Source organism: Oryx dammah, unplaced genomic scaffold (assembly GCF_014754425.2).
Source record: "Oryx dammah isolate SB20612 unplaced genomic scaffold, SCBI_Odam_1.1 HiC_scaffold_25, whole genome shotgun sequence".
NCBI classification, from domain to species: domain Eukaryota; kingdom Metazoa; phylum Chordata; class Mammalia; order Artiodactyla; family Bovidae; genus Oryx; species Oryx dammah.
This window is the reverse complement of record NW_024070209.1, coordinates 26,962,634-27,034,722: the sequence shown is the minus strand read 5'-3', so window position 1 is coordinate 27,034,722 and position 72,089 is coordinate 26,962,634.

Sequence of the window (72,089 nt, the reverse complement as noted above, 5' to 3'; positions counted from 1 at the left end):
TCCACAAGCCCCGCCAGGCCACAGTGACCTGTCCCTGCTTACACAACAGTTAGATTGAGTACAGCATGATCCAGGATTTGGCTACATGATCTTATTGCTTAGCTGTGAGCCTACTTTCCTTAAGAGGATGGAAAGCGTGATGAAGGCAAAGTCTATGTTTTCTCAGCAGTGGGCTGAGTAGAAAGTGTAGGTGAATGAAATATAATTGTCTCAATTCAAAGATGGCTCAGTCAAGGCCTTTCCTGACTGCCAAGCTATTATAAGTAAGATGGAAACTTAAATAGCAGAATTCTTCCAGAGAAAGTGTGAAGGCAAGCAGCACATACTTTGATCTGTCTCATGGAAAGAAGGAAAGTTGCGGCTGGAGGAGACACTTCAAGGCATTCAATAGATTCAACTTTTTTTCCTCCAAGAGATTTATAAGTTTGAACCAGACTCAGGCGGCTTGGAAAGACCAGAAGGGAGGCTGGGTTATCTCTCCCCAGTCACCAGAGAAAACTAGCATGGCCTCTAAATACATGTGTCCAAATGTGTTTGAAGGTCGCCATCCTATGAGCCTGCCCTGGCACTCACACCACGTCATCTTGTCTGGTGGCTGTAATACAAACATAGTATAGTCTTAATCCATCTTTTTAAAATGAGTGAATGCACAAGATGAATTGAAATGAACTAACTGAGGCTTTCCTCCCAGGAAGAAAATGATCTTGTTGAATTCTCTCTTCCCTGAAGGGAAGCAAGAAGATATTTCTGGTTGTTTGTGTTCTCTATTCTTGATCATCTTGATGGTCCATGGACAGTATGAGTATCACTTGGAAGCTTGTTAGGAATGCAGAATCTTGGGCCCTACCCCAGACCTACTAGATTAGGGTCTGAACTTTAAAGAGATTTATATGTGCTGTTCTATAGAACACAGAGGAAATAATCTAATGGCCCAAGCCTGGAGTTTGGAACTACAAATAAATCCCTAATGTGAATAATGGTATCTAAAAACCATCTCTTGAGCAATATCTTTATTGAAACCTAGGTTTCCCAAGTGGCGCCAGTGGTAAAGAAACTGCCTGCCAATGCAGGAGACATAAGAAACATGGGTTCGATCCCTGGATAGGGAAGTTCCCCTGGAGAGGGAAATGGCAATCCACTCCAGTATTCTTGCCTGAAAAATCCCGTGGACAGAGGAGCCTGGTGGGCTACAGTCCATAGGATCATAAAGAGTCAGACACAACTGCCTGACTGAGTGCACACACATACCCATATGCCTCGTCCCGAGTTAGGCACTGCAGGAAAGAAAGAGGTAGGGCAGGTCCAGTGAGTGAGGGCCCACACTGGGATTTCAGCCCCAAGCTCTCCCACCCCTCCCTGTAGAAGCCCTGACTGAGGGGCGGGCTCTTGCCAAATAGAATTCTCTGCAGCACAGCCTGTAGGGTGACACCAGTCACATGGATGGCCCTTGTCCTTTAAGCAATGACAAGTCATTAAGATTAAGCTACCAAATCTTCAGGGAGAACAGCCTGGCCCTAACCTCCATCATAACATTTTTTCTTTCGCAATGAAGCATTACCAGGTTTGCTGAAAGCTCATTTAATGTTAAAGCTCAAGCGCTCAGGCCTCCCCAGGTTCAGGGTGGAGACTGGGCAGCTGGGGGTGCAGTCCTGGCCGATTAGCCAGAGGTTCAGCTGTGCTATTAAAGTCCATGCTCCCTGTGTTATATCTTGTGAACAGAGAGATTCAGAATGCTACATGCCAAAATGTAGATTCTGGAATCAGACTACCCTGAGTTCATTTCCAGGCTCTGCCATTTGCTAGCTTTTTGACCTGGTGCAAGTCTCAATTTTCCAGCTATTAATAAAGTGATACTTTATTTCTTGCTTAATTTGGATGAAGTCTAATTTCTCTTTTTCTGTGATTTTTTTTGATGTTGTATCTAATAAATCTTTCCCAAGGTCATAAAAATGGTCTTCTGTTTCCTTCTAGATGTTGTAGAATCTAAGGTTTTATATTTAGATCATTTATCCATTTTTAGTTCTGAATACTCTACAAGGTATGGAGAGTATAGAAAGTTTCTTTCTTCTTTCACCTTTCTTTTTCTTTATGACATATGGATATGCAGTTGTTCCAGTATCAAAAGGATCATCTTTCTCCTTTGAATTGCCTTTGCACATTTGTGAAAAATCAGACAATATATTTCTGAGTCTATTTTTGAACTCTCTGTTCTGTTCTATTGATCTCTATGTCTGTCCTTTAGCCAATACCACACTGTCTTGATTTCAGTAACTTTATGGCAAGCCTTGAAACCAGGTAGTAGACTAAAGACTTTGTTATTCTTTATGAAAATATCTTGGCAATTCTAGGTCAGTTCTAGTTCCACATAAAATTTTATAATTGGCTTACTAATTGCTACAAAAAGGGATGCTGGAATCTTGCATTGACTCCATAGAACATTTGGAAAGAACTGACTTTTTAAAAATTAATTAATTTTTAATTAATTTTTAAAATTGAAGGATAATTGCTTTATAGAATTTTGTTGTTTTCTGTCAAACTCAACATGAATCAGCCATAGGTATGCATATATTCCCTCCCTTTTGAGCCTCCCTCCCTTCTGTCTCCCCATCCCAACCCTCTAGGTTGATACAGAGGCCCTGTCTGAGCTTCCTGAACCATACAGCACACTCCCTTTGGCTATCTATTTTACATACGGTAATGTAAGTTTCCATGTTACTCTTTCCATACATCTCACCCTCTCCTCCCCTCTCCCCATGTCCTAAGTCTATTCTCTATGTCTGTTTCTCCATTGCTGCCCTATAAGTAAATTCTTCAGTACCATTTTCTAGATTTTGTATCTATGCATTAGAATGTGATATTTATCTTTCCTCTTTCTGACTCACTTCACTCTGTATAATAAGCTCTAGGTTCACCCACCTCATCAGAACTGACTCAAAGGTGTTCCCTTTTATGGCTGAGTAATATTCCATTGCATATATGTACCACAACTCTTTTATCCATTCATCTGTTGATGGGCATCTTGGTGGCTTCCATGTTCTAGCTATTGTAAATAGTGCTTCAGTGAACAATGGGATGCATGTGTCTCTTCCAATTTTGGTTTCCTCAGGGTATATGCCTAGGAGTGGGATTGCTGGGTCATATGGTGGTTTTATTCCTAGTTTTTTAAGGAATCTCCATACCGTCTTCCACAGTGGCTGTATCAATTTACATTCCCACCAACTGTGCAAGAGCATTCCCTTTTCTCCACATCCTCTCCAGTATTTATTGTTTGTAGACTTTTTGATGATGGCCATTCTGACCGGTGTGAGGTGATATCTATTGTCGTTTTGATTTGCATTTCTGTAATAATGAGCGATGTTGAGCATCTTTTTATGTGTTTGTTAGTCAGCTGTATGTCTTCTTTGGAGAAACATCTCTTCCAGTCTTTTTCCCACTTTTTGATTGGGTTGTTTGTTTTCCTGGTATTGAGTTGTATGAGCTGCTTGTATATTTTGGAAATTAATCCTTTGTCAGTTGTTTCATTTGCTATTATATTCTCCCATTCCAAGGGTTTTCTTTTCACCTTGCTTATACTTTCCTTTGCTGTGCAAAAGCTTTTAAGTTTAATCAGGTCCCACTTGTTTACTTTTGTTTTTATTTCCGTTACTCTAGGAGGTGGGTCATAGAGGATCTTGCTTTGATTTATGTCATCTAGTGTTTTGCCTATGTTTTCCTCTAAGAGATTTATAGTTTCTGGTCTTACATCTAGGTCTTTAATCCATTTTGAGTTTATCTTTGTGTATAGTGCTAGGAAGTGTTCTAATTTCATTATTTTACATGTAATAAAATTCTTTTACATTTTATTCTTTTACATCTAGTCTTCCCAGCACCATTTATTGAAGAGGCTGTCTTTGCCCTATTGTATATTCTTGCTTCCTTTGCCAAAAATAAGGTATCCACAGGTGCATGGGTTTATTTCTGGGCTTTCTATCTTGTTCCCGGTGAAGGCAATGGCAACCCACTCCAGTGCTCTTGCCTGGGAAATCCCATGGACAGAGGAGCCTGGTAGGCTACAGTCCATGGGGTCATGAAGAGTCAGACATGACTGAGCGACTTCATTTTTACTTTTCACTTTCATGCACTGGCAACCCACTCCAGTATTCTTGCCCGGAGAATCCCAGGGATGGGAGCCTGGTGGGCTGCCATTTATGGGGTCACAGAGAGTCAGACATGACTGACGTGACTTAGCAGCAGCAGCAGTATCTTGTTCCATTGGTCTATATTTCTGTTTTTTGTGCCAGTCCCATACTGTCTTGATGACTATAGCTTTGTAGTATAATCTGAAGTCAGGAAGATTGATTCCTCCAGCTCCATTCTTCTTTCTCAAGACTACTTTGGATATTCAGGGTCTTTTGTGTTTCCATACAAATTGTGAAATTTTTTGTTCTAGTTCTGTGAAAAAAATGTCATTGGTAATTTGATAGGGATAGAATTGAATCTTTAGATTGTGTTTGGTAGTATAGTCATTTTCACAATATTGATTCTCCCTACCCAGAAACATGGACTATCTCTCCATCTGTTTATGTCATCTTTGATTTCTTTCATTAGTGTCTTATAATTTTCTGTGTATAGTTCTTTTGTCTCCTTAGGTAAGTTTATTCCTAGATATTTAAGTCTTTTTGTTGCAATGTGTTGAATGGAATTGATTCCTCGCAATGATGAATGGGATTGATTACTTAATTTCTTGTTCTGATTTTTCACTGTTAGTATATAAAAACATAAATGATTTCTGTGTATTGATGTTATATCCTACAACTTTGCTAAATTCACTGATTAGCTCTAGTAATTTTCTGATACTATCTTTAGGGTTTTCTATGTACAGTATCATGTCATCTGCAAACAGTAAGAGCTTTACTTCTTTTCTGATCTGGATTCCTTTTATTTCTTTTTCTTTTCTGATTGCTGTAGCAAGGACTTCCAGAACTATGTTAAATAATAGTGGGGAAAGTAGACACCCTTGTCTTGTTCCTGATCTTAGGGTGAATGCTTTCAGTTTCTCACCATTGAGAATAATGTTTTCTGTAGGCTTATCATATATGGCCTTTACTATGCCCATTTTTTGAAGAGTTTTATTCATAAATGGGTGCTGAATTTTGTCAAAGGTTTTTTTGCATCTATTGAGATTATCATATGGTTTTTATCTTTCAATTGTTAATATGGTGTATCACATTGATTGATTTGTGTATACTGAAGAATCCTTGCATCCCTGGATTAATCCCAACTTGATCGTGGTGTATAACTTTTTGATGTGTTACTGAATTCTGTTTGCTAAAATTTTCTTGAGGATTTTTGCATCTATGTTCATCAGTGATATTGGCCTGTAGTTTTCTTTTTTGTGTTGTCTTTGTCTGGTTTTGGTATCAGGGTGATGGTGGCCTCATAGAATGAGATTGGAAGTGTTCCTTCCCCTGCAATTTTTTAAAAGAGTTTTAGAAGGATAGACATTAGCTCTTCTCTAAATGTTTGATAAAATTCTCCTGTGAAGCCATCTGGTCCTGGGCTTTTGTTTTTTGGGAGATTTTTGATCACAGCTTCAATTTCAGTGCTTGTAATTGAGTTGTTCATAATTTCTATTTCTTCCAGGTTCAGTCTTGGAAGATTGAATAAGAATTGGTCCATTTCTTCCAGGTTATCCATTTTATTGTCATATAGTTGTTCATAATAGTCTCTTATTAGCCTTTGTATTTCTGCATTGTCTGTTGTAACCTCTCCTTTTTGATTTCTATTTTTGTTGTTTTGATTCTTTGTTTTTTTCTTGATGAATCTGGTTAATGGTTTGTCAATTTTGTTTATCTTCTTAAAGAACCAGCTTTTAGTTTTATTAATCTTTACTATTATTTCTTTCATTTCTTTTTCATTTATTTCTGCTCGGATCTTTATGATTTCTTTCCTTCTACTAATTTTGGGGGATTTTTTGTTCTTTTTCCAGTTGTTTTAGGTGTAAAGTTAGGTTGTCTATTTGATGTTTTTCTTGTTTCTTGAGGTAGGATTGTATCGCTATAAACGTCCCTCTTAGAACTGCTTTCGCTGCGTCCCATAGGTTTTGAGTTGTCATGTTTTCACTGTCATTTGTTTCTAGAAATTTTTTTATTTCCTTTTTGATTTCTTCAGTAACCTGTTGGTTATTTAGAAAAGAATTGTTTAATCTCCATGTATTTGTGTTTCTTACATTCTTTTTCCTTGTAATTGACATCTAGTCTTATAGTGTTGTGGTCAGAGAAGATGCTTGATACGATTTCTTAAATTTTCTTAAATTTACTGAGGTTTGATTTGTGACCCAAGATGTGGTCTATCCTGGAGAATGTTCCATCTGCACTTGAGAAGAAGGTGTATTCTTCTGCATTTGGATGGAATGCCCTGAAGATATCAATGAGATCCATCTCATCTAATGTATCATTTAAGACTTGTTTCCTTATTAATTTTCTGTTTTGATGATCTGTCCATTGGTGTGAATGGGGTGTTAAAGTCTCCTACTATTATTGTGCTACTGTCAATTTCTCCTTTTATGTCTGTCAGTGTTTGTCTTATGTATTGAGGTGCATAGATACTTACAATTGCTATGTCTTCCTCTTGGATTCATCCCTTGATCATTATGTAGTATCCTTCCTTCTCTCTTGTAATCTTTATTTTAAGATCTATTTTGTCTGATATGAGGATTGCTACTCCAGCTTTCTTTTGCTTCCCATTTGCATGGAATATATTTTTCCATCCTCTCACTTTCAGTCTATATGTATCTTTAGGTCTGAAGTGGGTTTCTTGTAGACAGCATATATATGGGTCTTGCTTTTGTATCCATTCAGCCAGTCTGTGTCTTTTGGTTGGGGCATTTAATCCATTTACATTTAAAATAATTATCAGTATATATGTTCCTATTTCCATTTTCTTAATTGTTTGGGGTTGATTTTGTACATCTTTTTTTCTTCTCTTGTATTACTTGACTATGTAAGTCCCTTTAACATTTATTGTAAAGCTGATTTGGTGGTACTGAACTCCCTTAACTTTTGCTTATCTGAAAAGCTTTTTATTTCTCCATCAATTTTGAATGAGATCCTTGCCAGGTACAGTAGTCTTGGTTGTAGATTTTTCCCTTTCAGTACTTTAAAAATATCCTGCCATTCCCTCTGGCCTGCAGAGTTTCTGCTGAAAGATCAGCTAAGAGTATGGGGTTTCTCTTGTATGTTACTTGTTGCTTTTCCCTTGCTGCTTTTAATATTCTTTCTTTGTGTTTAGTCTTTGTTAGTTTTATTGATATGTGTCTTGGCATGTTTCTTCTTGGGTATATCCTGTATGGGACTCTTTGCACTTCTTGGACTTTATTGACCTTTTCATTTTTCATGTTGGGGAAATTTTCAACTATAATGTCTTCAAAAACTTTCTCATACCCTTTCTTTTTCTCTTCTTCTTCTGGGACCCCTATAATTTGAATGTTAGTGCATTTGATATTGTCCCAGAGGTCTCTGAGACTATCCTCAGTTCTTTCCCTTCTTTTCACTTTATTCTGCTCTTTAGAAGTTATTTCCATCATTTTATCTTCCAGCTCACTGATTCGTTCTTCTCCTTCAGATATTCTGCTATTGATTCCTTCCAGAGTATTTTTAATTTCCATAATTGTGTTGTTTGTCTCTGTATCTTTATTCTTTAATTCTTCTAGGTCTTTGTTAATTGATTCTTGCATTTTCTCCATTTTGTTTTCAAGGTTTTTGATCATCTTTACTATCATTATTCTGAATTCTTTTTCAGGTAGTTTGCCTATTTTCTCTTCATTTATTTGGACTTCTGTGTTTCTAATTTGTTCCTTCATTTCTGTAGTATTTCTCTGCCTTTTCATTATTTTTTTTAACTTACTGTGTTTGAGGTCTCCTTTTCCCAGGCTTCAAGGTTGAATTATTTCTTCCTTTTGGTTTCTGTCCTCCTAAGGTTGGTCCAGTGATTTGTGTAAGCTTTGTATAGGGTAAGATTTGTGCTGAGTTTTTTGTTTGTTTTCCCTCTGATGGGCAAGGCTGAGTGAGGTGGTAGTCCTGTCTGGTGATGACCGGGTTTGTATTTTTATTTTCCTTATTGTTTAGATGAGGTGTCCTGCACAGGGTGCTACTGGTGGTTGGGTGATGCCAGGTCTTGTATTCAGGTGGTTTCCTTTGTGTGAGTTCTCACTATTTGATACTCCCTAGGGTTAGTTCTCTGGTAGTCTAGGGTCTTGGAGTCAGTGTTCCCACTCCAAAGGCTCAGGGCTTGACCTCTCCCTAGGATGCTCTCCACACTGTGCTGATCTCTGGACCTGTCATGGGTCCTACTAATCTGGTCCTACTCCTGTGTGCTCTTGCCTCTAATGTCCACAGCTATCAGAACTAGTGGTTTTCTCTTGTGGGAGCTCCCAATGTCCTTTTATATATTCCATAGACACAGAGTCTGCCTGGATTTAATCTGCAGCTTGTACAGCTGGTGGGAAGGTTTTGGGTCTTCTTCCTAAGCCACACTGCCCCTGGGTTTCAATTGTGGTTTTATCTCCACCTCTGCATGTGGCTCATCCACTGAGATTGCTCCTGAGTCTGCCCTGGACGACTTGGGTTTGCCCCTGTGAGGGCCAGGTGTGGAGGTGGTGCAGCTGCTTGGGTCACAGGGGTTCTGGCAGCACCAGGTACTCAGGGGAATTGGTGGCTAGGGCAGCAGGAAATATAGTACTCTAGAAAGGTATGGCAACCAGTAATGGCCAATATGCTCCAGTATTCTTGCCTAGAGAACCCCCCTGACAGAGAAGCCTGGCAGGTCACCATCTACAGGGTCACAAAGAGTCAGACATGACCAAAGTGACCCTGTGCACATAGATGCAAGACTTGTTTTTGCCTGTGGCAGCTCTGTCCCAGTGAGAGTTGAGCATGAAGGTAGTGCAGCTGCTTGGCTTTCAGGGACCCTGGTGGTGCCAAATGTGCAGAGACATGGACTGCCTCCACCATAGGAGTTATGGCTCTATCAGAGGTTTTTTTCAGCCTCTTATAGCTGGTGATCAGAAGGCGTCTTTGGCCATAGCTCTACCCGTTCAGGCATTTAGAGGGTTCCCTTGTCTGGGGTCCTTCTCTGTTGTTTGGCATATTGGGCACATAGAGGGCCGCCCCCCCTACTCTGTAGATCTGTGCATCAGGCACTTAAAGGGGCACCCTGGGTGGAGTCCCATTCTATTGTTCAGTGGCAGGCATTTGATGGCCAGCCTCTCTGTTGTTCAGCTGCTGATGATGGCATGTTGGGTGTGAGAGGCTATGGTGATGGCTCCACCCCCCACACGTGACTCAGCAGTATCGCCTTGCTTCCATGGCTGCCCAGCTTTTCTCCACAGGCGTTTTCCACCACAGTCCCCTCCCTCACATCCTCTCCATCTGACTCTCCTCAATCAATAGCAGCCCTCATTCTGGGATTGCTCCACAATTCCTAAACTCCAGCTCCCAGAAACTGTGCCTTCCAGGAAACCTGCATCCCTATCTGGTGTATGTATGCCTGTGGCAAGGACTATCTGATTCTCATTCCATTTAGGCTGCCACAGATCAGCTGTTTCACTCTCAGCCTTAAATGTTTCTCCTCTGACTCAGACAATTGCCCTGATGTGGGGATCAGTCCCCTGTTTCAGTTACCCTACCCACCGAGGAAAGGTCCAGGCCTACAAACACTCCTGTTTTGCCCCCTAGTTCCTTCATCCTACCAAGTCTTGCGTGGTTCTATATATTCTTTTCCACTAGTCAGGTACTACTGTCCTCTCTCAGCTGGTGTTCTGCATGTACTTCTGTGTTTGAAGGTGTATTCCTGATGTATTCGTGGAGAGAGATGTACTCCACATCCACCTACTCCTCCGTCATCTTGTTCCAGAACTGACTTTTTTATAACAAGGAATGGGTTCCTCTAATTCATGAACAAAATATATTTCTCCATATATTTATGTTTTCATTTTCTCAGAAATATTCTATAGTTTTCAGTGTATAGGCCTTGCATATCTTTTGTTAAATTTATTTCTAAGCATTTTGGTCACTCTTGTAAATTAATTTTTTTCTATTTCATTTTCTAATTGTTTGCTGCAAGTATATAAAAATAATTTTTTCATATTAACTTTATAACATGCAACATTGTTAAATTCATTTATAGTTCTAGTAATAGTTTTGTAGATTATAACTTCCTACCTAAGAAATCACATCATCTACAAATAGAAACAGCTTTTTCTTGCTTTCTGATCTTTAAACCTTTTACTTCTTTTTCTTGGCTTCTTGCAGTAGCTAACACCACCAGTATGATGTTGAACAGAAGTCATGAAAGTAGACATCCTGGCCTTGTTCTCAGACTTACTGGGAAAGTGTTCAGTATTTCATCTTTATACCCTTGATCATACTGAAGAACTTCCTTTCTTCTAGATTGCTGAAAATTTTTATAATAAATGCATGCTAAATTTTGTCAACTGCTTTCTGTGCATGTATCAAAGATGTCATATGATTTTTCTCATCTGTTAATATGGTAAATTATACTGATTAATTTTTGAATATTAAAATCAACTTTGCCTTCATGGGATAAACCCTCATGAAAGTGAAAGTCGTTCAGTCATGTCCAACTCTTTGCAACCCCCTGGACCATACAGCCCATGGAATTCTCAAACCAAAATACTAGAGTGGGTAGCCTTTCCCTTCTCCAGAGGATCTTCCCAACCCAGGGATTGAAGCCAGGTCTCCCACATTGCAGGCAGATTCTTTACCAGCTGAGCCACAAGGGAAACCCAAGAATATTGGAGTGGATAGCCTATCCCTTCTCCAGTGGATCTTTCCAATCCAGGAATCACTGTCTCCTGCATTGCAGGCAGATTCTTTACCAACTGAGCTATCAGGAAAGCCCCAAACCCTCATGGTCCTATATTATTCTTTTTTAGGTGTTGTTGGGTTTAATCTGCTAAGATTTCATTAAGAATTTTACATCTAGCCCATAAGTGATATTAGCCCCTTTATATATGTATTTGATGGGTTTTAGTATTAAAATTTTGCAAGCATCATGAAAAAAGTTGAGAAGTGTACCCCATTCTTCTCTATTTTCTGAAAGAGTTTGTGTAAGTTTGATGTTTTTTCTTCTTTGAATGTTTGATAGAAATTACCAGTGAAATCACCTGTGCCTAGAATTTAGATTTTCTGTTTCATGTAGTGTAAATGTTAGAGATTTATAGTTTTAAAGAATTTTTCTATTTCATCTATTTTGTATAAATTATTGATATAAAGTCCTTTATAACAAACATTCCCATATTCTCTTTTGGGCTTCCCTTGTGGCTCAGATGGTAAAGAATCCACCTTCAATGTGGGAGACCTGGGCAAGAGTCAGACACAACTGAGTGACTTTCACTTATATTCTCTTTTTATTATTTTCATGTCAGTAAGATCTGTCTTGATAATCCCTTTTCATTTCTGATATTGATAATTTGTGCTCTCTTTTTCTTGAGCAGTCTAATAAAATACCAATTTTTTTGTTCTTTAGAAAGAAACAAATCTGGGGTTATTAATTATTTGTATTGTGTGTCTGATTCTCACCACGTTCATTTCTGCTCTCACCTTCATTGTTTGTTCTACAGTCCTCCCTTGGTATCCACAGGGTATCAATTGCAGGACCCCCTCAGTTACCAACATTCATGGATGCTCAAGTCCCTTATAGTAAAAGGGCCTAGTATATTTGGCTCACCATATCCTTGGGTTCCATATCCATGGATTTGGACTTTGGTTTACTTTGGGTTTGACTGGAATCTTAAGTCACTGATTTTAGATCATTTTTCTTTTCTAATATAAGCATTTAAAGCCATAAAATTCCCTCTAAGCACTCTTTTAGCTACATCTCACAAATTTTGTTGTACTGTTGCTATCACTTCATTGCTGATATTTTCTTGTTTCTCTGATTTCTTCTCTCACCCATGGGTTGTTGAGAAGTGTGTATTTAATTTCCCAATATTTGGATTTTTTTCTAGGCATCTTATTTTTTTTGATACCTAATTTAATTACATTGTGATTAGAGGATACACAGTACTATTATTTCAATCTTTTATTTTATTAGAACTTGCTTTTTAGCCCAGGATATGGCCTCTCTTGGTAAGCTTGTACAGCTGAAAATAATGTCCTTCACTTCTTGGGTGTGGTGTTATATAAATATCAATAAGTTGTTCTGAATCTTATATCTTTACTGAACTTTTTGTCTGGTGGTTCTATCAGAAAGAGGTGTTAGACTATCCTACTATAACTGTAAATTTTAAAATTTTTTCTTCTGCCATATATATAATAATATAATGGTATATATTTTATTGATATAATGTGTAATAATTATATTATATTAATATATTATGTATTATAATATAATAAACATTCTGTTATATAATATACTATTATATACAATAGTTTATAATATATATTACATAAATAATGTGTACTTAGTCACTCAGTCATGTCTGACTCTTTTTGACCCCATGGACTGTAACCTGCCAGGCTCCTCTGTCCTTGGGATTTTCCTAACAGGAGTGGGTTGCCATTTTCTCCTCCAGGGGATCTTCCTGACCCAGGGATTGAACATGCATCTCTTGTGTCTCTTGCATATATATATATATATATATAAAATAATCTCTCTATATATAGACTGATTATCAAGATCAAGACAATTAACATACATATCATCTCACATAGTTAACCTGAGTTTTTTGTGGTAAGAATGCTTAAGACCTATTCTAAGAAACTTTCAAGTACTTAATACCATATTATTAACTATAGTCACCATGCTGTAAATCAGCTCCTCAGAATTTATTCTTCTTATAGCTGAAAATCTGTACCCTTTGACTTACATTATCCCATTTATCCCTTCTCCCCCAGATCCTAGAAATCAGGATTCTGTTCTCTGTTTCTATGAAATCAGCTTTTCTTTTTTGTAAGATTCCACATATAAGTGATACTATACAGTATTTGTCTTTGTCTGGCTTATTTCACTTAGCATAAACCCTCCAGACTCATCCATGTGTAGCAAATGGCAGAATGCCCTTCCTTTTTATGACTGAATAATATTCCATTGTGTATGTGTGTGTACATGTATATACATATGTGTATATGTATATTTTCTTTATCCATTCACACTGTTCAGAAGGCTACTGTGGAGACAAGCTCATTTAACTTTCCCTAATTCTTGCTTCTAAGCTACAGGATGGTTTTGAAGAAATTGTTTGCTCCATCTGCTTTGCCAAGTCAACACCTAGGAGAGGAAACCTCTTCTGTTTCCTAGGAATTTACTTCTTACTCCCAAAGACAACAAGAATAAAAGAAATCATTCTTGAGTAATCCACTGAGTTGCTCTCATTTTTAAAACCATCGCTGTTTCTAAAGCTAGGATACAGTTTTGGAACTCTCCTGCCTGCAGCCCAGGCCAGGAAACATCACTTAATTAGAAACTGCACCTTTAACAAGAGCTGAAAGCCAGCTGAAACACCTCCATCCATCCCAAGCACCAAAGAGGGAGAGACATAAGCAGAAGAATGTGGTGTTGGCATGAACTTTTACTGAGTGAAATGGAATGTTCATAAAGTCTATAGCACGTATTCCTAATGGCAGGTCTTTCAGTAACAGTGTCTTAGCCAATCAGCTCTCTCTTCCCATCATCTCCCTTTTCCTCCTGTTCTTTCTTACATGCAGTCATGGAATACCGTCGTCTGCTTGGCTGGGTCAGAATGGGCCATCACTTTCTTGACCCCACCAGTGAATGTTTGTAGTGTTTTGCTATTTTCTCTGCTGGGTGCACATGTGATAACAGGATGGAGGTCCACTCTATTATGGGGCTTCCTTGATTTACAGGCCTCAAGTTAGATTCCAGTTCTCTTAGAATAGTAAATTAGGACACAAACACCTGCCCCTCCCAACTTCCTTATCCTGTATTCTTCTGCCCTTTTTCCTCCCTCCCAAACAAGTGATTATCTAAATCTATTGGTAAAAGTGGTGAGTTTCTCTATTTCTGAATGTTTTTCTTGCCTCAGGCTCCCTGGGTCTTTGGCATGGAGAGCGCATGTCAGGAGCAGAGCAGACCATCTAGGTCTCAGCCTGAGACCCAGATATTGCCCATCGAGCCAATTTCCAAGACGCCAGGACAGTGTAGCTGCTCAGGTTTTGCTCCTGGCAGGTTTCAGCACAGTTTGGACAATCACAGCCCATTCCCCCACCCTCCACCCCCGCTCAGAGTGTCACAGCGGTTGTGCAAGAGACAAAGGCGGCGTGGAGGCCCTTCTGAAAAGGGCCAGGATGTCCTCCTTAGGTCTCACCCTGAAAAACAATGACACATGAAAACTCATTGCTATCTCAGTGTCACAGGTCCGCTACTGTGGGTAAGTTTGTTTCCAAGAGCTCAAACTGAAATTTCAGTCTCAGAGCCCCCTCTGTGGGACCTACATCCTGCTTCCCACTTCCTGCCAGACAAATGATGCCTCCCTGAAATTTTAGATTTACATTCTCACTAGAGAAAGTAAAAAAAAAAAGCAAAAAACCTTTGCGTTCCAGATTCCTCCTTTGAGTGGACTGCAGGAGATGTCTGTAAGAAATTGTGGGTAGATATCTCAGACAGGGGAAGGAAAAAAAGCACTTTAAATTGACAAATCAGTCCAAACCGCTAAGGTTATAACTCGTTTTTCCCCTTTCCAGCAGAATAGTAAAACAGACGCGTTATTGGCAGCTCATTAGTGCTAAGAGAAGCCGTCTCCAGCATGACATCAGCCTACGGCTTGACCCAAATCTATTATTTCACCAGAGGGCCTTACGCTGCCGGCTTTCCAACCGCCCAGAAGACGCACATGGGGGAGAGGGGAAGAAGACATAAATAAGATACAGATTGGAGACTTTTTGATGTGTTTAGCACATTTTTGTGACTTCCTTTAATACCACAGACCGCGCGTTCTTCCACCATTAACAGAACAAAAGACAAGCCTGAGATGGGCGGGGGGGGGGAGAGGGAAGGAGGGAGACCCCATTCAATAAAAAGTCTTGTTCGCCTAATTAACATTTTTAATTCAAACGCCCGAAAGGGGAGGCAAAAAATGGGAAGAGAAGAATGCATACCACAGCTGAGTAACTTCAGATATAAAAAGTCCCTTCATTAAATCAGTTGTTTTTTAATTCATAATTGAACTTAAATAAAGAGCGACCTATAGGCAGCTGTTTCTAATATCGAGTCCCCACCGCACATGAAAGACGCATTTATTCCTGCAGCAGCCTCCCTACCCTTGGGTGTTATCAGCTGAACATGTTTTGAACCTACCTAATGCATTTGAGGTAGCTTGGGTTTATTTTTCTTTCAATAAAATAAATGGTTTTGTAATTAAATTTCTGCACTGCCTGTGCTTAATGGTTACATTGACAAGTGCTAATGTATGGCAAGAGAATGAGTTTGAAATGAAACATGCTGTTTTCAAATCTGCAAGCAATTTTGCAGTGGGGCAATCAAACCCCTCGTGCCAGCGAAACATTTTCATTAATCGGCTCCCGCGCCCCTGCCCACTCGGCCGGCCGCGGGAGGACACTTTTTCGCTCCTTCTCTGCCCACCCCTGCTCCCACCTTCGCCTTTTTCTCAAACACATGCGCACTCACATACACACGCACACACACACACAAATATCATGAAGCGAGCCGTTGTTTGAAACCATTTTGCGGTCTCTGGCAGGCAGGCCGGTGGAAATTCGCTGACTTTACACCGTGAAATGTTACAGCTGTCTCCTCCGAAGGGACTGGCTGCCTCAACGTTTCAATCCCTGGCAGCCGGTCAACAAGAAAATCTGTCCCTCTGTTTTCCTTTTTTTTTTTTAAAAAAAAAAAAAAACAAAAACTTTTTCCCCTTAGCTAAATTTATTTTTGAATAAATCTTCTCATAGAAAATAGAGAACGGTTATTACATCTCTGGACTCGGTCGGTGCAAACCACTTCAAGCCACGGCAAGGGAGGCGGCCTTCCAACCTTGGCTCTTGCAGGGGCCCGGGCGGCAGTGGTGGCCTTGGCTGGCTCCATTTCCACCCGCTGCATGGGGACAGAAGGCTTCAGCACAGTCAGTTCCGGGCAGGGACCGGCGTGGACTCAGGACATGAGTGAGGCGCTGTCTCGTCCCTGGACGGCCTGGGTCTCTTCTGACCACTAGAGGGATGGCTTCCCAGGGCAGTGGCTGCTCTGGAGCCTCCCAGGCCCCTTCATCCAATGCCAGCAAGGATGCATGAAGCCCGCCGCCATGTGGAGCATGCGCAGATGCGGGGGTGGGGGTCGGGGAGGCAGTGTCTTTGGCTCAGCGGCTGCCCACAAGGTGTGCAGTTCGGCATCTTCCCTCCAGACTGGGCGAGAGGAGCCAGGGTCTGCCTGTAGGGAGGCTGACTCACCTTTGGGGCTGGCCAGAATTACAAGCTGTCCTACCCCAGCCTGGCTTCCTCTGGCCACGTGCTAGGACATCTGTGTTCAGGACATCTGTGTGGTCCCTGCCTCCCTGAGTTTACCGAGGTGGGAAATAGAGGAGATGGCTGCTTAAAGATTTCAGGAGCAGGAGGATGGATCTCAGCGTCTCAGAACTCCCCTGCCCTTTTCCAAATATGCCAATTCACACCTTTAAAAGGGGGTGAACCTTTCACAGAAGAGGCTTGACTATACAGGTTTTGGAGGGAGGGAAACAGGAACTCAGATCTCCACTACAATGTCAGTGATGGGCAAGGCAAAGCCAATCCTGCGAGGGTGAAAGAAAAAGCACCCAAGTTTACCAGAATCTGAATAGCAGGACGGGAACTCTTGGAAGTAGTGAGGGCAAAGAAATGGGGTGACTGTTCTCGTAGCCAGAAGACACCTTCATGTTGACCCTGTGAAGAAGTAAACAGTCCCTTGATTAAACGACTGCTAGCGGAGAAGGCAATGGCAACCCACTCCAGTACTCTTGCCTGGAAAATCCCATGGACAGAGGAGCCTGGTAGGCTGCAGTCCATGGGGTTGCTAAGAGTCGGGCACGACTGAGCTGGCCTGCACTTGGCCAGCTTTTCACTTTCACTTTTCACTTTCATGCATTGGAGAAGGAAATGGCAACCCACTCCAGTATTCTTGCCTGGAGAATCCCAGGGACAGAGGAGCCTGGTGGGCTGCCATCTATGGGGTTGCACAGAGTTGGACACGACTGAAGCGACTTAGCAGCAGCAGCAGCAGCAGACTTAAGAAGGTTGAGTGCCGAAGAATTGATGCTTTCAAACTGTGGTGCTGGAGAAGACTCTTGAGAGTCCCTTGGACAGCAAGGAGATCAAACCAGTCAATCCTAAAGGAAATCAACCCTGAATATTCTTTGGAAGGACTGATGCTGAAGCTGAATCTCTAATACTTTGGCCACATGATGCAAAGAATCGACTCACTGGAAAAGACCCTGATGCTGGGAAAGATTGAGGGCAAGAGGAGAAGGCAGCAACAGAGGATGGCACCAGACTCAATGGACATGAGTTTGAGCAAACTCAGGGAGATGGTGAAGGACAGGGAAGCCTGGCATGCTGCAGTTCATGGATCACAAAGAGTCGGATATGACGTAGTGACTAAAGAGATTTAAGGTAACCCAGGGTAAAGGGGCAGAGGAGCGGCCCATGCCCCAGATGGAAGAATGGAGACACAGTAAGGAAATGAAGCTGGAGGGCTGCTCTCTTGGGCCTTGACTGAGTCTGAACTGAGATTCTGGTGAACCCAAGGTATAAATACTGTGAGAGCGCTGTCATCTATCACTCAAGTGATTATACTTGTTTCCCCGCACAACAGTGGGACACTTGACTCATGCCTTCACTTGTTCATTCAGCAAAGATTAAGTTCTCACTATGTCTTTGCTATGTTGCTAGGCCTGCCAAGTGCGGTAATGGAAATACAAAACAAAATGCTACATGACTTCAGGGGAGGAAGCAGTGAGCTATGCCAAGAGGAAGAAGAGAAAGCCTCATGGAGGTGACTAGGCTGAAAAGGTGGGTAGGACTTCAAAAGGAGAGAATGATATTCCAGGGCAAGGAACCAGCATAAGTATGAAAGATTAAATGCATAACATGGAGGTATGAAAGTAAAAGTTGTATCTAGAGAATGACAAGTGGTCTCAAATGGAAGGAAAATAAGGTAAGTATCTATGGGATGTGTGGAGGGTAGTGTTGGTGGTGTGGGAAGAGTGGTGGGAAATGGAATTGAAGTTGAGCTGGGGCCATGGCCATATTGAGAGCCCTGATCAGCAGGCTACAGAAGCCATGCCTTATTTTGCAAACCACAGGCACTCTTAAATATGTTGGAGCCTTGCAGGGGTGAGTGGGTGAGGCAGTGGTGATGTGGCCCCACTATGTGTTCATTATAGACCTTGTGAGCCCTAAAAGAGAGCAGGCTGAGCAGGGAAGACAGTGGAGGCAAGGGGACCAGAAAGTGAAAGTGAAGTCATTCAGTTGTGTCCAACTCTTTGGGCCCCATGGACTGTAGCCTACCAGGCTCCTCTGTCCATGGGATTTTCCAGGCAAGAATACTGTAGTGGGTTGCCATTTCCTTCTCCAGGGGATCTTCCAGACCCAGGGATTGAATCCGGTCTCCCAAATTGTAGGCAATTGCTTCACCGTCTGAGCCACCAGAGAAATCCAAATGAAGATGTGTCAGAAGTGGGACCAGAGGCTATTTCAATAGCCCAGGTCAGAGAGGAGGAGGGCTGCAAGGCACTAGGAATGTTCCTGGAGAGAGGAATGGGTGCTGGGGACCGGGCAGAGGTCAACCAATGAGACATGGTGGAAACAGGGGAGGCACCAGCAAGTAGTTTGCTGTTTTCAGGGTGCCTGGAAAGATGTTCATGGCCATGACAGAGACAGGGAACTCTGAGAGAAGTGATTTGGGGCGGGGGGAAGAGGGAGAGAAAAAAAAAAGCATATGTTCCAACTGGAAATGCGGAGTTGGAATTCTTGGCAGTGTCTTTCATGAGACAATATCCAAGGGACAGCAGAGGGAGAGATGGACCTAAATAGGAGAGGAACTTCCACACTGAGAGGAGCCAATGCAACAGACCAGAGGGGACAGCAGGGGGAGTAGGAGTTGAGCCAAGAGGAAAAGGGAGGAGAGTTTTCAGAGGAGCTGGAACACTTTTCTGATGCTTCAAGGAGGCCCCAGAAAGGAGATGCTGAGCTGGTTGGGTTCAGCAATAAAGAAGACAAGCATTAGTTACCTCTGGGAGGACAGTCTTAAGTAAAAGGGTGGTGGGAAGCAGAGGCAGCAAGAGTGGAGGCAAAGAGGTTTCACAGTGATGATGTGAAAGGAAAGCTCTTTTGGAGGGTGACAGGCCCTTGAACAATATTTAATGGGGAATTAGTAAGGAGGGAGAGATTGAAAAGGTATCCGAGAGGGGACTCTTATAGAGCATGACTGGGGGCAGCAGAAAGGGGTGGAGGGATTGACCTTGGAAAGCAGCAAGAAGGAGGCGTGATGGGCCAGAGATAAAGGCAAGGGTGGGGGTGAGAGTACTGGCAGCCTCTCGAGGAAGGAACGAATGACATACATTCATGTGCTGAGAGTGAGGCTAGGGATGGAGGTGATGTAAGAGTGAGATACCTTGGAAATTGGAGGCAGGCAGGAGTGGGGTAGAACGTCAAATGGTTTGAACAATAGGACATGAGCAGCACTGAGAAGAAAACCTGAGATGGAAACCTGGCTGGGTCCAGCGTGCCTGGCCGACCATCCTCAGCCATCTCGGAGGAGGAGCAGAAGCAGAGAACAAACAATGGGGACACTCTGGCTAAGGATAGCACCCCAGCTGCGGTGGGAAGCCAGAAGCAAGGGCTTTAGGGGCCAACCAGGGAGAATTTGACAGCAGGAAACCTTTTGGTTGACATGGGTGAGCTTTACCTCCAGGACCAGTATAGCCTTGTCTCGGGCTGCAGTCTGAAGAGCAAATTTGGAAAAATGTTAAGTCAAAAATGCATACCACTGCCAGAGAGAATTGTAAACCAGAGGTTTGGAAAACTAAATTCAGTGCAGCCTCTCCTTCCCCTTGGCTCACCTGTGTTGTGTGATCCAAGCAGACCACTGAGCTTTTTACGTCGTTGATCCTCCACACTTACCTCTGGGACACATTCTGTTTATTTACTAGCTTCCTGGGAAAAAAGGTATGATCTAAATAAAGGAAACTTCACAAAAAACAAGGTTTGATCTACAAAATTCTGTAGTTCTTTTCCTCTTGTTGAAACAGTAAAACAAAAACAAACAGGCAAAACCTGTTTTGCAGAAACATCATTGGTCTTCTGACATGTTCCTGATGTTCAGTGGGGTTGTCTAAGCTAAACAGATACTGAACAAATTCTATCGAGTTCAGTCTGGGAACACAAACCCTGTTGAAGCTGGGCCAGGTCATCACCCCTATTTGGAAGGAGGATCCTGCCTCTGTCAGGGAAGCATCTAGCCTTGACCAGAGCAGAGAAAGCATTGGAAGAGCTGAGTCTTGCTGTCCAGGGTCAGAAGGCCACAAGGAGGAGACAAGTCCAGAGGAGGGGACACAAGGCACTTTGGTGCCATCTATCATGACTACCTGACAAAGTGCAGTGACTCTATGGGGTCTGCTCTGCTCTCTATCTTTCAGGCATCTCCAAGTCCCCTCCCAAAGCTGTAAGGAGACTTTTGAAGCCACTCTTGGCCACCTGTCACATTAGCAGGCCAGAGGGAGACAAAATCAGAGCCCAAGAAAGACCTCCCGGTATCAGTACCCAGGTTCTGTCTGACCTAGAATCTCATGACTGCTGAAACACCCAGGCATGGTTTGATGTGGGGATCATCAGGAGGCTCCTTCATAGCCTCGAAAGGCAGAGCATCCAGTGTTCATGATATGTCCCAGTTCTCCAGCGCACTATCTGTATTTTCCATCGGAGCCACACCTAGAAAGAAGGAATTTCAGAAGCTGACTTCCACTGTCTAAAGTGTGCATGTCTTTCTCTTCCAAAGGATCCACCTTACCATCTTGAATTTGATGACCAAAGAAGAAGAAATGATCATGGTTGGAATGTATGATGTATTAAACCCTTTGTCAAGTGTCCATTTTGGCTAAACTGTTTCACAGCCTACTGGTTACTTGGGGCTTCCCAGGCAGCACTGGTGGTAAAGAACCTGCCTGCCAATGCAGGAGACATGAGGGATGCTGGTTCGATCCTTGGGTTGTAAAGATCCCCTGGAGGAGGGTATGGCAACCCCCTGCAGTATTCTTGCCTGGAAAATCTCATGGACAGAGGAGTCTAGTGAGCTACAGTCCATAGGGTTGTAAAGAGTCAGACACGATGGAAGCAACTTAGCACTCATGCATACCAGTTACTTAGGCAGCATCATGCCCGTTTTACAGCTGAGGAGCGGAGTTGGAATCATATCTGTATTAAAAAACCTAAGCTTGTTCTCCAGATTTCCTCTTTCTGCCGAGTCCCTTATACCACTGTTGCTGCCTCACAGCAACCTCTGTCTCCCCAAATTAAAGAGCCCTCCTATGCTGATGTTCCCCACATTCGTTTCTGTGTGGAAAGGACTAGATGTCTAAATGTGAGGGCTGGAAACCAATGAATTTTTCATCCAGTTATTCACTGATACCTGTGATATACTCAACAAGTAAAGAGACAGAGACCATCTGCAGAGACCCAGCTACCTGCTTTGGATGAGGAAAAAGAGGTCCACTCACCTCATCTTCCTTACAGCCAGGCCCCAGGGGCACAAACTGTCATTTCAAGATGCAGAACAAACTTCATGAAGTAGTTCTTAGGACCTGGTCAGCTCCAAAGGGCACCATCCTGTATTAGCCTTCTTTGGACCTTCTTCCAAGGTGGCGAATGTGCCAGTGGGAGGGGGCACTGTTCAATCCCCCCATTGAATGTACCTTGATCTGCTTCCATGATGCCTCCGCTTGAAACTGGAGGAAACCAGCTGGCATCGCAGGAGAAAAATGGGAGTGTTCTGATGATAAAAAGCAAGTTAGGTCAGCGTGCTGGGGCAGCTCATGCTTTATGTAGCAGAACTGATTGAACTTCATGATTCACCCTCCCCTTGGCCTTCAGCCCTTGTTAACACTTCCAGGAAGGAAGCTGTCCAGAGAAAGGAGGGGAGAGAGGGAGGGAATCCAGGACAATTCCCACCATGAGAAGGTGCTGGCCTGGGATTGGGGGGTGGGGGGCGGAACCCTCAGGCTGGCTATGAGAGGGGCAGGGAAGGCTGGGTGCTTTGAGGCCAAAGTGCTCATTATGAGAACTTTCTTAATGACCGTAAGTCCTGAGGGAGGCATGTGAGCAAAGCCTGGCGCCAGCCATGATTGCATGGGGCCTCCCGTCCAGATGGCAAATGTGTAGGGAGCAAGGGAGGAGAGTGAGAAGAGACCGCGTGGCTGCTGAAGGTGACTGATGGCCTTGGGACGGCTGATCTGGCTCCTGTGGGGTCAGGTTTTACTGGAACAAGACACAAAGATTAGTGACTTTCATTTAAGAAAGAACCCTGGTCCCCAGTTTCGGGAACAAAGTTTCTTTGTGGTTCTTTGAGAGTTTCATTTGTATTCTCCAGACCTTGCTCATTTACCTTCTTCCCTCTTTCCTCATGTCCGAGTCTTGCTTGGCCAGCTCCAGTCTCCATGAAAGCCTCTTCATGAAGTCATCCCTGATGGTCTGACCTGGGCCTCCCTCTCTTAATCTGGTAACATGCTCAGAGGCAGAAATCATGTTGGCTTGAGATTCTCCATGTGTTCAAGGTTGATCGCTTGTCTTCTCGGAACCTCAGCATTACTGCGAGATAATGCGGGAACAAATGTATAAGACAGTCTATGAAAACATTTCATGAAGTAAAATAGAAAATTGGCCAAAACGTTTAAGTCAAAGCTGAGACGTGAAAGGAACTTCACAAAAATGGAGGGCCACTTCGAACCATACCCAGCTGGAAACCTGCCTGCCTTCCTTTCTACTGGAAGACTTGGGCAGGCAAGTTGGAGAAGCTGGTGGTGACATGTCGGGAGACATGGAGAGGTTCCTTTCTCTTCATAGAGGCTGGAGGCAATGGGGAGGGGAAACCTTGCTGAATAACAGCAAATGAAAATGGTCTCATCAAACAGCAATTCAAAAATAACAACAGAAAATGCTGTGTACCACACATCACCTACATGTCAGGCACTGTCCTAGTAGCATCAAACATGTCATTTCAATCAACCCTCACACCAGTCAATGAGGTAGATACTACTCACTTTACAGCTGCTGAAAGCAAGCTACTATAAGGTAAAGTAACTTACCCCAAGTCAGAAAGTTAAGTGAGATGAAGGCTGAGAATACAAGCTAGGTCTGCTGAACTCTTACTTCCTATGCTATGCCACCTTGGGTGCGTTAAGGAAGAGACCTGCAGCCTGGGGGCTCCCCAGGTGGCACAGTGGTAAAAGAACCCACCTGCCAATGCAGGGGACGCAAAAGATGCAGGTTCGATCCCTGGGTCAGGAAGGTCCCCTGGAGAAAGGAAATAACAACCCATTCCAGTATTTCTTGCCTAGGAAATCCCATGGACAGAAAAGCCTGGTGGGTTTCAGTCCATGGGGTCAAAAGAATTGGATACAACTGAGCTACTGAGCATGCACAGATGCAGCCTGTGTCTCCACAACTCATCACGAGCCCTCCGTAATGTTCTGTGATTCTCGTGTTGGCCCCAAGTATTGACCTTCCTCGTTGCAGGTACAGACTCTGGCCTCCAATGGGGAACTGAGTTTGTCCTACTGGTGCCTCCCAATCCTGGGGCTCCCAGCCCAGGCGTTAGGGAACCCTACTCCCTGTACCAACATCTGGAAGGTCTCACACAGCCCCAGTTTGACTCATCTAACCAGAGATAAAGTGGCTGATTTGGTCCAGACTTACCAAGTTTGGAAGTCACCACATCAGATGTAAGAGGCCATAAGCAAGAGATACGGATCAGTTAAGAGGGCAGCCAGGGGACGGCTGATGGTTCATCTCTGCACGTGGAGAGATTTCTCAGGGTGAGAAATCAAGCCCCTTTACTGGTACAGCTCATCTCCAAGACCTTTTCCATCCAGTAAATGTCCAGTTTGATAGTTTTAATTGTAGTTGCAGTGAGGAATCCTGGTTATTTTTAGTAACACTCATACAGCCATCACATTAATTTATTTCTACAGCATTTGATGATGTGTGTGACCCAGGAAAATGTATGGCTGCTGGGGGAGGGTCTTCACTGTCTCCCCTCTTTCAGCCTTCCCTTTTCTTGGCTCATCCCTACAGCGAAAGTAGGTTTTAACATCTTGTCTGTCCAGATGCACCCCATCTTCCAAAATCCCCTTTTGACTTTAATATTCCAGGGAATTGCCAGATCTGTCAAGTTCTTACATTTTCCTTGGCAGGGACCACACCACTCCATTGAAATGGTTTGTGAGCCATCAGGCCTTGGTGCCACTTCTCCAGGCAGTGCCAGCATAGCCACTGGTACTTTCCTGACACTCTTCCCAGGCTCTGTGGGCTCTGGCACACCCCATGCCCCACCTCTTCCAAGCCCATGGGCTTCCTGGAGCATCAGCAGACTTGAGCATCTCCCAGACTGGGGGCCCAGGAACATCATTAACTTTTAAGCTTTATCTTCATCACTTCTACCCATCTCCCCTGGCACCTGTTGCCCTCACTGCACTCCCAGCTGCCCCTTCTGGTGGTCTTTCAGATCAGAGGAGAAATTCATCCACTCAACCAGAATTTGTTCAGAGCATCTCTAAAACTGAGTTCATTGTCATAAGCTCTTAATGAACTGAGCAGTGAACAAAACAGATGAAAAACTCCTTGCTTTCATGGTACTGACATCCTAACTCATCTTATTAATTGGTTAAATGAAGTTGTTAGGAATTTAATATACGCCTCCTCTCAGGAAACCTGCCTCTATAAAGAAGAATCTATAGAGGTATAGTTTAACCCCCAAAGAAACAAAGAACCGATGGAATACGAAGTTCATGTGGGGGCAATGTTTATGACTGACAAGCCTCTTTGATCCTCTGGAACAGGGCGTGGCAAGTTACAGCCCTTTGATGGCCCACCAGTCAGTTTATGTGGTTCACGAGCTAAGAATGGTGTGTACCTTTTTAAAGGGTTGCAAAAAAAATTAATAGAAGAGCATATTTTGTGACATGGGAACATTCTAAAACATTCACCTTTCAGAGTCCAAAAGTTCTCCTGGAGCATTCACACATTGTCCATGGGTGCTGCAGGAGCAGCCAAAGTAATTTCCAAGTGGCCCGCAAAGCCTAAAACATATACTACCCAGCCCTTTCCAGGAAATGTACTGAGCACTGCTCCAGAATCATATGATGGGGACAGCTGTGTGTCTCCCACATGCATGGAGCTGGCCAGGTAGGCCAGCAGGAATGTCTCTTTCTCAATCTGTCTATGGAAGAGACTCGCAGAGTGGACTTAATGTTGGAGGCTAAGAACCTGTGGCTGACATTTGTTTCTCTTCAGCACACAGGGAGACAAGGCCCTCCCAAGAAGTGTCCAGCAAATGCAAGATTCCTTCTTGGCAGACTCTTCAATGCTATTTGCCAAGCTCAGGAGCAGACCTTCACCTTGGGAGGTTCTGGGCTGCTTTTATGGGGTGGAGGAGGGGAGGTTCATCCATGCTCTCAACTCTGCAAGGTCAAATAATATTTATGCCTGTGGAAGGAATAACAGTCAGAGGGAATGGGTTCAAATCCCTGCTCTTCCACATATTGATCGTGTGGTTCGGGGCAGAGTGTTTTACCTACAGAAAGTCTCCCTTGTCTCACTTGTGACAGGGCCAGCCTTCCCAGTTCTAAAGGCTGTTAACAGAAATAAGTGCACCCACATATGTGAAGGAGCTTGGTAAACCAGATGTGTGTTAGTCGCTCAGTTGTGTCCAACCCAGGGATTGAACCCTGGTCTCCTGCATTATAGGCAGATTATCTAACAGCTGAGCTACCAGGGAAACCCCATAAACTGGATGGCAGCATGTAATCCATCATCTTTCCTCTTTCCTGGGTGGGGAGCAGTACTAGCTGAAATCTCACCATTCTTGTTTGTCAGTGGAGATCCACTCAGAGTCAAGGTGAGATAGACCTAGAACGATGTTCCCTTTGATCTCAGTCAGGGTCCGCCTCTCCTCTCAGTTTCCACCTCATCTCTGTACTCAGTGTTGGGGATTCTTGACCTCGTAGGCTTCACACAGCCAAATAAGGACAATAACAACACACCTGTGGTTCTTCCTGCCAGATCACATCTCGGAGTCTGAAGGATGCCACAGCTGCCCTCCATCCAACCCAACCCTGTACAATCGGTATGATGCGACCATCGGTCCCCTGGACCAATTTGCTTATTTCTCCCCCAGTCTGTAGCCCTCTCAAGTAGCAAGTGTATTTCCCACTATGTATTCCGGATTGTCCTAAGATTGACAACTATCTATTTCAGGTAGTTGAGGGTTAGGGAAACGGTGAAATGTGCAGAAAGGCATGGTTTTTTTAAATGAAAATCTTTCTCCTTCACTGGACTATAAACATCCAGGGGGCAGGCAGAGGCTATTTCTATCCTGAGGCTCTTGCTGGTGTCATCAGCATCTACTTGGTGCCTGGCACATGCCAGAGGCTCAATCAAGCTTCTTTGAATGGATGAATGAATGAGTGAATTAATAAATGGTATCTTAGGATTTAGTTACCAGGCTCCATGGCTCAGAGGTAAAGAATCTGCCTGCCAATCAGGAGACGTGGGTTCAATCCCTGTGTCAGGTAGATCCCCTGGAGAAGGAAATCGCAACCCATTCCACTATTCTTGCCTGTGAAATCCCTATGGACAGAAGAATGCGAAGAATGCAAATTTAATATCAGGGCTTGTCAGCTGGTAAAGAAGCCGCCTGCAATGCAGGAGACCCTGGTTCAATTCCTGGGTAGGGAAGATCTGCTGAAAGGATAGGCTACCCACTCCACTGTTCTTGGGCTTCCCTGGTAGCTCAGCTGGTAAAGAATCCACCTGCAATGAGGGAGACCTGGGTTCAATCCCTGGGTTAGGAAGATTCCCTGGAGAAGGGAAAGGCTTCCCACTCCAATATTCTGGCCTGGAGAATTCCATGGACTGTATAGGCCATGGGGTTGCAAAGAGTCGGACACGACTGAGCGACTTGAATTCCTTCCTTGGATTTAGCAACCTCATGCCATTCTACTGATAACTTTTATGAAAAAAAAAATCTCTTCTATGAGAAATGCAGCATTTACACATAGTAGGCACCAAATACACGTCAGTAGATGGTGACAACAATGAACATGAGGTTGAAAAAAGTGAGCCTCCCAAATCTCAGAGCCAAATGAACAGAATAAATGTGAATAAGGTTGAAGTTTAATACTACTTAAAAAAAAAAAACTATTTCATTTGCCAGAGGGCTAAATCTTCCATTTTATATTTTGTTCAAGGATTTAGCTGCCCTAAGATAATCATAACTTGGAACTTGGACATGTGACCTGGGAAGTTTGGGGTGGCTGTTTCATTGGTTACATCTCCTGAGAAAAATTCTCAGACTAGGAAAAAATACTCTGACAGTGACATGCAAAGGCTGGTACTTACAACTACCATCCTCAGTGTTTAGGGGAAAGGAGTTTTAATGACGGGCTGAAGAACAGATGTCAAATCCCCAGCCATCCTTCTGCCATTTGCTGTTTGTTATGAGTCACCCTGGAGCCCATCCATCCTGGCACCAATTTTCATGGGAAGCATTGATGTGTGACCAGAAGTGTGTGCTGATGGATGGACTCACGTGAGGATAGCCGGAAGGCTGGGCCTCAGGCTTCCGCTGGCTCTGGCCTTCCTGCTTCTTTGGCCACTTTGCTCCCCTTCCCCCACATCCCTCCTCCATCCCCTTTGTCCTTCCGTCCAAGCTAGATTTTCACAGTGAATGTGATCTCTCATTTCAGTTCCTGCAGTGCTGGCTCGTCAAATACAGAAGGGCTGCAGAAACATCTCTGCTTAGGACACCACAAGTGTGTGATCCATGCCAGCCATCGGTGGCAAGAGTTCTAAGAAGGGAGAGGGCCATCTCCTGGACAGCAGTGGGAAGAGGTGAGTAGCTTTCTTGGTCTTTTCACTTGGCACCCTTGGAGAGAACCCTATAGCCATCCTGACTTGCCCACTCACTTCAAAGTTTTCTAGGGCTCTCTCCAGGTTTTCTGACTGGTTTAGCCATTTGTCCTAGCAGACCTGACCTATCACCTCCATTACTATTGTGAACTAAGCATGGACAATTCCTCTTCCCCTTTATTTAAACCTATACAATGCTGGGATTTTGCATAAGGAACTTTGCTAGAATCAAAGGAAAACCCAGACATTTGGTATGGGGTTTTCTAAGCCTGGTGGACTTCATTAGCCAAAATCCCTGGCGCTTCCCCTGTTCTTATTTAACTTGGTTCCTAGACCAGCCACACAGAGCCCTAACTTGCTGGGCACATTAAGCATTAGTAGATACAGCCAATTTGCAAAGTGGCTATCCCATTTTGCACTCCCATCAGCAGTGTAGGAGACTTCTATTGCTCAAGATACCACCCATCTTGGTTGTTGCCAGTCTTTTTAATTTCAGTCATTTGGGTGGATGTATCAAATTGTGGTTTTAATTTGAATTTCCCTGAAGAATAACCTTTCCTTATACTTCTTGGCCATTCAGTTATTTTTTTTCTAAACTGCGTCTTCTGTACATCTCTAACTGTATACAAGCCTTTTGTCAGATGTATCTACTGTAAAAATCTTGTGCCAGTCTGTCGCTTGCTTCTGCACTCTCTTCATGCTGAAATCTTCTTGTAACATAAAACCACAGTCAGGGACTGGATCCACAGCATAGCCAGCTGCTTTTACTTGAATGCATTTCCAAATCACTCTTCAGAAAGTCAATAATATTTATAATTCAGCACCACAGAAGGTGCCCTTGTGCCCCCTCTCAATCAATACCCTCTGCAAAAGTAAATTCTATCCCAACCTCTAGCACCATAGATGTGTTTTGCCGGTGCTTTTCCTTCATGTAAATGGAATCACATGGTGTGTACTCTTTGGTGTCTGGCTTCTTTCACTGTACGTTATGTCTGTGAGATTTATCCACTTTGTGGATCACAAGAGTTTCATCTTTTTCATTGCTATATGATATTCCACTGCATGAACAGACTGCCATTTGGGTTGTGTCCACATTAGTGCTATAATGAATAATGTTATATATATCTATATAACTTTATCTAATATTTCTATTTATAAACATGGAAAATATGTAAAGCTAGATTCTTATACATCAGCTGCTGAGCAAATGCAATCTTGGGCCTCTACCTAGGAATTGCTGGGCCTTAGGGTATGAACTGATGCTTTGTTTCAGTAGCTATTGCCAGTTTTCTAAAGTGGTTGTACCACTTTTTACCAGTTCCCACCTACAGTGTAAGAATTTTAGTCATTCCACATCCTCTCCAGTGCTTGATATTGTCAATGTTTTGTTTGTAAATTTGGGCCCTTCTGTAATGTGTGTGTCTCACTGAAGTTTTAATTTGCTTCTTCCTGATGACACAGCACCTTATCATATGCTTGTTGGCCATTTGGATATCCTCTTTAATGAAGTGCCTATTGAGTCTTTTGTTCATTCATAAACTTTGGTTTGTATCTTTCTTATTGATTCATAAGAATTCTTCACATATTCTCAGACATGAATCCTTTTGCAGATATACACATTGTGAATATTTTTCTCACAGTCTGTGGTCTGCCTTTTCCTTCTCTTAATGATGTCTTTTGATGAATGGAAGTTCTTGAGTGGCGTTCATGATATCAATCTCTTTCCTTAACTTCAGGAAGACCCTCTGCTTCGGGACTCTGTGCTCTTGGTTCCTAGGCTGCAGGCTCCCTTCTGCTCTCCTGGCTTGCTACAGAGTCCCTAGGTGGAGGCTACAGCATTTCTGACTCGTGCCTGGACTTGTCTCCTCTGTGGCCACAAGTCTTAGAGGCTAGAACTGTCATCCTCCTGGGAGACTCCTTGCCTGCCATCAGCATCCAACAATCCTTCCCTGAGTCCCTCTGTGTTTCACATTCTAGCCTGAGCCTCACCCTAGGCTCATTCCCCAAGCAGAGGTGACTCACTCACCTTATCAAATCCTTCCTGGCTCTTGTTATGCCTTCCTTCCCCACCCTACTTTGACAGGTGATCTCTGACACTCCCCTCTGAGTTTTTGGGAAGGGAACACTTCTCAAGATCTCCATTCTACTGGATTAGAATATAATCACCTCAGGACCAAGTCTAATATCACAGGCTCAGTGTTTAAACTCCAAAGTTGGGCCCAGCATAATCCAATCAAAATAGATTCAAATGGCTATAACTACTGTATATGTCCAAAGTACTGTACTATTAGAATCATTCCTCTTCCTCCTTCACGGGGCCCTTCACTTGGAAGGGAAGTGATAGGAAGTGCAATCAAATAAAAGCAAAAGTTAATAAACTTGGATGTGAAAAAAATTACATCTTCATTTCTACAAACTAGCATTTCTTTTCATTATGCACATAGGCAATAAACTACAGCACTGGCTGTCCCTGTGACTTGGTCAGCAATAAAAATCACAGATCCTTCATATCACATTATAATTGTTGGTAAGTTTGAACTATTATTCACTTATCCCTATTTCAATATTATATAATTTATTAGACCCACCACAAGATTTTTCACTTATTGGGTTAAATAAGAAAGCAAATATAATAACTACTTCATAAATTTGTTTCTTTAAAATATTCTGATAACTTGATTTCAATATCATTTGGGCATTTAAGAACATCTTTTCTGAGGAGCCTATAGGTTTTTACAAAACTGCCCAAAAGGTCCCAGGGACAAAAGAGATTTAAATACCCCAGTTGATAAGAGACGCTCTTAAATCCATAGCAACTTAAAGTCACACAATGACCTCTGCCGATGAATTGGCAGCTGTGCTTCTGGGTCAAGCGCTGCAAGTCCGCTGCATTTCTGTCAGCATGTTCCTTTGGCATGGAGTAGGGATGGGAGGATCTCAAGGGGCCCAGGCATGTGGCTCCAGTTTTCTTCAGATTCTGGCATTCCAGCGATTCTGAAAGAACAGGGCACCTCTTCCGCAGGTCAGAGGAAATGGGTAGCTCTCCAGCTAAATAGATTTCATGCTTGACTTCAGGGGAATAGCCCAAATGATGATCTGTTTGGGAGAGTAAATTAAAGAGGTAAGCGGGCATGCTGGTTTTATTTGGCTTAACTTTGGCTGGTATAGTTGCTCCCCTAAGCATTTCAAAGAAAGAATATAGGTTGTCAGACCTCATTTCCCAGCATTACTACCTCCTTCATCCCCTAGTTCAAATTCTGGCCAGATCCTGCATCTCAGAAGGCACTGACCTTGGATTAGCTTGAAGAGAAGACCTTAACAGGATCTCCTTTCTCTCCAGGCCAATGAAGACATAACTTTTTTCTCACAGCTCCAAATACTGAGTCTTGATTTCACTCACTTCACCCATTTCTATTTCTCCTAATCTCTATCCTTACTTGCATTTCTTGGACCAAAATGCTCATGATGAAGAGTTGTCTGCCTTTCATTAGAAGTAATGTTTCTAAGTTCTCATTTTGATGTTGAATAAAACATAAAACAGAAGATGTTAGAAGATAACATCAGGTATGAGTCCTGATAATATCAGGTATGAGACCAATTCCCTGGCTCACGCCATCCATGAAGAGCTAGAGAGGTCCTAGGTCTTCAAGACTGGGGACGTATACATCATGTTAGCCTATTTCTCTTTGATTCTCCCACCCCTGTGCTTCCCTTCCACCTACCCAATGCATCCTAACCTTCTATTTCATCATACAAGCCACTGGACACTTTGTGGGACACTTTGTCTTCTTCTGTAAAGAATAGGGTTGACATGGCTACAGTCACCTCCTCCTCCCCATCAAAGACACTTATTTTGAATGTTTGAATATGTTATTTTCAAAATAAAAGAGACTGTAGCAGTTTGTGTGCATGGCATTCTTCCAAGGTGCTTCAAGTTCTCTATAAAAAGCTCAGCTGTCATTTGTTGTTATCAGGCCCACTAGCCAAATTGTTGACGTGCCCAAGTTTTATTAGCTCTGTTTTGCAATAGTCCCTCTTACTATTGAGACAAATGGGGGGACTCTGCCTTCATGCTGGCTTTGTTTTTATAGTTCTTAGATGTGTAACATGACTGAATGGTTTTGAGCTGTCTCCAGCTTGTAGTGATGGGTGTCGGTTTCTTGAACACTACTCAGAAATCTGTGACTCTGAGTGGTGGGTTCTGAAGGCAAGCTGCTGTGGAATGAGCTTCGGACTCTGTGAGTCACCACAGGAACTCAGCAATTCCAGTTCTGACTTTACCACTAATCAATGTGTGACCTTGGGTAGGTCCTTTAATGTTTTTGCTCCCCAATTTACTCATCCGTAAAAGGAGAGAAGAGGCCTGGATGAGCTCTAAGTTCCTTCCAGCTCTTTCATTTTATTATTCTAATAAATGCATCACAAAAAAGGTCATGAAAATATCCCAATTATAGCAATCAAGAAAAATAACTGTGATTCTGTTTTATATAGTGTTAAAGATTCCTTTTTGACTTTTGAGGCTCTTGATGACTCAATATTTGTACCCCTGAAACTCTACTAGATCCCTGTAAACTATTTTTAAAGATTGATCTAGGGCCAGTATTGAAATTGTGGGTCTTATTATCTGAGTGTCAGATTCTGAGTTATAAGAAGGTCTATTCAAAATGGTATGTTTTTCTTGCAGCAATTGTTATGTGGTCAAATTTTATGATGTTTTAACATTCACTGCCATTCATTGTCTAAACTCTTCTATAACCCAGTAAGCATGTGAGGTTAATAAGTAGAATGGAATTCATTCTGGGTTGATTTCATCTGTTGATTCTAGTGGAAGGCCTCTCATATCTGTCCTTCTTTCTGAACATGGCTAAGCCAAAGACACTTGGAAAAGCTCAGACTCTGCTCATGACTTTAAATCTCTGTAACTTTCAGGAAGGAAGAAATGTTACTCTCTCTTCATCTCCAAGTAGATGTGTGAAGACACTTGACATAGAGAAATCTATTCATTGGCAATATATTTTTTGACCAATTAAAATATTCACCATATTGCTTTCTTACTTTTCAAACACAGAATTTGCCTACCTGTGTAATGCTCACAAGTAACCATGTTTTAAGGTTATGTTACATTTACTTGTTTTATAATGTTTCAAGAATGAATAAAGGGGAAAGAGAGCTTCAGAGGGCACAACGGTATTTCACACTTCAAGGGCACCTCAGGCAAAAGGCAGGCCTGTCTAGGCTAGTGCTAAATGCTACCTTTAGCCCAAGTAAGATTATAGAATGCCACAAATGGAGTCTTAGAAGGCTATGTCCTTTTAGTCAAGTCATTCCCCTATTGAACAAGGCTCTCTCTTTCCTACCTCCCCATTTCTGGCTTCTCCACCACCACTCCCTTCTAAGTACACATGAACACTTGTACTTGGACTCCTGTAGTGAAGTCGCTCAGTTGTGTCCGACTCTTTGTGACCCCATGGACTGTAGCCCACCAGGCTCCTCCATCCATGGAATTTTCTAGGCAAGAGTACTGGAGTGGGTTGCCATTTTAGAGTTTCATTTACAGATCGCTTTGCTGCACTCCAAATGGCCCAGCATTTTGTCGATGAAAGAGCGTAAATCATGCCTTCACGTGAGATACAGTAGGATGTGATGTTTAGAGAAAGGAAAATATGCTTCCTTATAGAAGCACCAGGCACTAAACCATCTGGCTTGGAGAGAAAAATTTCAGTCACTCATCCTGATGTTTTGTCTACATAGTACCAAACATCTGGAACCCGGGTGACAGACTAAATTTTTCATTTCACATCCAGATGTTTTTGCATTATGCCAAAACAACCTTAAAAACTCAGCTATGTCTTTAAGAATTCAAATAGTACAAGCATAAAAGTTGTACTAATTTCATTTAGGTTTTGAGATAGAAAAGATGAATGAAAAAAAGCCAACTTTTGGCTGTTTTTTTTATGCAATATGCTAGTTTAAGAAAAAAGCCACATATTTTGCAACTATACGATTAAAAGACTTATGAAGAAATATTCCCAGAAATACTGTCACTAAAAATACAATGATCTGCAATGTTGTTCAAAAGTTGAAATGCTTCGGTTTTGCAAATTTGGATAAGACTTCTGCAGTTAAAAGATAAGAAATCATTCTCCAAACTAGTTGTTTAGCAGCTTAAGAAGTGAGTTTCCTTCGGAGCAACTCTCTGTGAAAACATTTATTCCTTGCACTCAAAGGTGAAAGCAGGACCGATAGGTTCCTGCCTTTTCCAAGGTTCCAACAGGATTTGCAAGGAGACTTGAATCATTTAAAGATGCTTTTTTGAGAAATGCTTTTCATGATTCAAAATGAAAAATCAGATTGTATCCACTGGAGCCACCTTGAACATCTGTCACAAGAACATAAGCAGAAAGGAATGTTTAAACATTCTGCAACAAAACTGTTTGAAAAAAATATATATATATACTGGGTTGTTTGGAGAATTGCATTTGTCTTGTCCTCTTGTATTCAATGGAGCTGGGTCTCATGCTTGTTAAAAAAACATGATCAGAACAGATTTCTTGTATTAGAAGACACAGCATTTAATCTAGCTCTCAACTGCCAACAGGCTTTGTGGGCATTTCTATGCCATGAAATTTCCAATATATTTTTCATTATCTCCACAAGGCCTAGAGAGTGTGTGTGTAACACACAGCAGTGTTACTGAACTGGCTTGGTGCAGGGTCTTTGCTGACTCAGCACATGGTTTCTCATTTCCAGATTACTAAAACAACTTTCCTCTGGGGTAGAGCTTCACAGAAAGCAAGGGGAATAGAAATACCGAGGGGCCTTATTTTCACCCGTAATTATACCAAGTCCGAGGCAAATGCAAAATCAGACTGAACTCTCCCAGGTTTATAGAATAAAAACTGCTTCTCTCTGACCCTGTGCTTCTGAGAGTCACAGTAAGTTGCAACACATCTTGTTTTTCACCAACGAATTTGCCCCAGGCCTCTTACCCTTAGGGTGTGGACTCCCAGGCAAGGTTGCCTGTGCCTTTTTAAAGCTTGTGTACAGTATTTTAAGTGAGGCAGGTCAATCTCTATGGACTTGCACCAACAAACATTTCTTGAGAGTTGTGCACTGAGTAAACTACAAATTTCAGACACTGCCACACTTGCAGGGTCTGGAGTGAAGTGGGGTCGCAGCACTTGCCCACCCTCTCTGCCTGATTCAGTGGTTGGAGCCTTCAGAGATTTACCACTGTGTGTGCCCGCGGGCCATAACCTATATCCTAAATGGCAATGGCCAGTTTCCATACAAATCGAACAGTCTCGAAGTTCAGTTCTCTGTTCCCTGACACACTCAGCTATCAGGTTGGTGGGAATCGCTGGGCTTTAAGTTGGCTCTCAGAACGAGATCAAGAAGAATATTGTGAACATCAAGTCTCCCCAAAATGCCCCTCCCCCCGCCTGCCTTCGGCCTCCCGCAAGACAGGCCTGCTAATCAATGCAAATGTCGTAGGCGGCCAGGCCCGCAATTGGCATTCCAAAGAGCTAGGACCACCAGCCGAGCTTTAAATAAGTGCAGATGTGACAGGCAAGAGACTCAAGGATGGCCGCCTCTCCAGCCCGCACAGGCCGGTGCACACGGCAGCCGTGTGCGCTGCTGGGAATGTGTCCGGAGGAAGGGTGTGCCCCGCAAACAACCGCGAAGGGAATGGAGCCTCCGAGTTTAAGGGCATCGCTGGGATGGTGTGTGCCCCGTAGCCCGTTATTTCCTTGGCCTCACTGCTTCTTCCCTAAAGTGGCTAGAGGACAACCCACCCTCGCAAAAGCCGTTCAAGGGTCCAAATGCCCGGCCTTGCTCGGGAAACCGCGATCCTGGGTGGCCCAGGAGGCCTCGCTCTTCCACCGCAGAGCGGGGGAGCGAAGGATGCACTCAGGGCCTGACCCGTTGGCGACACCCGGGAGCCGGGATCTTCGCCGCTGCTTACCCCCACCCCTCACCCCACCCCCGACCAATCCCGCGCAATACATAGTCCTGGTCCCGACCCCAGCGCGATGCAGGCGACGTCCTGGCCTGCGGGCCGCGGTGTGCGGTCCTGAGACTGCGGGCGGAGCAGAGGCAGAAGTCAAGCTCAGATCGGTCCCCAAGCTGGGGTCAGGATTGAGCCGCGCTTCCCGAGGACAGGATGCGGCGTGGGAGCTCGCAGCGCGTGCAAACCGGAGGCGCCGGGCAGCCGGGTTTCCGCAAACCTCTCGGGTCTAAAGGGTTTCGGGGGTAACGGAGTTAGGAGAAAGTGGGGGGGAAACCCGGAGCGTTGAGCCTAATTGGTGTTTCGTCCCCCCGAGCCCGATTTCGTATTTATTCACAACCATGCCTCCACTGTCTGGGTGGCTCCACTAAAGCCGTCCGGTCTCAGGGCTTCCAGCCCGCGCGGCCATCCTCGCCCTAGGGTCTTGCTCTCCGATCCAAGCCCTGCGGCTCCGAACAAATCTCCGTTCGCCTTTCCCTGCCCGTCTCCTTGGGTTTAGTCCCGTGGCCGAGGAGGTGGCAGGGTCGGGGCTGCAGGCCATTTGGTGGCAGCGCACCTCCGCCACCCGACGAGGCGCCCAAGCCGGGCGGCCCCCACCAACCCCCGCCCCAAAGTCACCTAGTCCCGTGCCTTCCCGTCTCTCCCGGCCCTAAGCGCGACAGCCCCTGCGCCCCGCCGCTGAGGCTGCGGCTCCCCTCGGAAACCTGCAGGTCCGGAGGGGCGGCCGCCGGGGGCAGGGCCTCCACCGAGCGGCCTTGCTGCCGAGCCAGCCGCCCCGGCCCTCCCGCCGGCCTCCAGCTGATCCGAGATGTTTCGGCGCCTACTCTCCGCCCCGCGCCTTGGCGCCTCTGGATATCCCTCGGCCGCCCGGCGTGCTCGGCGGGACTCCACACAGACACCGCCGGCCGAGCCCCGGGGCAGCGAACGTTACCCGCGCCGCCCGCCGGCCCGGCGTCCTGCCCTCCCGGCTGGGCGCAGCTCGTAGGGCTCCAGGGGGAAACCGCAATTACCCGCGGACACCCCACCCTCCGCGTTCCGGCTGCGCAGCGCCGAGCGCCACGTGCGCCGAACGGACGCCGCCCCGGGCCTGGGTCCCCGCTGCCCCCGGCGCCGGAAAGAGCCTCAGTGCCTCCGCCCCGGGCGCGCGCAGCCACCGCCTCCAGCCCGCCGCGCCCCTGCCGCCGCCCGCCGGCACCTGCACCCGCCTCTCTCGCTTGCCTTCCATCCGTGTGTAGAAATACCACCAACTTAAAAAAAAATTTTTTTTTTTTTCCCTCAGAGATGTGCACGAAAAAGACGAGGGAGATTCGACCATCCGAGGGTCAAGACACAGAAATTCGAACTGGCCCAGAGCGACCTTACTTGGCGCAGAGAATCATTTACCGAACGAGCGAGGGTGTGCGGATACGGGAGCTATTCTTAAAAGACAGAGTGATGAACAGCTGCACCTGAAGTCGAAAAACGATCCAAACTTTGATTCCTTTCTGTGGACTTGTTCGAATTGAAAGACCGATTGTAAGCAAAAAACAACTTGAATTTGCTGACGGAGGTCCTGTTAAGAGACGCCAACAGTACGAGACACATGGCGATTAAATCGCTACGTGATGCGACTATTATATTTTTCGGAGATGTTCTAAAGAATTTTCCTACTACTTCTTTAAGGTGTGGAATTTAGCTAAACAACTACTACAGCTAACATTCTAAGATAACGCGGTTACTTTCCTAATGTAAAAATTCATAGGTTCCGATTGTGTAACATAAACAACAGAACAAAATCAGGCTAGACAACTAAGTCCCCTTATGTAAATGCCTAATTCCATCATTCAAAGATAGTTGATTTGTATAGTAAATCTAAATCTCAGGGCCAAGCTTAGCTGCCCTTTCGTGAAAAATATCTCAACTTTCCTGAAGCCTCAAAGAAGACATACTGCAATGTCAGTATTTTGTTCTTTAGAGGGAATAAATTGCCCTTCTCAGCCACCTCAGTTGCTCAGGAATCAGATGTGCTAAGCATTCATATGAGGAGATTTTGGAAGATGGTGCAGGTGTGGGCTGACTTAAATTACTTGCTTTTGTGCTTTTCTAAAAGGTCAAAAAGGATCTGGTTTAGGGAAGGCAGAGAGAATAAGACTTTTCAACATGAGTTAAAATGCCCATGTGCCCAGCTTCAGATGGAGGAAATAATACAAACCTGATAAAGCATTTAGCTGATGCATCCTGAAAAATGATATACCTATCAGCATGCATGTCATCAATCAAAAATTATTTAATATTTGCATTCAATTAACCAAATGACTCCACCAGTTTGACACTTTTCACAAATCAGCAATTAGTGAAATGATTGGTAAAATCTTCCACACCCTGTCACTCATTTAATGGTAAATTATTGAGCAGTATTTTAACTTGTAAGAATATTTAGTTTGAGAATTTGTGATGTGGTTGTGGAGTGTAAGAATTCACACATTTTCTAAACTATAGAAAATACTAACAGAATTACTTGAAGTTGTTTGTTTTTTTTTTTTTAATCATTTTGGAACAAAGACTAAATGGAGGAAACTAATCGGAACAGTTCCAATATCTAAAGACATAAATAAGTTGAGTATATGGTATCTTGAACAATTTTCTCTATAAAATAGGTTAAAAAACTCTCTGCTTAATTAAACATAAAATTGGCTATATTAAGATATGTTATTTTTGTCTTATGTAACTAGAATTCCTTGCACACCAGCATAAGAAACTAACAGCTATGTTGGCTATATTCCCTAAGCATCAGTAATTTAAATTCCCTGAATATAATTGACCTCATTAAGTTGACTCATAGGACATAAGAGCTACTGGGGAAACTCTTTACATACAATTATGCAGATCAGTAGTAGTTTTTAAGTCACTAATAACTAGAGACATAAATTTTCTGGGTTGAAGGAAAGACTGTAAATCTATCTTATATAATTTTCTAGCCATCTTTTAATATGAGATAAATTATAGCATATAAACATCCTTGGGATCTATTTTATTTTAAGGAAATAATTTTCTTTGCTGTCAGAGATGCCCATGAGGGCAAATTTTGATTATATATTTGAGAGCTGTCAAATTTGATGATTCAACACATAACTTCAAACCATTTCTCAGAAGGGTTCTCAGACTATTAATAGTATTTTACCTCAGAGAAATACATTTAAAAATACAAAATTAGTGGCATTAATATTGAATTTTTATATCTGTACACAGATATGGAAATATGTGCAAATAAAACCTAAAGACTAAGGTTGAGGGGTAAAAGGACATTAAAAATCACACTTGGCAGAAAAATAATCTATTTTACCAAGAATTCTTGCAGTATTTTCTGTCTCAAGGTTTGCCCTCTACAATGTCAAAACTGCTCAGAGATCTGTTCACCAACCTCACATAATTGCAGCTGTGCACATGTGTTTTACGTGTGTGCATTTCAATCTCCACTCTCTTTTGCAGGGCAAAGAAATAAGGGAAGAATGAAAATCTTGAGGTACTCTAACAGACAATAAGGACTTATAGTTTATTAATTGGAGAATTTAGCTTAGCTCCTCCACTATTCATCTGAAATTAATTAAGTGTGTAGAATTACAAGGTGGGTGTATCTGAGACAGCAGGCCCTGCTCAGACTAATCAAAAGGGCACATGTTGAATGAGCACAATTTAGTTAAGGTTAATCCAGTGAAGATGATACCTCCCTGGTCTTAATTACTCTAGGTGATAGATTGTGGAATGGCAAAGTAGGAAGGAAGGGAAATTTGGTCCTACTGAATACCAGGATTTTCTAATTTAATTTAGCTTGCTCTGTTTTCACAGAAGCAGACAGTTGCTATTCAGACAGCAGGACCACACTCTCTGGATTAAGTTGGGTAAAAGAAAAAAATAATTGTATGTCGATCTTTTTTAAAAAAGTGGGAAACAAATATGAATGTTTCAAAGGTGTTGATCATAACGTGCCTTTCATTACTGACAACTCAATTCAGAATTTTATCAGTAGATTCTTTGTGATTTCTGCTAGGAGTTGTTTGCTGTTTTGAACTTTCTTCTGAGTACTGAGGCTAGTCAATGTGCTGAAATAGAGACGTGTCTGTACCTACAAGACTACATTAATGAAATGAATGTATGTGTATTATTAAAAATAATGTCATTTAAAATATAAGTAAGTGTACAACAAACTACCGTGGATGAATCGCACAAACATTGAGTAAAAAAGCAGACGTGGGAATACATCCAAGAATCCATTTATATAAAGCTCAAAAACAGATAACAGAAATCTAGTATGACAAGTCAGAACGGTGATTTCTGTTTGCAACAGGAAAACAAGAGGTGCCTCTAGGGGTCCTGGTGGTATTCTGTTTCTTATGCTGGGTGCTAGTTATACAGGTGTGTCCACTTTATGATAATTTATCAAATGAATTTGTGAACTTAAGATTGGTGCATTTTTCTGTACATATGTTTTATTTCAGTAAAACATTGTCTTCACAAAATGAAAATAAGAGGAAAAAAGACTAAGAAATAAGGGAATGGGATTGTGAGACAATACATTTTTAAAAGACAGAAAGGTGAGGGCTGCAGATATAATTCTGGAAGAGAAAAAATACATTAAAATATCTAGCAAAATATTAGCAGTAAGATTTTAATGTGTTCACTTTGCCATCTTAATATCTGCACACCCATATAAACACTTAAATCGTGCCTCAGGATCCAGACTTCACCCAAATCAGGATCTTCCTTGTTTCTTTTGCCTGTGTTCAAAGTCAAAGTCTGATTATGGTGTTTAAGAATCTTATTCTTTGTTGCTGCTTAAGATGTAGCCCACCCCCTGCCCCCAAAAGCTCATTTTCTCCTTGCACATGCATTTAAAAAAATCATCGGATGATTTCCTTGTTTTCAGTTTTGTGATATATTTTCTGCTCAAGAAGGGGTATCTGTTTCTGATTTATTAGCATTTGATCCCCTAGTTTCCTGCCATTGATCAAGCCTAATACTTAGCTCAGCTGATGAGTTTTATATGAAAACTGATATTTCAGGAAGACAGAAGGTTGAACTCATTTTTAATATTTTCCCCGTCATCTCTTTCAGAGTGTGACATACACGAGAGACACCTAGCAAAGCCCTGAACCATATTTATTTTTCATTACATCTCCTTGGTATAAAACCTTCTGGAAATAAAACACAGATTTATCGAGAGAAGAGATGTTTGTCCAGTGTCATCCACATCCTGTCGATTGTATATACATTTACACCCTCTCGCCAAAACATGCCTTCACCCCACTGCTGACCGGCTGTCCGCCATTCAATCTCCAGTGAAGTCACGGTGAATAAGGTCAACTCCTTGGAAACATCTGTATTTGATCAGTTTGCACAAAACAGGGGTCTTGCTAATGCTGGACTTCCCTGAAGTCCGATACAACAATAGCTGATTCACCACTGCTGCCCAAGCCTCCCTCAGGAAACCTTTTTTTTTTTTTCCCCTCTCTGAGACTATACAATGTTCAGACTAAATCCTACTCACATGAGCCCAGGGGCATCCACAGTTCCTCGCCTTCCGAGGTGGCATCTCCCTGAAGGAGGAGACTTTCTCCTCTCCAGCTAGGAAGATATTCTAGTTATTACTAAAGCAAGGGCAATATATGGCCCTTTCTCCTGAATCCTGGGAACAAGTAACAAATGGAATCAGATCAGAAAGTCATCGACATGTTGACAGTCTGTCAGCCATTCTAGACCCTGATCAGGTCGGCTCCATGCTCCCAAGTGCACAGTAGTGAATTAGCATTAACCTGTGCGTGTGTGTGTGTCTTTTTTCTTCCTGATCATTTTTTCAGCATTGTATCATCAATATGTTATTCCAACAAAAAAATCTAAAGGACACTCTAGAGCCTCTTTTTCTTTAAAGCAAAAAACAACTTTGAGAATAGTCTGATTGTCCCAAGATGGTATTTTAATAACCAGAATATACACTTTGTTCACCATAATAGAATGACAATTTAAATGCAAAAGGAACATTGACAAAAAGTCTAGCGTAAACTTTTAAACATCAACCTGAAGACAGCATGAAGGGAATTTCATTAAAATTAGGGGCAGCGTTAAATTCATTCTACTGAGGGAGAATTTTAGAGAATCCCCATTCAAGTGTTTACAAAATTTGCTCACCACATTTTAAAAATACACGGGTCTAACTGTTGTTCATTTCCAAAGAGGGTAGAGTAAGAAGCTGCTAAGGTTAATTAGTCAGTTATGTTTTCACTGACGGGCTTCTGAGCATACCATACAGGGGGCAAGAGACCCACTAGAAAGTTCCCTTCTTTGGGAGTTAAAACACATGAAAATGTAAATAACAGAAAAAGCAGGAAGTCTCAGGTGGCCAATAAGGGATATAGCCACTAACGTGCAGATTTTCCATCCTTCCTGATGGTAAGCACATCAAAACTGTTCTTGGTTTAAGGCTTGTTTGTGGTCTCATCTCAGATCTGCATGCCATTGTCTCTGGCAGACCATCCTCAGCTGCACTGGGGTCAGACAGACCTGCATTATCATCCCAGCACTTCTGGGCAAGTTCCTGAACTGCTCTGGGCCTTACTTCTTCACCTGTAAACAGCAGTACTACCTCCTGGGACAGGATGTTCACTGAGACAGTGTGCTTAAAGCAATGCCTAGGACTCACACTATCCTCAACACAGTCAGCTCTTGCTGGCAATCATATTCCTGCCATTTCCCATTCCTCCCACATCAGCCAGTTGTACTGTGTTTAGTATCAACTGACTCCATTCAGAGAAAAGGGAATTGTTTTGAAATAACTCAGTAAGCTGCTTTTTAAAATGCTCACTGCTTGCAAGTCTACTGGCTCTTCCAAACACAACCCGATTTAACAGGGATGGAAAAGCAGGGTGATTCACTTCACCGTGTTTTCCACTAATTGCAGAATAACACACTATACAAATAAAGGAACAGCTTTTTCCACCACAGAATGATCAACTTTTTAAAGCTCTTGCAATAGGTGTAGAAACACTTCTTGGCACCAAGGCCAACGTATGGTCCCAAATGTCAGTGTTCCAGAAAACATGACCCTCTTACACAGCTTCCACAGGCTTTATGCAAATGACTCAAATACTTTTTCTCACCTCAGTCTGCTCCCACAAGTTGGCAGTCTTGTAACTCTGCTTCTGCATCACTTGATGGCTGAAGGACCCTGCTACATTCTTTCTCCTTCGACCTCCCTTCTCAAGCAAGGTCTCCAACCAGGGCTTCTCTTCTTCCATATTTTCTGGATCTGCCCCTGACTCTTCAAGATCCTGTGCATCTTCCAAACTGCCTCTGAATAAACCTATTTTGCAATTACCAGTTCTCAGTGGTCCTGGTTCAGTTCCATTCTAACTCAGATATTTGGCATATTTGGGTTACTAAAACCGTAGAGCTGCATTGTCGGCGTTGCATGTATCATTGAACTACAAAACCTTAGGCAAGTCACTTACCCTGAGTTCCAGGTTCCTATCCTGGGCTCCACTTCTGAGGTCCAGTTAGCTCACACCACTGGTAGCACTTGGATTCTAAGTGGCAAAATGCATGTGACATACAATAGGAGCTGTGTGCCTTCATGGAAGGGTGTGACCAGCTGGAGTTAGAGCAGTCCTGCAGTGGAGCTGATGGGCCAGGTGGGATGTTAAAGTGTTAGGGGAAGCACACTGATTGAAACTGCCCACCCTGGCCAGGTACCGTAGTAACTATTTGCATGAGTTGTTTTATGACAGGAGATCATGATAAGGAAAACGGAACTAATAAGCCACCACCAATCGGAAGAGTTCGGGAAAGGTCTAAAGGAGACACCACGTGTCCATCCACTTCCCGGAATACCTCTCGCTAGCATCCATCTTGGCTGAGCAATGCGTGCGCCACCAGGAAAGACTCTGAATTAGAATGGTTGGTCAAAGACCACCTGGAAACAAATCCCATCACCATAAAACCCAACATTGTGAGCCACGTGGCAGAGCAGTTCTCCTGGGTTCCCTTACCCTACTGCTCTCCACCCAGGTGCCCTTTCCCAATAAAGTCTCTTGCTTTGTCAGCACGTGTGTCTCCTCAGACAATTCATTTCTGAGTGTTAGACAAGAGCCCAGTTTTGGGGACCTGGAAGGGGTCCTCCTTCCTGCAACAAAAGGATGGTTGGGTTCAACTGGAAGAGAAAAAAGGGAAAGAGCAGTCTAAAGAATGGGGAAAACATGAGCAAAGGTCTGGCGGCAAGAAGTAGGTAATCCCAATCAAAGTAGAAGAATTGATGCTTTTGAATTGTGATGCTGAAGAAGACTCCTGAGTCCCTTGAACAGCAAGGAGATCAAACCAGTCAATCCTAAAGGAAATCAACCCTGAATATTCTTTGGAAGGATTGATGCTGAATCTGAAGCTCCAATACTTTGGACACTTGATGTGAAGAGCCAACTCACTGGAAAAGACCCTGATGCTGGTAAAGATTGCAGGCAAAAGGAGATGTGGGGAAGCAGAGGATGTGATGGTTAGATACGATCACCAACTCAATGGACATGAATTGGAACAAACTCCAGGAGACAGAGGAGGACAGAGGAGCCTGGCGTGCTGCGGCCCATGGGGTCACAAAGAGTTGGATGAGACATAGAAACTGAAAAACAACAATTGAAGTAGAATGCAAAATAAAAATATTCAAGAGAAAACTCCTAATAGTAGCAACTACCCTCAGGAGGGATAATCACATTTACTAATAGTGAACCTTGGGCATGTCTATCCTGGCAGCTCTGCTGTTTCCTAAACAGTTTTCCTACTTGACAACAGTTTATGAAATTTCCTTTGAGGATGTAAGTTCAGATCCAGACACACCTTTGCTAAGGTATGTCTAGTCTCTTTATCTGCTCTGTGCCCAGAGGTTGGAGGGGAAGGGTGCCATCTACCAGACCCAGAGGTTTATGAGCACTGTAACTTTGCCACCTTTCTTCTTCTTGCCCATCCCCTGCCCTCCTGCTTCCGTTTTCTATCACTGTGACCAAGCTCTCCAGAACATGATGGCTTAAGACAACAATTTATTATTTCTCATTACACATTGTTTTCCCAGGTGGCGTTAGTGGTAAAGAATCTGCCTGCCAATGTAGGAGATGCAAGATACTCGGATTCAATCCCTGGGTCAGGAAGATCACCTGGAGTAGGAAATGGCAACCCACTCCAGTACTCCTGCCTGGAGAATTCCACAGACAGAGAAGCCTGGTGGGCTACAGTCCTTGGGGTTGCAAAGAGTTGGACACAATTGAGTGACTAACACTTTCACTTTCATGACTCTGCGATTTAGCTGGACTCAGCCAGGTAGTTCTGCTCCATATAATATCAACTGGGGTCACTCACATAGCTGCTGGCAGATCATGGAAGGCTTCATGCATAGGTCTGGTACCTTGGTGCTTTTCCATGTGGCCCTTCCTCCCAGCAGGGTGGTTTTAGGATGGCCAAACTTCTCATGTGGTCACTGGCTTCCCAGAGGGAGGAAGCAGAATCTGCCTTAAGAAGACTTGCATTTGAAAGTGCCAGAATACCATCTCCATGACCTTCCATTGTTCAAAGTAAGTCTTGAGGCCAACCCAGAGGAAGTAAGCCTCTTAATGGGAGGAGAACCATGTTCAGAAGAGGGCTTGATGGTAGTCATCTTTGAGGACTGCCTGCTTGTCTCCTCCCTACTGCGTGGTTTGCAGGCGAACTGCTGGAGAGATTAAAACAATAGCAGCAGCCAGCAAACAGACCTTAGAGCCAACAACAGTCCGCATATTAAGTGTATGAAGTTCCCATCTGTGAACCACTGCAATAATACTGGCAGCTCTGCTCATTTTGACTCTTCATCACACACCTTTGCTTACTGCTCTGTTTCTCAAATGTGAGTCTTTATTCTCCCCTCTAATTAGACCAAGACCTTCCAAGGGTAGGGACCGCCTGTTCTTCTCTCATATGCATTACCCTGAGTCAGGCTAAAAGGTTCTGAAGGAAGCTGAACTTTGTCAAATGTCATGCCTTCATATTTCTGGAACACTCGCTGCAAGCCTGGAGTTAGAATAGTGAACAGAGTCCCAAGACTCATGGAGTTTACATCATTATTGAATAATAATAGCAATGATGACAGTCATAACCGCTGTGGATTGAACACCCATTCTGTCACTGCTGGACACTGTACCTGTTGCCTTATATATATGTGTGTGTGTGTGTGTGCGTGTGTGTGTGTGTTCTTAACCCTCCCAACAATTCTATGAAGGGAAATTCTTGTTCCCTTTTATAGAAGGAGAAACTAAGGCTTTAAAGATGTTATATAACATCCCCAGGTCATAATGTATCAGTGACAGAGCCAGGATCCAAAGCTGAGGCTATGTGGCTCTAACGTGGAGCACCACACTCTGTTCTATCACTAGTTAGCCATGCAGGATGCTAACTCCCTATGCATAGTTTTCAGTTATCTCAAGAACATTGTGACATTACCAGAACAGAAGTACTAGACAGACAAGTGTGTGCAAGCATGTGTGTGTGTCTGCGTGCACTCCTGCACCTGTGTAAGAGAAAGCAGTTCATACTGAGAAACCTATGAAATCTGATGTTGTAAAACAGTAGTTCTTAATGCAGCTCATAAGTTGAAACTATTTTCATAACAATATGAAGGCGTTATTTGCTGTTTTTTTCATTCTTATTCTCTGACAAGTGTATATCAGAGTTTATCACAGACCATATGACATGATATCACAACAGACTGGAGACAGAAATACATGTGAGATTCAAACCAACTTTAAAAAGATTTTCAAAAATGGAACATAATGCTGAGTTTCTCACTAGGTTTCTGGCTGTCGTTTCTGAATCTGTAATTATTTCTCATAGAAGTATTATTCATGTTAACATATAGTAGGGCTTTTTTAGTACTGTGAGGGTGGAAGTTAAGTTATAAACCTCTGGCTCCATGGGAGAAGCTGAAGGTAGAAATCTTTTCCTAAGTTTTAGTGAGTGTTTTCAAAGTTCTAAAGGAGGTAGAATAAAATGCTCTGGGGGCTGAGAGGAAAGAGCCCCTTGGGACCGTGAATACCCCACTGGAAGCCAGAGTCAAACAGGATTTCTTGCCCCAAGCCTGTAGCCCAGAAGCCCCAGCAGAGGTTCAAAGGGTGAGGCAGGCTTTGCCCACTGCAGGTCATGCTATGGAGACTGAAACTCCCATTAACATTGGAGAACCAACACTTTAGAAAACACAGCCCAGGGCGACGAGTGGGTGGCCCTGACATCTGAGGACATAGGGTCAGGGCTGGTTTCCAAATACCCAACATCTACACACACATTTGGTTCAGAAAAGAAAATGGGCAAAGCAACATCTGCTCATTAGCCTGGTCCTCCAGAAGCAGTGAACACCATGCCCCCAGGACCCGCTCCCCAGTTCACACCCAGATCTCTGAATGATGACTGGGAGATGAAGACTTGTGAGCTGGATGCTGCGAGGGAGGAGATAAACCAGCAGGTCAATGCTGAACTTCCTGTGTCCATCCCCAGCGTCCTGCACTTGGGGTAGACAGTCCGACTAAGCAAGTTGATCAGACCCAACCAAGCCACACATTTCATTTTTTCTAGAACTTTTTTGTTCTGGTTGTGAAGATGCCAACGAAGGTGTGAACAAAGAATCGATATGAGAGGCTGGGTCTACACAGCCTTTCTGCTTCGCTGTCTGACCTTCAATTAGAGGAGCAGAAGATGACCGCAAACAGGCAGTTCCAAGCAGAGTACAGGAAACCAGCCCCAGGCTTACCGGTGAGGTTTGCTGAAGAGCTGTCAAGTTACCAAACAGCTCATCCCTGAAGGGAGGATTCCTGGCCCCAGAATGAACTGGAATAGGAGGCGTCCAGTGGACGGATTAGACCCTGAGCCTCACCAAGACGAATCTTTGCTTCCTGTATGAGATGGGCGCGTAGTTCTCTTTCCTCTCCCCATCGGAAGCACCTTTCTTTACCTCTCTCCTATCCTATTCTTTGCTTGCCTCCTCGTCTTCCCATCCATCTTCTCTCCAGCACCATTTCCTCTTCATACACCCTCCCTTTCTAAGCTCTGGGTCTGGGATCCATAGACATGACTTTGCCCTGCTGGAGACTCCAAAGAGCAGAAGGTGCTGCTGAGTCCATCTCCTAATGTAGAAGACGAAAGAGGGAGAGGGAAGAAAAGGGAAGGCAGAATCAGAGTCAGCCAAGTGCCTTCAGTTTCAGAAAATAAGAAGCATGTGAATTTCATCATGTGTAGATTTTCTTTAATTTGATTAGGATAATGATGCTATCTTTATGCAACCCCAACCATAGAGATGCATTATCAGAATACTTAGAGTCATACCAACCACATATTGAGTTGTTGACAAAGTTTGTCAACTGCAACGAGTTTTAAGAGGCTCTTATAACTGCAAAAGTAATATATCCCAGTAGAATCCCAGGCACTGAGACAGGTTGGTGTGAGTGACAGTTGGGAAGAAGCGCTATTCTAGTCCCTCTGCAGTTGTGCCAGATACGCAACCATCTAGTCCAGTAATGTAGAAGGGAGCCAGCATCAACTGTCATCTGAATGCATTTGCTTATAAACTAAAGTGACTCCTGGTGAGTTATCTTCTCCAGCTAAGGACCTTATGGATTACATTAATAACTCTTTTTTTTTTTCCAATTGAGCATCGCTCCAGTACAAGGTAACCTCTTATACTCCTCAGGCTCCATCTACAAGGGTAAGTTGTCCGGGTGACTTGGTTTCAAGAGCACAGGTATAGAGCAGCATTCATTCATTTATTCATGCAACAAATATTTAACAAGAGAGGGGAAGGAAGAAAGACAACAAGGAAAGGGGAATCAAGACTTTCTAGGGGACTAGGGGAGGAGTGTTACCAGCTTCACAGTTAGGAATGAAGCTCACAGCCAACAGGACCAGTTTTATAACCACAACCAGAGTCTCTGAGAGAGGGCTCTCTGCCTAGAGGGGAGAACGAGGAGCAGAGCCTGTGGGCCCCACAGTGTCAGCCTGTCACTCAGAATGGTACTTCCAGAAACGTCTCCTCTCCCTGGCTTTGCCTTCTAGAATTTGGCAGAGGAGAGCCCTCAGAAGCTCTTTGCCTAAGCACAGCTCATTTCTCTCTTGAGCAGGTCAAGTGGGAGCCGTCTGCTCTGAGGTCTGCTTGGAAGAGAGTCAGAAGGGCCCTCCCACCAGCCTCGCTCTGATGCTGGCTTACCATCTAGCAGAAGTGCCGGCTCCTAAAACACAAACCCCACTAGGATAAGTAGCAAGTTACGAACCTCTGGCCAGGCAGTGGTGAGAAAGCAGCAGCTCCTAAAGGAAAGGGTATGAGGTATTAGGGATCAGAAGACTTAGATTCAAATCCTATCCCTTCTTAGTTTCCTGATCTGGGGTGGGCCTATTGACTTGTCTGAAAGATAGATATTTATTTCCATCATCCAGAGAGAATGTCATAGGCTAATGTGAGAGTTAAGAGAGAATATTTGTTGGTATGTTTTTCAGATATAGAACACAATAACTTCCATCTTTATTACTCACTTTTATCAGATCTTTTTGTGAGTGACAGCTCACTGGAAGAAGTTTGGCAAAAGGCCTGAGGAAGTGAGGCTAGATGATGGGAGGGAGAGAGCTCCAGAGGGAGATAGGGTCTAAGGCAGACTCACCTGGAAGGCGACTGGGACCTGCCAGACACAGAAGATCACAGGGAAATAGGAGAGAGGTCTTGAAAGAAGAAATGAGTGCAGAAGGAAAGCAACAAAGATGCCCAAATCAAACAGCCAATTCAATGATGTATCTGAGGACGTGGGTTCAGCTTCCATTGCTGAAACGTGGACCCCAGAAGTGATACATAGAGCCCAGGCTTGCTCTGTGGGGGCCAGGGCCAACTCAGGGAAGGGATGCGGACCTCTCTAGCTTCCATTCTAGGGTGACTTCTGGAGAAAAGCTTGGGGTTTCCCCACTGCTGTTCTCCAGGCTGGGATGAGTCTCCTCCTTGTGACTTGCCATGGGCTACAGAACTTTCCAGGCCCTGTCTCAGAGCCAGAGGGCAGCGGGCAGTAGGTGCTCAGCTGAAGACATTTAGAACAAGTGCATTGCCCCCTGGGGACACACAGGCAGCGGGAAACGGGCCCCAGGACCTCATCTTTAGCTCACACCTGATTAGGAAACTACTTCCAATAGAGACCAGTCTTCCGATTCTAAAACCGTGGGCATCCTGGCTTATCTGAACTTGAGAAGCACTCAGGGTTTTACCCAGAGACACACATCAGATTGCGTGGCAAGAGGGAGGACTCATGAAAATCACTTCAAATGAAGTGTAGACTGCTTCTTACAGCAGGGGAGCTCCGCAGGCCCCAACTATGCTAATGCAGCCTTGAGGTTTGAAGGGCAAATCCCCCCCAAACACCAGCATGGCCACAGTAACCACTCTCAGAGCTTGCTCCCGGGGCCACAAGGCTCTTACCACATTGTAAACTATACATTTGCAAATCTCACAGCTAATCCACAGTACAGCCTGCGTGCAATCTAATATGGGTCTGGGAGCCCTGGAGGCACCCTCGTGGCACAGGCAGACCCTGTCTTAAGCCTCACACTGAAAAGTCCAACTGGTTAGCCAGACTGCAAAATATGTAACTTGGAGTCCCCTAGCCATGAGAACCCCGTCTCTGGAATTTCCTGGCTTCGGGAGGGGTGGCATTCAATTTCTAACCTTTCCTTTGTGTTGGTGGAGCGCTTGCATTTTATTCCTGGGGTCGTTCCTGTGTTTGGTAGGGAGGCAAGGGGGCAGGGGAAAAGGAATGAAAGAATCTCAGTCGAAAAATGAGGAGCCTGAGGCTGCTGGGAGCATTCTGTGGAGCCCTGTCTGGGCCCAGTGTGATGGGCCTGCAGCAAAGCAATGCAAAGGCCATGGAAGGGCTCCTGCGGCCCCCTCCTCACACACGCATTGCTTCAAGTTTTCCCACAGCTCGATAATTGGGGCGAAGTAAGAACAGCTGTCATATCAGGGCAAGAACGCTGGACTTGGGGGGCTCAGAAAATCTCATTTCCAGCCCTGTTTTTGCCACTTGCTCACTGGGAAACCTTCAGCAAATCTCTCTGCCTCTCTGAGTTACAACTTCCTCCTTTGTCAGTGGGGCTAACAGTACCTCTCAGAGAATTATGAGGCTTAAATGGAGTAAATGGGGCCTCCCTGGTGGTCCGGTGATTAAGAATCTGCCTTGCAAAGCAAAGGACACCAGTTTGATTCCTGGTCCAGGAAGATCTCACATGCCTCCCAGCAAGAAAGTATGTGTGCCACAACAACTGCGCCCTTGTGCCCTAGAGCCTGTGCTCTGCAACAAAAGCAAAGAGAAGCCTGCACACCACAACTAGAGGGTGATCCCTGCTTGCTGCAACTGGAGAAAGCCCTCGCACAGCAACAAAGAACCAGTGCAGTCAAAAAAATTTTTTTAATAAATAAATGGGGGAAGGGCCTCCAGAAGCCTGTATAGGGAGTTCTTTGGAGTATCTGGGTTCGGAAATGTTTTGCTGCAGCCTCCTACAGGAACGTATATAACAGCAGCTGCTGTGTGCTGTAACACTTTGCTTGGCCTTGAGGGTGACACCTGGGAGAGCAAGAAAGGCCACCATGAATACAGCATCCAGGGCTGAAGACAAGCCACCAATGCCCTCGGAAGATGGCTAAGGTAACAAGGCATCTTTTGCTAAGAATCAGGGAATGTTGAAAAGAACTCAGAGGAGAGAAGCATGGGCATTAACTAATGGATGAGAGATTCTTTTAGAGAGAGGTCTTAAGATCGCTTCATCTTGTTCTCTTCAACATCCTTCATCTTGGTCTCTTTAGCATTCTGAGAATATTTCCTGCAGCAACATGTCCAACTCTGCGGGACCTCATGGACTGTAGCCAGCCAGGCTCATCTGTCCATGGAATTCTCTAGGCAAGAATACTGGAGCGGATTGTCATTTCCTTCTCCAAGGTATCTTCTTGACCCAGGAATCAAACCTGGGTCTCCCGCATTGTAGGCAGATTCTTTACCATCTGAACCACAAGGGAAGCCCTCTAAAAGTCTGGTCAAATGCGCCCAAGTTCAAAGAGTCATAGGATCCTCAATGTTGCGCTGCCTAAACAATTCAAGATTAAACTGGCTTCAAGGAAAGTTACTGTCACTGTTGTTGTTCAGTCACTCAGTCTTGTCCAGCTCTTTGTGACCCCATGGATGGCAAAACTCCAGGCTTAGGGAAGCCTGTCCTTCACCATCTCCTGGAGCTTACTCAAGCTCATCTCCATTGAGTCGGTGATGCCATCCAACCATCTTATCCTCTGTGGTCCCCTTCTCCTCCTGCCTTCAATCTTTCGCAGCATCAGGGTCTTTTCTAATGAGTCGGCTCTTTGCATCAGGCTCTTCGCGTCAGTTAGTATCTTTACTCAGTTAAAATTTTGTCCATGTCCCCAGTCTCTAGGCCCCAACATCAGGCAGAGTGGGACAAGTTACCACCTGTGGATGCATGGTCCCTAGCATTTTATCCTTCTGGAGGTGCTTCATTTTTTAAAAATTATCTAATGTCATCATATGATTCAATTTCTTGGCTCCTGCCTGAAAAAAGCCTGGGATCTCCTCTGAGGGAATTCCTTGTTGATAGCTGAGGCCTTCAGACTGGGACCGAGCCACACGTCCTGTCTCCCCTGCAGCCCTGGGGTTCAAGCTGCAGCCACCAGGGAGGATTTGAGTTACGACTTAAAGAGCACAGATGACATTTTAAAAATATCCGAGCATTTCTGTTGTTGCCTGAAAAAGCTCTCCAGGCATTTCCCTGTGTGGATATTACACGACAAGGGGCCCCATCCAGACTGAGCAATTTCTGAAGGTCACACTAAAGCTGGAGGTTTAGATGAAGCCACATTAACAGTGAAGGGGGCTCGTGGTATGCCTACAAGCTGAAATTATTGCTGGGGAGAGCTAGGTTATTGGCTATTCAAGTAAAACCGTGGATATACATAAAGAGAGACAGACTGACAGAGGCATAAGGCTGTAAGAAAATACAGCAACATTTTTACAGCACCATCTTTGTGAAAGCAGTATGATGAGTGATATTGATTTTTTTCATCATACTTTTCCACAATACAAGTGGATAATTAGGGAAAAATCATAGAGATTGATCATTAGAAAAAGGCTCAATAACTATTCATTTAAAAATAAAGATATAATGTTTTTTTTGAATCTTAACCATTTGAGTTGTTGATTCTGTATTCTCTTGGGCAAGTTATTTACCCTTTTTTAAGTGTCAGTTTTTTTCATATGTAAATCAAAAACAATCATACCACCAACCTCAAAGGGTTGGTATGAGCATAAAGTGAAATAAACCAAGTAAAGCTGCTAGAGGAGCATCTAGCCCTTGGTAAATTTCAGAAAACTTTAGTTGTTTATGATCGTCCCAGATTTCTTGGAATATAGAATGAGCAGTTCGTACCACCCCTCCTAGGTAACCCCTCCTAGGAAGAGAAGCTCAAGCCAGCTCAAGTGGGACAAGAGAAGAGTCTGGAGCTCTTTAGCATGGTGATATTGAGGTCTTTTGTTCTCAAACAGAGCCAAAGCATCCTAACATGAGAAGTAGGCTTCCCACCATGTGAAAGTATGCTATAGTGCCTTCACATGCTTAAAGAATTGCCTATTTAGGTGTATTTACTTTTTCTAGTAAGAAAAATAACCATACCTTTCTAGCAGGGAGGCTGAACTAGAATGAGAAAATTCACATTCACTCCGATGAGAGCAGAGCACAATCAGGAGAACGCCTCTATGAGCATTTGGCCTAAGTTTTGTAAAGAACAAGGTACTAAGAGGCAGAGTTTCCTCCCTTTGTTGGGAGGAGGACCTGGGAAAGGAAAAACACAGGCACCTGACTCAGAAACTTTAAGAAGAGGGTGACAGAGACTGTCAGCTGGCACCCAGTATCCATCTCTTCTTCTTGCTTTAGGAAAAGAGTCCTGAGTTTTAACTGGGCAAATGGGTACCCAGAATAAGGACTACATTTCCCAACGTCCCTGGTATGTCTGAACCATGTGACTAGGTTTTGGCCAATAGGATGTAAGCAGAAGTCATGTGTGCAACTTCTGAGTCATGTCCCAAGAAGGAAGGAGTATGGTCTCCTCTTCTCCCCTGACGCCTCTTTTCACAGGCTAGACTCTAGCTGTGGGGACAGGAGAGCAGGAACGGCTCCTAGATCATGAAAGGGTAGGTGTATGTTGAGGATAGGATAGCAGAGCAGCAAGACAGGAGTCAGCTTCGCACCCAGTAAAAATGTCATAGTAGCCAGGGACTATTCATGCTCAGATTGTTAGAAAGAGAAAGATAAACTCTCATCTTGTTTGAGCCACTGTTATTTTGGATTTTATTATAGGAGCCAGACCTGTATTTGACTTAATACAGGGAGCAAGAGGAATAACAACAAGAAACTGGATCTGGAAGAGGAAACTTTGGAGGGCGAGAATGTCCATGGAGGACCTTCCTTGCAGGAGCCTCAGCCTGGAAGGGTCACTGTTTCAGAGTAAGGAACTGACTGAACCGTATTATAAAGTATGGGCTCATACTTTATAACACTCACCAAAAGCTGCTGAACCACAGGAAAGAAATTTGTATACCTGGAATCTGTTTGGTCTGTTGGGATTTTGCAGGACAAGTTGGTTCAGGGAAATAGAAGTCTTTTCTGCCCTTTAGATAAAGCAGTATGCCCCAAAGTATAAACCATGAACTAGTGCTAGCCCTCAAACTATTTGTAGTCATCCTCCATGAGATAAGTATAAGAATTCAGGATTAAAAAAAAAAAAGAATTCAGAGTAAGCACTCAACAAGTTTTATAGTGATTTGATATAGCTGCACCATCTGAACACTTAGTTATTTTTCTAGTAACTCACTTTTATTATATTTTGACAAAAGTATTATTCTGCAGTGGACTGGAAACAAAAATACTGATCCTTTACCACAGATGGTTTGAGAAGGTGGAAGAAGAGCTAAAAATGCTTTAAGAAGTTACTCTAGTTACAAAAACTCCTTGATGATTCCCATAAGTTACTGAGGTATGATAGCTGAAAGAGAAACATAAAGAACCCTGCCTCTCTCACCATTCGTCCAGCTCACTGATAGGCAGAAGGTAAAGCAGAATTCATCATCAAACACCCTCAGCTAGCCAAGCATGCTGAGTCCATGCTGAACTATAATTTTCAAAAAGGTAAAATCATGATCTTTATCCAAATACAGAATGAACATGTGTCAAGGGTTTTATCTAACTCATTAAATAGAAGAACCAATAAGATGTTAATTTAAAGAATAGGCATACATGTTTAGGTTATCAGAAATTCGAAACGAATTTGCTAGTTAGTTGCAAAACTAGTTAACAGCCTATAACACAACAAAATGTATTATTTGGGATTGCTCTTTCAGCAGGGTTTAAATAATTGTATTACTACTGGATAACATATATTTGATTCCTATAGATTAGAATCATTTTCAGCTATAAATTCTCTGCCACTTTACTTGTATCCCTAGAATTGTCAATTAGCCTAATCACTTGAGAGTCAAAGCTACATCTCCTTTTGAGTCAGATAATCCCTAGAGGGTTCACTAGAAAACAGACAGTACCCCATTCAAAGTAACCCAGGAAAGCACACTCTTGTTCATTTCCAAGAGTGGGACAATTTTTCCTGAAACTTAGAATATACAAAGCAGTAAAAGACAAACAAATCTTCCTTTTCAAGTAGATTTCTCACCCCAAGTCTTCAGTAGGATGGAAATTCAGGAGTAGCTTCTCTGCCTGTTCAACCCATCCCCTAGCTTCTCAATAGATCGTTGAGGATCCATTTAGGACCAGCAAGGCCTTTGATCATGGCTCTTGGTCAAATAGCTATGGGGCCATCGTTCATTCTATTATGAGGAAACCAAATCATTAATGTCTGTAGGCCCTCTCCACTTTAACCCTTCTTCCCCTAATCCTTGCGTCCTACAGCCTCTCCCTAGCCTCTGATAAATATTAATCAGTTTGCATTTCTATCTCATTCCATTCTGAGCAGTTTGGCGCCTTTAGCTCCTAGAGGTTAGCAAGACACTCTAAAAAGCATTTTGCTGAGAGCGCTAATAACCAAACCCCTTGAATTTCATTGCCAAACGCCCTTTTACTGTGTGTACCAGGTCCCAAGGTGGGGACGGATGGAAACAGCATATGGAAAGCAGAAAACCTCTATCCTATCACAGCAGTTTTCACATCCAGAACACCCCTCCATGCCCATATAGTCCACCATAGCACAGTCTTTGCCTATGATTTAGGAGGATTTAGCACTCTGGAAAGCCAAGTTCTAATTATTCTTTCTCCAAAAGACAAAGCTATTTGGGTAGGAGGCACTGGAGCTGATGCAATTAGGCCGGGTAGAAGAGAGGAAACAGCTAGAGCCAGATAGAGCTGATGGGAATCCAGATTTAGCCACTGAATCACAAGTTGGAATCAAGATTGCCAGGAGAAATATCAATAACCTCAGATATGCAGATGATACCACTCTAATGGCAGAAAGTGAATAGGAACTAAAGAGCCTCTTGATGAGGGTGAAAGAGGAGAGTAAAAAAGCTGGCTTGAAACTCAACATTCAAAAAATTGAGATCATGGCATCCGGTCCCATCACTTCATGGCAGGTAGAGGGGACAAATTAGAAACAGTGGCAGATTTTATTTTCTTGGATTCCAGAATCACTGTGGATGGTGACTACAGCCATGAAATAAAAAGGTGATTGCTCCTTAGGAAGAAAACTATGACAAACCTAGACAGTGTATTAAAAAATAGAGACATCACTTTGCCGACAAAGTTCCATACAGTCAAAGCTATGGTTTTCCCAGCAATCACATACAGATGTGAGGGTTGAACCATAATGAAAGCAGAGAACCAAAGAATTGATGCTTTCAAATTGTGGTGCTGGAGAAGATGCTTGAAAGTCCCTTGGACAGCAAGGAGATGAAACAAGTCAATCCTAAAGGAAATCAACCCTGAATATTCATTGGAAGGATTGATGCTGAAACTGAAGCTCCAATACTTTGTCCATCTAATGTGAAGAGTTGACTCATTGGAAAAGATCCTGATGCTGGGAAAGACTGAAGGCAAAAAAGTGGGTAACCAAGGATGAGATGGTTAGATAGCATCACTGACTCAATGGACATGAATTTGAGCAAACTCTGGGAGATAGTGGAGCACAGAGGAGCCTGGCGTGCTGTAGTTTGTGGGTTTGCAAGGAGTCAGACATGACTTAGCAACTGAACAATAGCAACAACTCATATAGTTTCTTGCAAGTCACTTGAAACTTCTTGGGACCTCAATTTCTTCAAATTATCTATTTGCAAAGGGTGTTGCAAGGATGAACAAGACACATCCACGTCTGGATGACATGATACATGCTGCATGCTTAATAGGTTGTTATAATTATTATCTTAAGAAGAGAGAGCTCACTGAGGACCAGGATAGTCCTGTTAGAAACGGGACCTGAACTAGGCAGTGAAGATCGGGTAGACAGGACAGATGGAGAAGGAAAACAGGAGGAGGAAAGGCATTCCAGGCAGTGGGCCTTCCACGAGCAAAGGCAAGGAAGCCAGGAAGAACATACGCACTTCAGAGAATGATGAGGAGATGAATAGGGCCAACAGTGGGGCAGAGAGGCTGGAAAGATACGATAAGGAGCTTGAACTTGAGATATCACAGAAGAGTTCTGAGGAAAGATCTGGAGTACATGCAGGTCTGGTACTTTACAGTTGTGTCCGTCTACCACAACAGAAGCACCGACATCCACAAATACCTTTCTTGTCATTCTCGCTTCCTCCTAACAGGACAGGGGTCCTATCAAATCCTTATGCTCCCCAGTTGCTGGACCCCCTGCAGCTCCTTTAAGGGAATTTAGGTTCTGGTCTTATTTCATGGTATTTCTGGGAAAACATGTGAAGTCCAGTTTCTCTTTCAAACAAGGCTTATTTCACCAAACTTTAAAAGTTTGAGTCAGAGCTGCCACCATAATCATTGCTGTGTAACACAAACCTACAAGTACACTCTGTTACCACCTTGAGAGCATGCCTAATGGAAGTGGCCTCCAGGAAGATGCAAAGGCCCAAAATTATTCTTTCTGACCATCAGATTGGCGTTTGTGCTAACACTGGCTAACTCCTCAGCCTCAGATAGAGTTTAAAAAAAAATGACGGCCCCTGTGAGTTACTCTCCAGATGTCAGGTGAAGATTATTAACCTGAGGGTAATAAATTCTTAAAGAGGCAAATTGCTTGCATATTTCAAATCAGACATAAGCGGTAGTGTATGTGATCAGCAGCCTCTATAGCTGAGTTGCCGTTTCTGAGAAATATTTTCTGTCCCATTGCTTTCCAGAACAATACCAGAGTATGTGCCTTTCAAAGACCATAATGTCAACTTCCAAGCAGATTCACAAAAGAAAAGGAAGGGAGCCACATTTTATATCTTAAGTTTTCTTTGGATCTCTCTTTATGCTGTGAAAACATCTTGTTGAAAACTGACAATATAAACAAATCTTGCAGAAATGTTTGCAGTTTGTATTTAGCTTACACTCTAGTACTTTGCAGGGCTTCCCAGTTGACTCAGTGGTAAAGAATCTGCCTGCCGACACAGGAGACACAGGAGACATGGGTTCAATCCCTGACTCAGGAAGATCCCCTGCATGAGGAGATAGCAACCCTCTCCAGTATTTTTGCTGGAAAATCCCATAGACAGAGGAGCCTGGTGGACTACAGTCTGGAGGGTCACAAAGAGTCAGATATGACTAAGGGACTGAGTGCACACGCACACACACACACACACACACACACACACACACACACACACACAGAGTACTTTACATATGAATGTGAGGCACTGGGCAGAAATTCTTAATTTGTATTTGTAAGTGTATTTTACTTTCTGTCAACTAGATAGTTTCACTGAAGGAAAAAAATTTTCTCTTTCTTTTGAATTTCTCAGTATCTGATACAGTGTTCTTCATCTACTATGTGTACCATTGACTAGTGAATGCTGTTAGTTGAAAGGGATACATTCGGCAGCTCTTAACAAAGTGAAAAAGAGGTGGCTTAAACAACATGGGAATTTATCAGCTCGCATAGCAAGAAGTTGAAAGGCTGGACAGAAGTCAGACTGGTTATTGCAGAGAGTTGGCCATGACATTAGGACTCAGACTCTTTCCATTTTTGTGCTCCATCATCTTCCACAGGTGGATTTTGCCATTTCTCTTGAAGAGGAAAATATTTCCCAGAAGCCTCAGGTCAACTTCCCCTTAGGCCCCATTGTCAGGACTGGGTCACATGACCAGGCCTAGGCAGCCATTTTTAACTCTACAGTGGGAGATCATCACTGTTAACCAGAAAGCAGTAGAGAGTTGATATTGGAGAGGTCACCAAGAGTCTGTTACTTTGTGTGCAAAGAATGTCTCTACAGTGGGGGAAAAATGACCCGTTAAGTTGTGTGGTGGGGGCATAAGTTGGGAATCATGGATACCATGATTTGAAGAAAATTCCCGCAACCCCTCCAGGCTTGAAAACTTGGAAGTAAAGGCACTATGGAAAGCACCGGAGTCTCAAATTGACCCTGTAGCAAGTTCTGTTTACTGAAAATTAGCTAAAACAATTGAAAAAGCCTGCAATCATCGTGGTCACCCTTGAGATACTGACGGCTATACATATGTGTTCCACTTTCAAGGCTTGACTTCATAAAATCATAAAGTAGTTTGCAGCCAATCTTGCTTGCAAATGAAATGTTTAACAGTAAGTTATTTGAAAAGATACAGAGCAAATGATCATTTGATGACATACAGAATAGTGTAGTTGTGCCACATATATAGAATGGCTAGCGGTCTGATGAAGCCACCAACTGAAAGAATTAGCCTCCCTCTTCAATGGATGGCTATAATAACCTTAAGTATCTGGACCAACTAAGGTAGAAGGATCTGGATATTTGAAAGTCTGGATGAAAGGGTCTAAATTACCTCTAAGTAACTGAAATCAACAGAATATACAATATATAACATTAACATATAATATGCAATGTATATGACATAATATATATAGCATTTACATATATATTACATACGACTATTGCCTGGAAAATCTCATGGACAGAGGAGCCTGGCAGGCTGCAGTCTATGGGGTCACAAAGAGTCAGACACGACTGAGTGACTTCACTTCACTTCACTTCAAAATAGTAACAATTCAATTTATAACAAATTTCTTTCCTCTTATTTCTCCTTTACATCAGTTAGATACATCAGCTTATGCTGCTAATCAGTGAAGTTGCTCAGTCATGTCTGACTCTTTGTGATCCCATGGACTGTAGCTTACCAGGCTCCTCCATCCATAGAATTTTCCAGGCAAGAGTACTGGAGTGGGTTGCCATTTCCTTCTCCAGGGGATCCTCCCAATCCACGGATCGAACCCAGGTCTCCAGCATTGCAGGCAGACGCTTTACCATCTGAGTCACCAGGGAAGCCCTATGCTACTAAGATAAAATACAAAACCTGTTCAATTGTTCTAATAACATAGGTTGATAGGTTTGACATATAGAAATCATGCCAGAGGAAATGTATTGCCACAATGTAAAGAGAACAGAAGAAGTATCTGTATGAAAATGACATTATATTTGCTAGGCTCCTGCAGACAGGAGGCTCATCTCCCTGTATTACCTGGCTTTTCTGGGACATCACCCTCAAAAGCAGTGCTTTCTTAGGTGTTACACATGCACAACAGGCTAAATCCTTAGGAAAACCTTGGTGCCTCTGTGGGGAGCTTCACAAAGCTGTTAAGCGTTCATTGCTCTTAAAGTATTTGGAAAAGTCAACATCTGAATTCCAGTCAGCTGGGGCTGCCTTGAGCTGAGGAGGCTACGGCTCTCAGGAGGAGCAGATAGATCCTCCTCAGCCCTCCTTCCCGCACCACCTCTAGCCCAACTCCTGATGCCCAACACACTTAGAACAGGGGGAGACAGCCTGGCCTCCAACCTTTCCTTCCTTCCTCCTTCATTCTATGAGAAGTGCCTACGTAGAGGTCCTCAGGTACAGAGAGGGCAGAGTTGAAAGAGAAGGCCTGGCCACTGTCTTCATCTCAAAGAGCTCAGAGAAAACCAAACCACTCACAAGTCAAATGCAGTGGGCAAAGTGAACTAAGAGTCAGTAGCCATGGTAAGAGTTTGAAGTACTTGGTTCTCCCCGGGTTTTCTCCCAAAGGTGACTTCCATCCCATTCTTGACCCAAACTAGAACAGTCTCAGCAGGCAAAAGCAGCTGTTTTTGGAGGGTGGAGATCTCCAAAAAACCACCGTGATTCTCTGAGTTTAGAGCTCCCCCAGGCAACAGTGGAGTAAATATTGTCATGGATAGGCTGTGATTCCCCGAGCACACCCAGGGTAGAATTGCAGGCAGGCCTTAGTCATGCTGCATGACGACGGGGTGAGATAAACATAGAGACTCTGTGTTTAACATTTCCGTCCGTGGGGCCGCTGGGGCCTCTTCTGAGGGCACACAACACGCTAGGCCTGCCAGCATTCCTTTTTTCCCATCCCTGCTCTCAGCCAGGAGGAAGGAGCTGGACACTATGTACTTCCCCCCCCCCCTCACTCCACCATCCCCAGACACTGAGGGCTCGGAGCTGTGGGGGGTGAGTTAATGTGCTGCGCCCAAGCCAGGCAGCACTCCTGGATTCGCTGCACGGAAGGCTTCAAGGACTCGAGGCCTGAGCACCCATCCTTTTTTTTTTTTTTTTTTTTTTTGAGTAAATATATTTATTGATACCCATTTTACATAGTTCAATAAAATAATCTGTAATAGGAAAGCATTTTTCTTTTGGCAATTACCATGGTCCATGTAAATGCTCAGCAGTCAGGATCACCCCCAGGAACCACTCCAGGTACTTACACAGGCCCACACTTGGTTTAACGCCCTGCTGTCATGGTCTTAAAGTTCTCAACAGTTTTTGAACAAGGGGTCTCCCATTTTCATTTTGCATGGGACCTTTCAAATTATGCGGCCAGTCCTACTTGTCACATGGTCCTTAAAGGGGCCCTTCCCTCCCACTGGCTCCAGAAAGGGCAGCTCCACCATTATCAACTTTCATTCTCATGGAACCATTAAATCATCCAAGACACACTCCCAGGCAGACTGGGGGAAGTGAGAAACTCTGTCCTGACTGTCAGTTATGGGGAGAAAAATGAGATGGATGTGGGCTCTTGGTGTCCAACCCTCACCCTCCCACCAGGCTCTTCCCAACCCAAGAGCTTCCACTTGGCTTCCCTGAGAGGTCTTGACTCTAAATCAATCAGCATGTACTCACTGCTTACAGCTGCTGAAGGATCTCTGTGTGAGGGGTAAGATGGCACCTTACCATCAAGGGAAATACTATCCACCTCTCTGAACAACAGTTGACAAACTTGTAGGATATGCTGAGTATCAAGGACTAGTGGTAATAAGATCAGAGAAGGAAAAGCTCAGCTTGGGCTGGAATCACCAGAACTTCATGGACAAGGTCTTGCTTTTACCTAATCTCCACCTCTTCCCACAGCCCAACTCCTAACCCTAGCTCACTCTCTCACAAAAACCTACCACTGATAAGTAGGTGTGGAGAGGGTCAGGAGACAATCTGAATCTCTTCCATTCTAGAAAATAAAATAACTGCCACCGTGGTCCCTATTGGTGCAGACAGATGAAGGGAAGCTTCTTCTTATAAATAACTCAGTAGCATCTCAATGGCAACCCACTCCAGTACTCTTGCCTGGAAAATCCCATGGGTGGAGGAGCCTGGTAGGCTGCAGTCTATGGGGTTGCTAAGAGTCAGATATGACTGAACGACTTCCCTTTCACTTTTCACTTTCATGCATTGGAGCAGGAAATGGCAACCCACTCCAGTGTTCTTGCCTGGAGAATCCTAGGGACAGGGGAGCCTGGTGGGCTTCTGTCTATGGAGTCGCACAGAGGCGGACACGACTGATGCAACTTAGTAGTAATAGTAGCATCTCATTCAGAGTAGAACAGTTCCTGCTGGTGAAGAGGAAGTGAGAGCCGAGCCCATAAGATGGGTAATGCTTTGAAGCTTCTACTGGACCATGGAAGTCTGCTTCCCAATGATTATTGTGATGCTTACTTATTCATACCAGTAGCACAAATTTTCTGTGCCATGTGACTTAGGACAAAATTCACTTATTTGGATAATGGTAAAAATCTGATCTGAAACTTTCTGTTTGAATGTGAATCTTTTTTTTTCTTTTAATCAATTATTTTCTAATTAAAAAAAAATTAGAGTGCAGTCACTGTGTACCAGAGACTCAGAAAGGGGCTTAGTATGGGTGATCACTTGTAGACCTCTCATCTGTATAAGTAGATACTGTTTGTTATAGACTAGATGTGTGTACCCCCTCAAAGTTCACTGAAGCATAATTCCCAATGTGAATAGTATTAGAAGATGGGATCTTTGGGAAGTGATTAGGTCAAGTGAGGGTAGAACCCTCATGAATGGAATTGGTGCCCTTACAAAAGAGACTCCAGAGGCTGAGCGACAAAGAATTGATGCTTTTGAATTGTGGTGCTGGGAGAAGACTCTTGAGAGTCCCTCAGATAGCAAGGAGACCAAATCAGTCAATCCTAAGGGAAATCAACCCTGAATATTCTTTGGAAGGAGTGATGCTGAGCTGAAGCTCCAATACTTTGGCCACCTGATGTGAAGAGCTGACTCATTGGAAAAGATCCTGATAAGGGGAAAGATTGAGGGAAGGAAGAGAAGGGGGTGACAGAGAATGAAACAGTTGGATGGCATCACTGACTCAATGGACATGAATTTGAGCAAACTGTGGGAGTTGGGGAAGGACAGGGAGGACTGGCGTGCTGCAGCCCATGGGGTCACAGAAAGTCAGACATAACTTAGCAACTGAACGACAAGAGAGCTTTCTTGCCCCATTCTGCCATGGGAGAACACAGTGAGAAAATGGCTATCTGTGAACCAGGAAGCAGGCCCTTGTCAGACACTGAACCTGCTGGCGCTTTGATTCTAGATTTCTCAGCCTCCAGAACCTTGAGAAATAAATGTTTGTTGTTCAGGCCACCCAGTCTGTGGTATTTTTGTTATAGCAGCCTGAGCTGATTAAGACATTCCTATTATCTTTAATTTGCAAATGAAGAAACTGAGGCATGAAGAGGTTAAGTAACTCACCCTCAGTCCCTCAAACACAAGGTTGTATATCCAAGATTTGAGCCCTGGCAGTTTGGCACAAATTATCTACAACCCTTGTCTCCCAGTCTCACACACCTTCTTTTTGCCTGGAGCTGAACATAAAATAAGTAATTGAGATTGACCAGTTCACTAGGCAAATGAGAGAGACTTGGAAATTCAGGACCAATCTGTGCCTTAGGTTTTGCACCCCTTCTACAGACCTTTTCTTTTGAGTTGGTTGAGGAAGGGATTGTCTTCAGGTTCTTGAACCCAACCAGAAAGTTTCTATCTCTTCTAATGTTAGCTCAATTAATTTTGAGATTTGAAGATTCTACCAAATATGGAGTAACAGCATCTTTGAAGATGGTCGCAAGCATTTGCAAATTTCCATAGACCGTGTTGCCTGTGGTTGAAGATCAGTCATCTACTCATTCCAAGTAAAAATTTCTTGGCTAAGACTTGCCAGCTCAGGAACTTTCCTCCTCCTGGTTATTATAACCTCTCATTGTCCCAGAGTTTCCTCACCCAGTCCTGTTCTGACCTGATAGGTAGGTAGAAAAGGCGATGAAAGAGTCAGTACAGCTTGCTCCTCTGGACTCCTTGGGTCAATATAGTGATAATAAGGACACCCATCACCTACCACCATTTGTCTTTATATGCAGGGAGTCCTCACTTTGCTTGATAGCGAGGTACTATAAAATAGCCATTTGTGCTGAAACCCTTCCAAGCCATCTTAATAATCACGGGAAAAATGTTAATTGTTCTGTGAACTTTAGAACCTTTGTCAAAACAGAACTCTCTGCTGCTGCTTAGTCACTAAGTCTTGTCCAGCTCTTTGTGACACTGACTAGCCCACCAGACTCCATGGATTTTTTAGGCAAAAATACTGGAGTGGGTTGCCATTTCCTCCACCAGGGGATCTTCCTGACCCAGGGATCAAACCTGAGTCTCCTGTGTCTCCTGCATTACAGGCGGGTTCTTTACCTGCTAAGCCATTAGGGGAGCCTCTAGAACTCTCTTTTATAAACATTTACTGAAATGAAATGAGATAGTAAAAAACAATATTTACTTAGTACACTGTAACTTAAAACATTAGAAACATGAGAAATACTGTGTTTTGTCTCTTTTTTAAAACAATTCTATCAAGGAAAGTTTGAATAGTGCTCGCCACCTTCTCATTATAGAACATACGATAGAGAGCATGCCTCTTTTCTATGCCTTGGCAAAGAGTCATGTTCCTTTCTCTAAGTCTGGATCAGCTTCCAACACGTTATTATTTGCACTTTCATTGTTGTGGAGTACCTCTGAGATTTCCTTTCATGTGAAGTTTTTGTTGGTGTCACTTCCTCTGAGACATCTTCACTCTCTTTATCACAACCACTCTCCACATTTATGTTACTAAGTTTGCCTTCATTTGCTCCTCCCACAGCATACAAGAGTCTCTCAAAGAGCAGCAGCATCAATATTTCCGTGGTCAGCCATTTTTTCTATGACTCCATTTATGCTGAGTTTGAGTTTCACGTCCAACATTATCTTTTTTTTTTTTTGCTGCATTTTTATTTTTCTTGGGCAGCTCCCCCTTGCAATCATTACATGGGTTTGTCACTGGGACACAAGGAGGCAGCACGGCTACATGCTTTGCTGCCTGTGTGTGTGAACTGAGTAACAAAAGTGCAGAAGTGATGCAGTTGGTCTCCGATCTCGATAAGTCTCAGTCATTTACCTGGAGATCTGTGGATCAAAGAGCTAGCAGAGAAGTTTGTTCTTCATGAAATTACTCACAGCTAAGTGAATGTGATGAAATTGGAACCATGTTGTTGGGACTGGCGTTATTGAACTAAACCACAATAATGGAAACTTATGCTTAGTTGAACTCTGCAAATTGAGTGCTGTCTATCCATCATCTCATCTGGTTCTCACATAAGCTTTATGAAAGATGACGGTGAGGCTATTCTTGTACCCATTTGTAGATGAGAAGGAATAGGGAGGCGAACTAACTGGCACCCCTCATCCCACAGCAAGGTGGTGATGGAACGAGGATTGAAACCCCCACCCAGGGAGGTTGTGCTCCTCACCACTGCTCCCCACCACCGCTCCACAGAGCATCGATTTGGAAGGAGGAAGGTAGTTGTGCCTTTCGTGGGAGAGCACCTCGTCCTACAAAGAGCTTAAGTAGCCTCATCACACTCTTTGTTCTTGGGTTTTAGGGCATAATTTGAACTTCCCCAGGCTTCCCAGGTGGCTCAGTGGGTAAAGAATACATCTGCAATGTGGGAGACATGGGTTCAATCCCTGGGTCGGGAAGATCCCCTGCAGGAGGGCATAGCAACCCACTCCAGTATTCTTGCCTGGAGAATCCCATGGACAGAGGAGCCTGGTGGGCAGTCTATAGTGCTGTGAAGAGTCAGACACGACTGAAGTGACTGAGCGCCCACACACAGCGATTCCAATGCTGTTCCAGGCACCCGGCTCCTCACCCCCTGAGGCAGGTAAGATAAGGATTACCACGTCCACTTGAAATACGAAGAAATGGAGTCCCAGAGAGTGGAAAAACCCAGTCCAGGCTGCACAGCAGGATGGCAGAGCACCTCTCATGGTGCTGCACTCTGCTGACTACACTAGAAAGTGAAGAGGACTGGCCCTCAGCCTGGGGTGACTGGAGGCTGAGAGGACGGCTGGTTGCCATTCTGCCCCCTGTACTCCTTCCCCCTCGCCTGACATGCTCTTGGGGATCCTTCACCCCATCCCACTAGGAGGAAAGCCTGTTCTCACTCCTGGCCCAACCCAGATAGCAAGGATGTTTCTCATTAATAGGATCAGAAAAGACATCTCTGAGAATGAAAGGAAATGTGGCTTTATTTGCCAAGGTCGCTCCCCTCGAAAGCCCTCCAGAAAGCATACAAAATTGTTAAATTATCAAAACACTAATTAGATTGTTAAATAAGACTGACTCTAATCCTCAAAGCATGTGGGGAAGGCCCTTTGATGCATCTGGTCTGATGGCTCTAGGGTCCAGATGGCACTTCCTTTCCAGAAAGTTGCAACCTTGGAAGGAACAGCTGAAAAAAAAAAAATAATAATAGGTGACTGTGTCTCGACAGCCTGTGCCCTAGGAGAGTCAAATTTGAACAGGCAGGCCACGGATGCCTCTGACCACCACAGCTTCTGCAGGATGGAAGCCTCCCACCCAGCTCCTTGCCCCACCCACCTCCCCAGTGTCTGTACCTTTCATCCTGGCATTTGGAACACGTGATTACATCCTGTGACTTCAGTTCACAGATTCAGGTGTATGAGTCTGGTCCCTTGAAATATGTTGTAAGCATCTAGAAGGCAGAGACCAGCTGAGAATTCACTGAGATTTTTTAATGTGGTATTCATTGGGAACCTTGACAAGAAAGATTTCGGTGGGGTGGTGAGGACAGAAGCCTGACTGGATTGAACTGGAGGCAGAATGGGAACGAGCAGCAGGTACCATCCATTCTTGAGAAAGGGGTTTGCTGTGGGAGGCAGAGAAATGATGTAGTAGCTGGATGAGGTTGTAGGGTGAAGAGAGAGTTTGTATAAATACAGGAGATGAAAAGGAATTCCCTAGTGGTCCAGGGGGCTTCCCTGGTGGCTCAGAGGTAAAGAATCTACCTGCAACGCGGGAGACCTGCATTTGATCCCTGGGATGGGAAGATCCCTAGAGGAGGGCGTGGCAACCATTTCAGTATTCTTGCCTAGATAATCCCCATAGACAGAGGAGCCTGCCGGTCTACAGTCCATGGGGCCGCCAACAGTCGAACATGACTGAGGAATAAGCACACGCAGTAGTCCAGTGGTTAGGACTCAGCACTGTCACGACCACGGCCCAGGTTTAATCTCTGGTTAGGGAATTAAGATCTCACAAGCTGTGCAGTGTGACCAAAAAAAAATAATAATAGTAAAATACAGGAGATATAATAACCTGTTAGTATGCTGATATAAAGGATCCAGCAGGAAGAAAAAATAGTGATGATGCGAGAGAGAGGATTATTACAGAAAGCCCTTGCATCGGCAAAAGGGATACATTTGATGTACTAGTGGAGGGGCTGATTTTGGTTACGAACAGGGACAGTTCACCCAAGTGCAGAGGGAAGGCAAAGTAGGGGACACAGATGCAGGCACATGGGTGGATGTCACAGCCGGAGCACGTGGAGGTCTCTGCTGATTGTGTTTTCACAGAAATGGGCATCAAGGCTCTCACTGGGTATGGACCATAGGTGAATATCTGAGAAAACTGGAGAGTGACTAAACTAGGGGTCCCGGACAGAGCTCAGGATCCACCTGAAGTTAGTGTTCATGAATGTGAATGTGAACTTGTGTAGGTCTCTCTCTAGCCATAGTCACCTGCACAGGTATAAGCATGGAGGATGCAGATGTAGAGAGCGGTTGTGTGGACATAGTGGAGGATGCCGTGAACTGGGGGATTAGGCTTGACATAAATATAACACCATGTGGAAAATAGATAGCTTGTGTAAACTTGCGGTATAGCGCAGGGCGCTCAGTTCGGTGCTCTGTGATGATCTAAATGAGAGCAAGATCCCAACGGAATGGGAGGGAGATCCAAGAGGGAAAGGAGGTATGTATACATATAGTTGATTCACTTCACTGTACAGCCATATAAAGCAATGATACTCCAATAGAAAAATAAGAATAATACAAAACATAAATAAAAGGATTGGGCTTTTGCCGAGAATATGATGAAGGGAAAAAGCTAGCCAGGGAGCTGAGAGAAGAAATTACTTTTTTATTTTTATTTTTAATTGGAGGATAATGGCATTACAAATTGTGTTGGTTTCTGCATGAATCAATCATAGGTATATGTATCTCCCCTCCCACTTGAAATTCCCTCCCACCTCCCATCCCCTCCCATCTCTCTCGTTTGTCACAGACCACTGGATTTGACCTCCCTGCCTCATACAGCAAATTTCCACTGGCTATCTAATTTTACTTATGGTAATATGTGTTTCAATGCTGTTCTCTCAATTCGTCCCATCCTCTCCTTCCCCCACTGTGTCCACAAGTCTGTCCTTCTATGTCTCCGTCTTCACTGCGGTCCTGCAAATAGGTTCATCAGTACCAGAGAGAACGAATTACAGTCATAGAGGGTGGGCTATAGAACATCATAGAGATGGGGAAGGAGGGAAGAGCATGAGGGTGATCGACATCTATTCATTTCAGGAATTGGCTAATTATTGCTAATAATTGCTAATTATTGAAAGAATGTGATTGATTTTATAAAATAGATAAATTGAAAGTCATGAAAATAAATGTGTTCAGATTATTTCAACTTATGTGTTATATAAAAGGGAAATGTATTAACCTTTGTGAACTTAAATCATAACTAAATTTTTAAAAAAGAGAGAGAGAGAGCATGAAAGGAATTGGAAAAGCAGTGAGAGCAGTAAGTTCTAGGTCCTTCTGGAGCTTGGGCCAAGGCACACTTGTCCCCTTGGCCAAGGACTTTTGGGCAGTACCCAAAATGCACAGTTGTGTATGGCAACCCCAGGTCAAAAGATGGTTGGAACCAAGCACTAGAGGGATATGCCACAAGGCAGCAGGTGGTGATCCTAGAAGGGGGATGAAATTGAGATTGGGAGAGGGTGGCAGTCATTAGTAATGGGAGGTTATAAGGTGTGAGTGTCTGTGATAGAGGAGAGGACAAGGTATTGGAGATTTGGAGAAGAGGTTGTCAAGGAGCTGAGATGTCCGGATGTTGGGAGGAGCCCCTTCATGTATGTTGAAATCACTGAAACTTATTACTGCAGGGTCTGGGAAACGGTGGGGTGAGCTGGGGCTCTATGGATGACTGCAACAAGAGACCCTTGCAGAGTCTGTAGGCTGATGCAGCGCTTTACAGCAGGCATTTTCTTGAAAAGGGAGGAACAGTGATGCCCAAGCAGCACTGAGGATCAGAGAGGACCCGCTACTCCAGCTCCAGACTCCACAGCAGGAGGGACGGAGGACAGGAAACAGCCCTCACTGAGGTGTGTGGAGGAACCAGTGTCCTGAATGGAGGGCCAGCTTGTAGTTAGAGCAAGAGCACGGAGAGAGCACCAGAGAGCAGCAGAGGATGGAGGGGATTTAACTCATGGTGGACCATGAGACCCAGAGAGCTTGAGGAATTTGGGGAGTGGGAGACAGGCTAAGATCCTGGGCTTCGTGGATCTATTTGGAGGGGAGAGTTAGAGAGTAAAGGATAGTCTGGGAGTCCTGGATGCCTTGGGGTGCTTGACATAAATAGGAGTGAAGAGCAGAAAGTTCTGCAGGGTAGCCTATGGTTCTGAGGCTGTGAGTGCTGGGGTGGGAGTGTCTTGTAAGAGCACATGGAATCTGGGACCTGAAGAGGCTGGGGGCAGTATCTGAGTATGTTATCAGGAAAAGCTACCTTCTGATTAATCCAGTTTTGGTGTTCCTTCAACTTCATGCGTCTCTATCTCAATGACAAGTGTTATTTACTCTCTCAGACTGACCATAATAAGTCAGTGATGCCCCCAGGCCAGGCCTCGGGGGGACCAGACTTCTGGGATCCATATTCACTCAGCTGCTCTCAACTCACAATTCCAACTGGAATGTCCACCCCGATAGGCCCTCCAAGGCGCTCATCCTCATGCCCTTCTAATGTACTGGCCTAGGGCTGTTCTGTAAACTGTTGAAGCCATCTTCAGCTCACTCTAAACCGGAAGAACTAGATGTATATCAGGAGAAACCAAAACACTGTTTGATTAATCACCACCCAGCAAGCCAGAGAGTGATGGCTGGACACAAAGTGTGGTCGTTATCTAAATTGAGTGCCGGCCTGTCCATGGAATACCGAACAAATGGACTCCCCTCTATTTATAAACAACCCTGAGGGATGAGCAGCTTGGTTTACGTTGAGAAGGGGCCATCATTCATTTTTATCCATCATACCTGCTTTTAGTGATATTACACACACACCCTGCTTGGGCTAGAATCTCAACAATCCAAGAGGTTTATGTGCTTTTAACACCAATTTTGAGGGGCTCTGTGTACATTTCATCATATGGGGGTAACAGTGGGCCTGAAACACAGTGTGCGAGCTGATTTCTTCCTCAGGGTTTCACGCAGGGATGATGAAGATGAAATGGGTAAACTACTGTTTGCCCCAAGGCTGTGTTTGTGAACAGCAGGTGATTACAAGAGGTGAGATGGTGTGAGCCACTAGATCAGGAAAGGTGGTGGAGTCATAGCAGGTACTGGAGATTGTCTGTGAAGTGCAAGTAAGCCCAGCATAGCCCAGGCCCAACAGGGGTATTTGGCGTTCAGCACTTGCTAAATGGATAGAAGGAAAAGGAAGGGAGGGCTGGCTCGAGCAGAATCCCTCCACTTTGGAATGCAAATTACTTTAATATTATAATAACATTTTCATTTTCTCCAGCTATCCTCAGGTATTAATACTTATGTTTAAAACAGTTCTGAGAAGAGTACAAGGAATCATTTTTGAGGTGAGGAATCTGAAGTGCAGGGCAGTGGGGTAGCTTGCAAAAATCACCCCACTGCTTACTGTAAGGTCAGAGCAAAGTTTCCAGCTTTCAGAGTTCCAGCTTAGAAATCATTCCACTCAGTCCTTAGCACATCCCTGTTGTACTGAGGCGCGGGTTCAGTCTCTGGGTCAGGAAGATGCCCTGGAGAAGGAAATGGCAACCCACTCCAGTATTCTTGTCTGGGAAATCCCA